This window comes from Podarcis erhardii, assembly GCF_964252035.2.
Source record: "Podarcis erhardii genome assembly, chromosome: 7".
Lineage (NCBI taxonomy): Eukaryota > Metazoa > Chordata > Lepidosauria > Squamata > Lacertidae > Podarcis > Podarcis erhardii.
Window position 1 is genome coordinate 17,131,577 of NC_138511.1, and position 72,089 is coordinate 17,203,665.

General features: G+C 46.8%; 2 long non-coding RNA genes across 2 annotated transcripts; one reads left to right on the top strand and one right to left on the bottom strand.

The window, feature by feature from the left end:
- Nucleotides 1-18,256: 18,256 nt before the first annotated feature.
- Nucleotides 18,257-35,809, bottom strand: LOC309347087. The gene is made up of 3 exons (XR_014158836.1): nt 35,700-35,809; nt 32,004-32,173; nt 18,257-18,638 (listed from the first exon to the last, which is right to left on the bottom strand). It is a non-coding gene; the product is annotated as an uncharacterized lncRNA (long non-coding RNA).
- LOC309347084 lies at nt 32,099-34,387 on the top strand. Its single transcript, XR_014158833.1, has 2 exons — nt 32,099-32,217; nt 34,066-34,387. It is a non-coding gene; the product is annotated as an uncharacterized lncRNA (long non-coding RNA).
- Nucleotides 35,810-72,089: the final 36,280 nt, after the last annotated feature.

Consider the following 72,089-nt stretch of genomic DNA (forward strand, 5'->3'; position numbering starts at 1 on the left):
AGTAGGTAGATAAAACTGGGCTGTCTTTTCAGTAGAAAATCAAGGTTTATCTCAGAGCTTGAAGGCAAGCTTGTGGCCTTGTTCCTGATAGTTTGAAGTGGGTCTGAGACAATGCCGGATTTACAAATAAGCTAAACAAGCTACAGCTTAGGGCCCCACTCTCTTCGGGGCCTTCAAAAAAATTAAAAAAATAACTTGGATGTCCATTTCCAAAATCTAAGATAAAAAAATAAAATAAAATCTACATACAGCAACAGTGTTTTGTGTTGTGTAGGCTCCTATTTGTTATGTGCAAATGGCTTTAGATACCTATTAGGTCCATAAATTACCATATAGCATATATTCAACAACAAAAACAGTGACAATTTGTTGTTGACAAAGGACAGCTGGACATATAAAGGGCCCCATTACCTTCATAGCTTAGGGCCTCATCAAACCTAAATCTGGCCCTGGTCTGAGACCCTCAAAATAAAATCTGAACAAAATTGGTGAAGCAGCAAAGAGATTATTGATTGCAAAACGTTATTGCAAGAGCGGGTGTCCAAAGTAGACACACCCAAAATTGACAAAGCATAAACATATATTCCCTATTACTCGAAGTGCAGGTTCCCTCCCTTGTCTCCCCATTGGCTGGGGTACCACAAGGTTTACAGCCCATCATGATTACCTAATTACCCTGCCCTTATTTGGTCTATAGGTAAAGGTAAAGTGACCCCTGACCATTAGATCCAGTTGTGGCCAACTCTGGGGTTGTGGCGCTCATCTCGCTTTATTGGCCGAGGGACCTGGCGTACAGCTTCTGGTTCATGTGGTCAGCATGACTAAGCCACTTCTGGCGAACCAGAGCAGCGCACGGAAACGCCGCTTACCTTCCCACCGGAGCGGTACCTATTTATCTACTTGCACTTTGATGTGCTTTCGAACTGCTAGGTTGGCAGGAGCAGGGACCGAGCAATGGGAGCTCACCCCATTACGGGGGATCGAACTGCCGACCTTCTGATCGTCAAGTCCTAGGCTCTGTGGTTTAACCCACAGCGCCACCCGTGTCCCTTTATTTGGTCTATATCCCTATGCAATTATTTGCTAAGCCAAGCAAAAATACCTGGAGATAAGTGTGAATTGAACTCTCTGCTTTGCTGTTGCTTGTCTACTTATCACACCCACATCCTGACCACCAGCAGGTGTCAGAAAGTTCTATATTTGCTGATGCCTGTTAATCTACTGTCTAAAGTTATCTAGCCCTACGGCCTTGAAGCCCATGTGAAGAAAAGCAACGTTCTATCTGAGGTTGTTTTTAGCAGCTGCAGCCTTGAATGGAAAAGCAACATGAATAAAAATGAAAAGGCAAAATGTTTCATCATTTCTCACACTGATAAAATAAACTAGCTGAATGGCTGGGCATAAACCCAGATTCTTCCTTTCTCGGGGAGGAAAGGCTATATAAAGAGAGCTAATGACATCACCCAGGACAGAACAGACCAAAGGAGAAGCTCTTCCTCTCCATTGACCAATGTGGAGACATCATGAAGTTCTTGGCTAGTCTCTTCGCTGTGGTGCTGCTGATCTGGTCCATGATGGCTGAATTTTTAAATGCTTTTTGGATGCTTTTGGACAATAGGGATGTATTGGATTTAGAAGGTTTTGATAACAGATTCGGCTGGCATGCTTATTTGTGTTATGACAAGTACATAGAGGTTTCTTAAACCACACTATAAGAAAATTAATTTATGAGGTCTGGAACAGATATAAACATTATTAGAATGGAAAACTCCGTGGTGGCTTTCACCACTGGCAGCCTTTGCAGTAAAAAAAGAAAAATATGTTAAGTGATTGGGCTACATACAAAGACTTGCTAATGGAAGTTGATAACAAACTGAAGCTAAAGTCATTTGAAGAGATAAGAGGTAAGCTATCAGACTGGTTGCAGTGCCATCAATTCCAAGATGTATTTAAGGAAGATAGTGAGAAAAATGGTTTTGGTAACACTAAATCAAAACTAGAGACAGAGTTGCTAAACAGCAAAAAGAAAATCATTGTCAAAAATGTATAAGTTATTATTAGAATGGCATACAAAGGATGAAGAAGTTAAGTCAGTTATGATTAAATGGGCTCAAGATTTGGGTCATAATATTGAATTAGATAAGTGGGAAAGATTATGGACAAAAACAATTAAATTTACTGCATATATGGCACTTAAGGAAAATTTAATGAAGATGATGTATAGATGGTAATTGATGCCAACTAAACTTGCTAAAACGTATAGAGCTCAAAATAAGGCATGCTGGAAATGCAAGGAGAAGGAAGGGAACTTATTCCATATGTGGTGGGGGTGCAGTAAAGTTAAAGCCTACTGGGACATGATATACAATCAATTGCAAAATATCTTTAAATATACTTTCATTTTAAAAAGGAGGCTTTTCTATTGGATATTGTGGGAGAAGAAATTCCAAAAGTAGACTTAAATATGTTTATGTATGCTATCATGGCTGCAAGGACACTTTTAGCCCAGAAATGGAAGCAGAAGGAACTTCCAACTTTGGAAGAATGGCAGATAAAAATGACTGAATATGTAGAAATGGCAAAGCTGATAGGGAAAATATGAAACCAGCATGAAGAACTGTTTGAAAAGGACTGGAGTAACCTTCCGGGTTAGCGCAATCGGCTAATGGTGGATTCCCTCTGAGCTCCGGAGGGAATCGGCTCCGCTGGGGACGGGTCCTACCGCGACGGCGACGCGGGGACCCTCAGAAACCGCAGGTGCGGAAGCCTGCGGACTTGGTGACTCGGTGGGCACCTTAAGCGCCCCCCGACCCACGAAGAGCCTTTTTAAAGGCTACGGAGAGGGTACGGAGAGTGGCGTGGTGCTGTGAGTAGACCGCTACTGCAGTGGAGCGAAGCCGCGAGCCATGGCCGGAGAGCGCTGACTTTTTTCCCTGAAATTCGGACTTGAATTAACCTGTGAGTAGAATGGAATTTGGACTTTAAAATTTTTTACCTTTGAATTCGATACGACCGGGGGATGTGCTAAAGGGAAGTCCGCACCCCCCTTACCTACAAAAGATTTAAAGCAAGGACCGGAGAGCTAAGGTGGAGAGATCTTTTCTTTTTGGTGTGATTTAAAAGATAATATTTCCATGAATTTGACAGAAGAAGATTTGTGCTGGAGAGTAAGAGTGGAATTTTAGAAGTTTTTTGTCTAACCCCCCCCCCCCGGACCCGGGAGCGTCCTGTGTGTGAGCTGGAGGAAAAGGAACAAGAAGTTTGACAGCTGTCAAAAGAACTGTCAAACGGGCAGTTAAAGTTAAAAATTCTATTATTTAACACCTCTCTGGACTAAATTCGTTACATTTGAATCAAAGTGGTTGGGAACAAAGTAGTTATAAATAACAAAGTAACAGACTGTTGGGAAAGGACTATTAAGTAACCAGAATCCCCCTAGGGGGAACTCTGAAACATTACAATGGCTGCAAATGGAAAATTACAGGCAGAGATAGAAAGAATGTTTTTTTCTCGTGGGAATACTGCAAGAGCAGAGCATGGCTATGAACAAACAACTTATAACCTTGAACTTTAAAACAAGCAACTCTGCTGAATGCACAAAGGATCTGACTGGGGGAAAATCTGCAGCCGAATCAGAAGAGATATCTCTGGAATTGGAGGAGAGGGAAGAAGGAGCGGAGAAAGTACAGGTGGAGAGTAACAACCAGAAGCCTACATTGCCAGAACATAAAGAAGAAAATCTTTGGATTACAAATCTGCGAAAGATGCGAAAGAGGAAGGAGGAAGCCCCTGGAACACTTGGAACATTGGAATTTAAAAGAAATAAGAAATATGATTGGGGCTTCCTCTTTGAATATGGGAGATCAGTTGACCTTTTGCAGCAGCTGTTATTAAGTATTTTGGATGGAAGAGAATTTGATGAGACTGTGCCAGAGCTCCTTCGAGACCTGATGACCAACAAAGAGGATTACCAACAAAACCGGCAGAGAGAGACTGAGAGACTTGAAGGCCTCAGATGTGAGGAATCCAGGCTAAAAACTGTTTTTGTGGACACTTATTTGGGAAGGGACAGAAACCGGGGTAGGGAGGGAGTGAGGAACAGAATTTCAAAAATTTTATGACCTTTGTGTTTGGCTATTATGACCTATATTTAATATAAAAAGGGGGAAATTCGTGGAAGGGAATTTGGGTCGACCTTAGAAAAGGATTTAATATGTATAAGAAAATTGGATAAATAAAACTTGGCCAAGTAATAAGAACTAATTTTTTTTAAAAAAACAACAATAATATGTTAAGGATGAGAGACAAGAACTTGCTGAGCTAACTATTTGAACTAGGATGTATGAAGGAGGGGTGGGGGGAAGTCAGGAAGTGGGGTTAAGAAAGTAAGGATATGAAATTATACATGTTTTATTTTTGTTTTTTTCTTTCTGTGTGTTTGTGTTTATATCCAAAATCCAATAAAAATTTTATAAAAAAAGAAGAAGAAAGGACTGGAGTAAATTTATACAATATATGAAAGAACATTGTAAAAATTTGAGAACTTTTGCAGGTTTGATTTAAAATATTTTGTAATGACAATTTTTGAAACTGATTTACAAATACTAAAGTAATTTTTAAAAGCATAGTAGGAAGGTAAATAGGGTGATAAGAGGATTGTGATTGCTTAAGAAAGCCAGGGAGTGGGGGAAGTTGATGAAAAGTATGTGAGGATATGACTTGATATGAATGCGACAAAGGAAAAATATGAAAACTGTGTAAAAATTGTGTGTGTGTGTGTGTGTGTATGTAAAGGAAAATGTGCACACTGCCCAGATAGGGACACAATAATGGCTTCTAAGAGCCGAGCTACATCTGAGCTTCAGCAATCAGCTCAGACCTCTTTACATGCTGAGCTTCTGAGGTAGACTGAGGGAAGAACCATAGGCCTGATTCCCTAGCTCCTCCCAAGGTGAGCTAAGCCTGGCAGGACAGCTTACTCAATGGTCTTAACCCCTTTATGCCTTAAGTAGACTTAAGCATGTTGGTTATATAAGGCTGGTTAGCCCACAGAACTTCGCAGCCAAGAGGGAGCGTAAGGAAGGGGACTATCTTTCAGATAATGGGAGCCTGACTCCTTCAGGGCTTTAAACACAAATAGAAGTACATTTAATTGAGCCTGGAATCAAAGGGGCAACCAATGCATCTGGTTTATATGTGATGAAAATGGAACTCCTGCTAGTAATCTAGCTGATGTAATATGAACCAAAGGAAGTTTCTGGGTTGTCTTCAAGGGCAGCACCATGTAGAGCACTTTGCAGAGGTCCAGCCTGGAAGTTACCAGAACATGGAGCACAGAGGTCAGGTCATCTGTGTCCAAAAGGGGCCATAGCTGGTGAACCGGTGGAGCTGGAAAAAAGCACTCCTTGCCAAGGCCACCTGAGCCTCCAGTGATAATCACAGCTCAGTGGGGCAGCCCTAGTGAATAAACCTCTTCTGCTTGAAACTCAACTGACGTGACATTAATCCCAGTTAAAAACAGACACAGAGAAATGCTGGATGACCTTTATTTTTTTGATTCAGCTATTGCAATTAATGCCCCAGTGAGAGAAACCAGCAGTGATGGGCCGATGTTTGAAGACCATGTGCTGAACCTCTGAGCATCTTTGGGAGGAGGGAGGGGTCGGAGGTAAGATCAAAATGAACTGGAGCATCGCAGGGTCTGGTTGCAGAAGTGGAGGTGCCTCGAGCTTGTCAATTTATACCTAACTCTTTGTCTGGTCCAGGACGATTTAAGCCCCCCTGAGGCTCTTTAACCGGTCCGCTTTTGCCACTCCTTGCCTTTGGGGCCCGTTTCCTGATGGCATGAATCCCATCGTTCAATGCCCCCTGTTGGCAAGAAAGAGAAGACAGCTGGTATCATGACCCAACATCTGCAGACACCTTTCCTCCCATGACAAGTGTGGACTGGAACCTTTGTCCCTCTGGCCAAGCGTGGAAGAGACTAGCCTCTTCCACTGCAAACTGTAGCTCAGTGTTAGAGCATCTGCCTTGCGTGACAAAGGTCCCAGGTTCAAGCCCCAATGACTTCTCCAGGTAGTGATAAAAGGTAAAGGTAAAGGTACCCCTGCCTGTATGGGCCAGTCGTGACCGACTCTGGGGTTGCGCGCCCATCTCGCTTAAGAGGCCGTGAGCCAGCGCCGTCCGAAGACACTTCCAGGTCACGTGGTCAGCGTGACGAAGCTGCTCTGGCGAGCCTGCACCAGCGCAGCACACGGAAACGCCGTTTACCTTCCCGCTATAAAGCGGTACCTATTTATCTACTTGCACTTAAGAGTGCTTTCGAACTGCTAGGTGGGCAGGAGCTGGGACCGAATGACGGGAGCTCACCCCGCCGCGGGGATTCGAACCGCCGACCATACGATCGGCAAGTCCTAGACGCTGAGGTTTTACCCACAGTGCCACCCGCGTCCCCCACAGTGCCACCTGGTAGGGATAGAAACCCTTTAAACCACGGGCAGCTACAACGCGTCAATCCATAGACAATACTGACAAACCAATTGTCTGACTTGATTAAAGGCAGCTTTCTCCAAGTTGCTGCTATTAATATTACTTTCGTTATTATTACTATTACCACAATAATTTATATTCTGAAACAGTCAACAGAACTGTATGGAAAAACCTTACATTTACAGAGCAAGATATCCTCTTGAATTATATACCCACCTCATGGAACTTTACAAAAGGACCATATGAGTGGACTCTCTGTGCCCTTGCCACAGCAAAAAGACTGATGCTGAGTAATGGGAAAAATAAAAAGGTGGCTCCCTTCTATGATTGGATTGAAGACTTTTACAGACTCGCAACATATGAACAACTTGCATATAAATGCAGACTTGCTATGGACAAATTCAATGATATTTGGAATCCATTGCGTGGCGAGTTCCCGCCCCCCACCAGGATAAATAAAGACACAAGACACCGTAATGTAAGGTTAATTGGGCGAATTAGGCCACAACTTTATTGAATTCAGGAATGAGAGGCATTGGCATAGGCATTGGTCCTAACGACTATCCAGCTCCAGCCCATTTGCTGGAGACACAGGGAAGGGTTAACCTTATATCGGGGGAGACTCCCGCGAGGCACGTCGACTAGGAGCTCCCCCGGGTCACCGCTCTGGGGCGTGCCTTTGGCCCACACCTCCATAGGCTTCGGACAGGGCCACGCCCCCCAGGGTCCTTTAACGGACCACCCTTCGCTCGCTGGGGGGAGGTGATGGCGTTCCTCCCCCCCACACATCGTCTTAACCCCTTCTTACCAATGCCTACCGCCAATGCCGAGAAGTTGTGACGAGTTGCTACGAGGTAGGCGAAAAACCAAAAGGCCCGAAATTGCCAATTGGGAAAAATTCCTACCATGCCCCTTGCGGCGACAGACCGAAGTCCATAGCAATGTCAAAGACCTACCTAAGCCCAAACCTACTTAAAGGGAGGGAGGGTGGGAAAACGTGAGGGCTAGCCGGCAAAAAGAGGGCGAGCCCCCTCCGCGCCGGCCCTAAATAAGGCAAGTCATGCCCCCCAGCCGACCAGTTGATTGGCTGGCTGGGGGGGCAGGCCCGACGGGGATTCCCCTGCTCTCGCGGGGGCTGGAATCAGCCCCCGCTCACGTGGGGTGGGCGTGAAGCCCGCAACCCCACCTCCTGGGGCAGGCCCGGAAGTGGCTTTCTCGCAAATACTGTAATAGGTTAAGATATGGTGAAGTACAATAACAACCTTGCAAAATATACAGTTTTGGGTTCCCCCCCTTTGTTTCCCCTTCTGCACGTTTTCTGTTCCTCTTTCTCTTTTTCATTTGCATCTCACCATGGCTGGTGCGCATATAGTTACGTACTTTTTGAACTTTCAATGAAGATGTTTTAAAAATTAAAAACAAAATAACCCCCCCCAATAATTTATATCCTGCCCTTCCTCCAGAAGGAACCCAGGATAGTACACACAAGAGAGAAACCTATTAACAACCGAAAGAGTCCACAAGTCCTAGAGATCATAGAATCATAACATCGTAGAGTTGGAAGGCACCCTGAGGATCAACCCCCTGCAAGGCAGGAATATGGCCACATTCCATTTGAAACAAGTGGCAAATCCCTGGCAACAGGATGGAGACCCCTTGCTTGAACTGCCACCTTTGTCATCCAGCTTTTCCTACAGAAAACAGGGCACCCCTGAATGGCAGTTCCTGGGAATCCCAAGTAGGAGGGAGAGTGCCTGCTTGTGGGCTTCCCCTTCAGTTGACTACTGTGAGAAGAGAATGCTGGACTTGATGGACCCCAGGACTGATCCAGCTTCAGGGCTCTCCTTATATTCTTCTACTTACCGTCTTGCCCTGGGCTGAATCCTCAGCCTGGACCTTATCCAGAGCTATCACAGACCAGATCAGCAGCACGGCAACAATGAGGGTGGTGGAGAACTTCATGATGGCTCCACTCTGGTCAATGGAGTGGAAGAGCTTCTCCTTTGGTCTATTCTGTCCCAGGTAATGACACCAGCTCTCTTTATATACCCTTTCCTCCATGAGCAAGGAAGAATCTGGGTTTGTGCCCAGCCACTCAGCTGGTATGTTTTATCTGGTGTGGCTTGGGTCGTAAGGCATTGTTGGCTTATGGAGCAGGAAGAAGATTAATGGGGACACCATCTACCTTTGGTCTTGGCAGACATCTCTTTCCCACGCGTCCAGTTTCCAAGTTTGCTGGGGTCCTAATTGGTTATGCGGCTGACATGGCTCAGATATTCAGCTCATGTAGTTCTATATGCAATTATATAGAACTTCCCAAAGACAAAAGAAAGTGTCTGTTTCTTTAAATATAGCCTTTACATAATGTATGCAATACCAAAATCATTTTCAAGTGGAATAGACCAGAGAAAACTGGATGATCCTTTAGCAAGAAGTAGACTTAACCTTTAGAATAAGAGAACAGGAAGAACATACCGTATATTTAAAGAACATTGGAAAACATTTATTGAATACCGTATATGGGAAATACCGTAATTGGGTTCAGCTGAAAATGCTGGCAGCATTAAGATAAATTCAGCAGTGTCAATAGGTTTGGATGGATGCAGTAATCATGGAATACTGAATGGTATACTTTTTGTAAAATACGCATGGATTTATGCTATGTAAAATGAATCATGGAAAGACAAGAAGGGAAGTCATTGATATCTTAAGGATGTAAAATGAGCATCTTAAACTGTAAAACAGGAAACTGAAAAAGAACATTCTCTCTCTCTAAGCAACGAGTATACTTTTAGAGATTCTCTTCTATTTTTTAAATGAATGAACACTCAGACAGAACTTTGGTTTTGAGATATCCTGTATTGCACTTGAACATGATTTTGATATTGCATAAATTATGTAAATGCTATATTTAAAGAAACAGACCCTTGGTGGAATATAAATGTCTTATTATTACATTTTGCCTTTGGGAAGTTTTGTATCATTGCAAACAGAGTTATATGAGCTGTGTTTCTTTATTTCTCTGTATTCCTTTCTGTTGTGTATGGTTCGGATATTCCCTGGGTGGAAGGGAGAACATTTCCCACCCCACAGGATTTTAGTGCCGCAAGGGAGATAAGAAGCCCAGAAGGGCCAGAGGCCAATCTAGTCCAGCGTCCCATTTTTACAGGAGTCAGCCTGTGGGAAACCTTCAAGCCAGACCTGAACATAAAAGCCTTTTCCCTTCCTACAAACCCCAGCCCTTTAAGTCTGGGTGGTGGGCTCAATTTTGTTGATGTACAAACGCAAGGATAGTAGTGGGGACTCTTTGGAGTTGGTTTTGAGGATGGTTGAGAAACGGGCAACCAAGAGCAACTCCTCTTTGAGGAAAGGCATAGAGTAAGTGGACAGAGAAAGGTTCTTCTCCTTCTCTCCCTTATATCTTGCACTCTTTATAAAGCCTCTTTTATTGTCCATTCTGGGTCGCCCAACCACTGCCACAGTGTCCTTTCTCTTGGCAGATCAAGATGAGCAGGTGACAGCAAAGGTTGCAAGGTTTTTAGCTGGGGCAATCAGAATAAGAGCCACTATTGGACTATTGATTCAAAACCCTAAAATGTATTTTATATAACTGACTTTTTATTTCTATGCTTTGTATATTGTATTGTTCTGTTATTGCTATGGCCGATGGCTGATGCCAATAAAAATTCACTCAATTCATTCTTCTCCCTCTTTCATAAGACTAGAATTTGTGGGCATCCAATGAAGCGGAATGTTAGGAGATCCAGGACAGATAAATTGAAGGGCTTAATCACACAGCACATAGTTAAACTATGGAGCTCCCTTCCCCAGGAGACAGTGGTGGCCACCAACCCAGATGGCTTTAAGACAGGATTCAACAGATTCATGGAGAAGGGTTATCAGTGGCTGCTAGTGATGGTGGCCATGCTCTGCCTCCACTATCCCTGTATACAGTGATGGTATCTAGGAAAGAGGTATGTGCCATTTCTAATATCTAATCTACAGACGCATGCAAAGCCTCTCTTCCTCCTGGAGGGGAGGGATTGTGATCGGGAACCGTTCCCACGCTTGCAGGGGCGTGTCGCCCCCTGCCTGATGTCACTGCTGACATGCCACGTCCCCCGGTCAGTCTTCCAATCAGTGGGAAGCCTGGGGGCAGGGTTTAGCCACCAAATGCGGCCGCGGCAGCTCTTCCCCTCATTGCGCTGCCGGGTTTTCATCGAGTCACCCACCCAACCTTCCCTCTAGTCCATCCTTTATGCTTGACCTTGCTATGGACCTGTGGTTGGTCGCCTTGGTTGCCCAAGGGGCCTGGTAGGAGTTTTTTCCCAATTGGCAAATTGGCACCGGCCTCTTGGTTTTTTTCGCCTACCTCGTAGCAATTCGTCACAACTTTCCCGGTATTTGGCAGTTAGGCATTGGAATATGTTGTCGGTGTATGGAAGGGGGCAGGGTGTGGCCATCGCCTACCCCTTCACTTATGGGTATTCCGTTAAAGCCACTTCTGACCCTGAGGGTTAAAGCCACTTCTGACCCTTGCGGGCTGAGGGAATCCCAGCTGTGTTGCCCACCCAGCCAGCCAATCGGGTGGCTGGGGGGCGTGGCCTGCCCTATTTAGGGCCGGTGCGGCCGGGGCTCTCCTTCTTTTTGCTGCGCCAGCCAGGTGATTTTGGAGGTTATCCGCTTTGTGGTTTGTATTGGGTTTGTTTCGTTTCTTCCTCACCTTGCTTTTAGGCCTTGTTTTGTCCCAGGGCTGTGGAGCAGCGTCGGACCCCTAACGCCTCTGTGTCTTCGGTGATCGTATTTCCTCTGTTGTGCCGGTGCTTCGCTAATCACATTTCCCTCCACTTGGATTCTTTGCCGCAAGCCCGCAGCTGTGTTCTGAGTGAAACCGCGGAAATAAAGCCTCATCGATCGGAGTTGTTTTCCCGGGTTTCCGGATCGCTTACTACAGAGGAGCCTTGTCGGTCGGCGGAGCCTTGCTGGGCACGGTTTGCAAGTCTCAGCCAGCTCCCCTCCAGCTTTGCCGCTAAGGAGCTTCGTCGTGCTCTTTCGCCCACACGTTTCTGGGAGATCCCCACTTTCATCTTGCCTGGGGAGGATTCATCACCCTGAAGAACAGGTCGTGTGGGGTTTTATTGCTTCGGGCCGCAGTTGCGGGTCTTTTGAGTTCCATGTGGGCTTGGCTGGGGCTCAGTGGGGTCTGGGCAGCGCAAAAGGAGGGAGACTTGAGGCTGCTCCAGGGGGGGCTTGTCCGTCGACTTAATTCACCACTATCTTAGCGTTCATAGCATTGCCTTTCCAGGGGTGTGTGGGCTTATTTGCGGACCTGCTTGTGCTTTTGGGGGGAGCTTTATTTCTGCGCTGAAGCTGAGAAATAAGTGGCAGCTCTGTTGCTAGGTTACCAGCCTGTCCCGGGCGCCATTTTAATGACCACGTGGCCCGGGAGCAGCCGTCATCTTAATATAGGCAACCCCACGTGGGAGGATTTCATTTTCTGTCTATTTCTATCGCAAATCGGCCGCGAAGGCAATGCCTTTTTCAGCGCGAATTAATTTTATTAGCAATATTACTGCAGGCAACATTAATTGACGGATCCTGCTGCATTAGCCGCTTAGCATTGGGCCGCGTGAGTGCAATTAGATCTGCCTAGCGTTGTGGTGTGTTTCTGGTACAGGCGGCAGCCTCCTTCATTGTACAGTATCGGAAGTATTTCACTGGTAATTCCCTATATTAGCGGCTTCGTGGGAGGCCCCCCTGGGGTCACCTTTTTCCTTGCTCTGCCCTCTCTGGATCCATAGGCAGCTAATTCAGGCCTCAAGTTTTGTTATCTTTAAATTTATTTCGACTTTGTGATGTGCTGTGAGAGTTATTTCCTTCAATACACTGCCTAAGCATTTTATTTAGGATTAGTTAATCAATAGTTTATATCTTTATAAGGCTTATCTTTAATAGTTTATAAGGCTATATTGTTCTGCAGGGGGCTCCTTATTTGGCTAAATAATTCATTGGGTTAATTTTAATTAAGGTATGCAAGGGCTCTAGGGAGCTTCTCATTTGGGCTGAATAATTCATTAGAGGAATTTTAGGTAAAGTGCACAAGGGTTCTGGGGAGCTTTTTATTTTGTGGGATTAATTAGCCAATCTTAATTAAAGTGCAAAAGGGGCTCCAGGGAGCTTCTCATTTTTGGTTCTCAATTCATTTGGTTTATTGCAATTCAAAGTGTTTCTCGGCCCCAGGGTGCTTCTCCTCTTTGGCTAAGGTCATATAGATTTTGCTAAATATTTCATTTGTCTCATCTTAATTCCTAATTGTTTTGGCCTTTATCAACACACCTCAGCACCACTGGATCTCTGGGTTCTTAGTCATTTTCCTCTGTATGTTTTGCTCATAGCTGCCTACTTCTCAGAGGTACTCTTGCACTCATATTTATAGACCCAGGTCGGTGCTAAAGACTAGGCTTTTGCATCTAGATACATAGGTTTGAGGTTTGGGTAGGCATCTTTGTTTTCCTTTAGAACTTGCTAGTGCAGACACTGCTGAACTATTTCGGTAATACTTCCGACTTACATATTCAGGACAGGAGCCTATTACTAGACAATCCAAACCAGCCAGTGTAGACTTTACTGAACTATCTTATAAGGGTATTTGTCTCTAATTATGTCTGCTCAAGAGAACCAACAGACCCCCGCCGGATCTGGGTTGGCGCAGGGAAATCAGGAAGGGACCCAGGCCTTGGTAATGCCTTGTAACCCGCAGGCATTTGCCCAGTTCTTTTGAGGCGTTTTATAGACAATGCAAGCCTTCAGGCCAGTTGGCCTTGCCTCCTGTGCCACCCTCACAAGAATGCATCCCTGATACCCCCTTTGCAATTTGGATCACCCCAGCACTTCAGCTGCCAGCGTGGCCACACTGAGGTTGAGCAATGATTCAACAAACCATCCCAACACATGGTCGCAATCGTCCAGTGCAGGCAAGTCAAAGGAGGGTCAGAAGGGTGGTAAGGCTGGCAAGGCAAATGCTAGAGGCCCTAATACTACTAACCCCCACAAGGATGTAGGCTTTTGCAGGATGCTCCACCTCAAGCTGCTGCAGCAGAAGGTGTGTCAGGTTCCTTTTCTGACGAGGAGGCGCAGGAGCACCAGGGCAACCAGGTGACCAGCGTTCCAACACCTGTCCCAGGCGAGGGCCAAGCTGGAAAGAGGAAGGAAAAAAGGAAGCATACCTCTAAGAAGAGCAAGAGAAGCAGACGGTCGGAGTCTGAGGAGGGATCAGGTACCTCATCATCAGATACTGATAGCGACACACCTATGGAGGAGTACTGGGGTTGGGGGGAAGACAGCTCAGGGCTCCCCTTATGGGTGCATGAAAGAAGGGCTAATTCATACCACGAGTCCTTCAATGGTTCCCTGGAATGGAAGGACGGTGCTTTAGTCCAGGATGTAAAAACATCCACAAATTTATCTACTGATTTTATCCTGGGGAATCATTTGTCTCAAAGAAAGAGGACCAACATACTTAACGGTGATTTCATTGACATATTTACTTTGTTGCCCCCAGCTAAGATGACTGGGAAGGGGGAAAAGAAGTGTAGCTACGGCAAGCGGCGTTATAGAACACCACGAGCCGAGCGTAACTTTGAAAATTGGCTGGACGGGTTCCAGGTGTTCATGGGTGTGGTCAGTGCAACTTATCCTAAACGCATGATGCATCTAATAGCTTACTTAGCACATGTCAAGAGGGTATGGGAATTAGCAGGGGAGAACACTGCTCTAAATTATGATGAGGATTTCTGTAGAAACACTTCTCTGTTATCATCTACAAGTTAGGATTTGAGGGACCAAAATTATTGGATGGAGCACGTCGGTCCCTACGTAGAGAAGAAGTCCCAGGATTCGTCCAAATTTGGAAAGGCCAACTCAAAGCAGAGGTGGCTGTGCTGGGAATTCAACAAAGGGGTTTGTACGAGGCCTATCTGTAAGTGTGAAAAATGTCTCGACAACCACCCAGCCACTGCTTGCATCAAAGGAAGGCAGCCCTTTCGGGGAGGGAGAGGCTTCCCAACCAGGGTGCTAGGGGCTCCCATGGTGCTTCCTTCGGACCACAGAGTAGCCGATAATAACTTGGAACTCAGCCTGGCCTTTTTCCCATTAAGCTGATCCCTTTAAAAACTCTTTTAGACCTCTACCCCAACAGGACAGCCGCACTATATCTTTGGGAAGGTTTTAGTTTAGGCTTTAGGATTCCAGTCACTTTCCCCCCAATTCAGGTGACCCACCAAATCAGAAATCAGTCAGAGAAATGCCCGAAATTGCGCGCAAGAAAATTTTCAAAGAGATAAGAGCAGGGAGGGTTGCCGGTCCCTTTCTGGTCCCTCCCATAGAGGATTTGCACATATCCCCATTAGGCATTGTCCCCACAAAAAGTGCCCGGTGAGTTTTGCATGATTCACAACCTGTCCTACCCGAAAGGTGGGTCTGTCAATGATGCGATACCTCAAGAACTCTGCTCTGTGAGGTATGCCTTCTTTGACCAAGCAGTCAAACTTATTCGCAAATTTGGAAAAGGCGCGTTGCTGGCAAAATGCGATATCGAGTCTGCGTTTCGACTCCTGCAAGTCGACCCAGAGGATTTTCGGTGGCTGGGCTTTAAATTCAAGGGGGCATACTTCATAGACAAGGCAATGCTCATGGGCTGCTCAGTAGCCTGCGCTGCCTTCAAGGTATTCAGTACCTTCTTGGACTGGGCACTTCGTTTTAGAACAGGCTCGGAGGGTGTGTCGCACTTCTTGGACGACTTTATCCTCGTTGCTGATAATAGACAAAAGTGCTCGGCCCTTCTGGAAGCCTTACGACTTTACCGGCTGAGCTGGGGGTGCCATTGGCCGCAGACAAAACAGAGGCCCCAGCTACAATTATGGTTTACTTGGGTATTGAATTGGATACTGTCGCCCAAACCTCAAAGCTTCCCAGAGAAAAATTAATTGCACTCAGAGACCTTATTTGGCAACTTCTTCCCCTAAGGAAAGTAACCCTCAGGCAAATTCAGTCACTGCTTGGTCATTTAAACTTTGCTTGCTGTTTCCCCTGGCCACCAATTTTGTGGCCGCCTCGCGAGGCTATCAGCTGGTCTGCGATCACCTCATCACAGGGTTCGCCTATCAAAAGAGGTAAAATCCGATCTGGTTGAAGTCTGGTTGAAGTTTTTGGAAAGTTATAATGGAATTTCCCTGTGGCAGGATAACATATTGCTGCAGGTTGACTTTCAGGTGCATTCAGACAGTTTCTGCTGCTGCCCATGTGGAACTAACACAGATGATGGAAAATGGTATGCTCATTAATTTTCTTTCTGCTTCATAGACACTAAACCTGAATGACCAAACTTCTTCCTGATTAGATATCCCTCTCACATTGGTGGACTTTGATCTAGGTCATTATGAGCTCTTTGTGGGTTATGAGCTCTTTGTAATGTGTGTGGGCATTATTGTCTTGGAAGATGTTTAGTAGGGCCAGTTCTGGGGTGACTTCTAATACTTGCTTGGTTATTTTGAGGAGACTCGAAGCCATCATCTAAGACAGGACATTCTTTAAGGTGGTTCTTCCCTGCATAAGCATTCAGGAAGACCTTCCCGTGTACAGCCATCATGGAAAATATCAGCTGTCCTGCTTTCAAGCCTGGTGCTCTTCTGGTCTGTGATGAGAGCCACAAATGAAGCAGAAGCTCAGCCCAGGGGAATTTGAGTAGAAGGAGCAGCTGTTCTTCCAGGCACCAGAAATTTGGGGGAAAGAGCTGGAGGGCTGCACCCAATGTTCATGCTCCTCAGAGTTGATCCTTTATAATGAATGCACATCATGTGGAACCATTGATTATGCTGGTTGGAGCTCTTGGGAGGTGGAGTCAAGCACAATCTGCAGGACCAATGCTTCCCATACTCTGGTGTAAAAGCTGCTGGGGTGGACATGATCGCCTATGGGTGTGGACCCAATAATTAGGTGGATGAAGGTGATCTCAGGGTGTTCCCCTCCTGAGTCAAAATGTGAGGTCAATTGTTTTGTTTCCTTGTACAATGCTTAGAGATTATCATAATGATGCAGTCTACAAAGTATTCAAAACAACAACAACAAATTCCTCTTCAGTGTGACTAGGATCCTGCAAAGCCTCATGCCACTTTGTTTCTGAGCTTCACTGTACTGCATAACACTATGCTCAGTGCTATTTTTCTAGAAAAAGAGGTGCCAGAACTCACAATGAAGTCACATTCTCTTAGAATGGCAATGGCACCAACCTGAGAGGTTTGGGAACCTTTCGGTTCTGGCTGAAAAAAAGCCCCATCTATGTTTGCCAAACTAAAATCTCTCTGTTCATCTAGATCCCTGGACTTTGCAAGAAGACAATGTGGTGCATTGGTTAGCGTGTTGGACTAGGTTCCTGGAAGACCAAGCTTCAAACCATGAAGCTCATTGGGTGACCCTGAGCCAGTCATTACCTACCTCACAGGCTTGTTCTGGGGATTAAATGAGGGGTGGCAGAACCATGTACACCATCTTCAGCTCCTTGGAGAAAAAGGTGGGATAGAAATGCAATAAATAAAGAAAATAAAACAATCAGTAGCCACAGATGGGCTTTTGGTGGTATCCACTGTGAGTCCTTCTCAGAATAAAACCACCAAAATGAATGAACATGAGCAATTGGGTCCATCACCTTCAGTGGATACACTTTGAGTAGAACATAATTAGGCAGAAACCCTATTATCAATGAATTAGACTAATCCACTTTTCATGCCATCCAAGCTGGTGACTATCAGTAACTTTTGTGGGACTGAGGTCCATAGTTGAACTATACAGCTTATTTCCTTTGTCCTGAATCTTCTGGCATTCAGCTTCATTGGACAGCCCTGACTCCGTTCTAGCGTTATGAGAGAAGACTGTCCATAAAAATGGAAAGCTGAATGTCTGTATGTTATGATGATGTCTCAATGTTCTGAACATAGAAGTAAATAATCTGTGGACACAAGAAGAGCCTGGCTGCTGGATCAGGCCAAAGTTCCTAAATTATTAGCATAGGGACACAATAATGGCCATGCTACATCTGAGCTTCAGCAATCAGCTCAGACCTCTTTACATGCTGAGCTTCTGAGGTAGACTGAGGGAAGAACCATAGGCCCGATTCCCTAGCTTCTCCCAAGGTGAGCTAAGCCTGGCAGGACAGCTTACTCAATGGTCTTAACCCCTTTATGCCTTAAGTAGACTTAAGCATGTTGGTTATATGAGGCTGGTTAGCCCACAGAACTTCGCAGCCAAGAGGGAGCCTGACTCCTTTAGGGCTTTGAACACAAATAGAAGTACATTGAATTGAGCCTGAAATCAAATGGGCAACCAATGCATCTGGTTTATATGTGATGAAAATGGAACTCCTGCTAGTAATCTGGCTGATGTATTATGAATCAATGGAAGTTTCTGAGTTGTCTTCAAGGGCAGCACCATGTAGAGCACTTTGCAGAGGTCCAGCCTGGAAGTTACCAGAACATGGAGCACAGAGGTCAAGTCATCTGTGTCCAAAAGGGGCCATAGCTGGTGAACCAGTTGGAGCTGGAAAAAAGCACTCCTTGCCAAGGCCACCTGAGCCTCCAATGACAATCACAGCTCAGTGGGGCAGCCCTAGTGAATAAACCTCTTCTGCTTGAAACTCAACTGGCGTGACATTAATCCCAGGTAAAAACAGACACAGAGAAATGCTGGATGACCTTTATTTTTTTGAGTGGGCCATTGCAATTGATGCCTCAGTGCTGGGTTCCTTCGGCATGGAGAGAAATTAGTGGTGATGGGCTGATGTTTGAAGACCTTGTGCTGAACCTCTGAGCATCTTTGGGAGGAGGGAGCGGTCAGAGGTTAGATCAAAATGAACTGGAGCATCGCAGGGTCTCGTTGCAGAAGTGGAGGTGCCTTGAGGAGGGCCAGCAGCAGGCAGGAAGGACATGTTGCTATGACATAGCTACTGGGTGGTCTGGTGCAGGCTGATATTCCTTAGGCTTGCCATCATTTTCAATAAAATTAGTTACCCCTTTCAAAAGAAGGGCTGCCACTGCTGCATTCCTTTTTGCCTTTGGGGCACGTTTCCTGATTGTATGAATCACATTGTTCAATGCCCCCTGTTGGTAGCAAAGAGAAGATAGTTGATATCATGACCCAGCATCTGCAGACACCCTTCCTCGCGTTACAAGTGTGGAGTGGAACCTTTGTCCCTCTGGTCAAGAGTGGAAGAGACTATCCTCTTCCACTGCAAACTGTACTCAGTGTTAGAGCATCTACCCTGCCGGGTCTCCTGTCCTAAACCTTGGAGATCTTTTGTTCCTCAGAGTGGACAATACCGAGCTATATGGACTGTCTCAGTATAAGGCAGGTTCCTCTGTTTCTCTTTAAACCACCCCTTTATGAGAACCACAAAGACTAGGATTGTACTTGAGTTTGAGGGAAGGAATGTAGGCCTAGGGCCCTCATGCCTATGGGACTGCCTCTCCTGCTTTGCCCCATGGAGGACCTTAAGTAAAGCTAAAGGTACCCCTGCCCATACGGGCCAGTCGTGTCCGACTCTGGGGTTGTGGTCCCATCTCACTTAAGAGGCCGGGGGCCAGCGCTGTCCAAAGACACTTCTGGGTCACGTAGCCAGTGTGACAAGCTGCATCTGGCGAGCCGGCGCCACACACGGAAACGCCGTTTACCTTCTCGCTAGTAAGTGGTCCCTATTTATCTACTTGCACCCGGGAGTGCTGTCGAACTGCTAGGTTGGCAGGCGCTGGGACCGAGCAACGGGAGCGCACCCTGCCGCGGGGATTCGAACCACCGACCTGACGATCGGCAAGTCCTAGGCGCTGAGGTTTTACCCACAGCGCCACCCGCGTCCCATGAAGGACCTTATGGTCCACAAATAACAACATTTTGGAGGTCCCGAGCCTCAAGGAGATTAGACTGACCTTGACAAGGACCAGGGCCTTTTCGGCCAGGGCCCTGGCCTGGTGGAACACTGTGTCACAAAACACCAGGGCCTTGCAGGATTTGACTTCTCTCTGCAGGGCCTGCAAGACGGAGCTGTTCTGCCAGGCCTTTGGTCGGGGTTCAGTCTGACTCCCCCTCCCCTTTCATAAGAACTTGCATGAAAGTGGCCTCCCAATTTTTCTCACAGACCCATATAAGTTCAGCAGAAACAGTTGGGCCTGGTGAGCATTTAAGATCCCCAACCCTAATCTGTGGGTTGCCATCTGATTGGATTTTATTTTGATCCTGATCTGATTTTAGGATGTATTTCAATTGTTTGCCTGATTTTATGTTAATGTGTTATACGTTTGATGTTAGCCGCTCTGAGCCTGGATTTAGCCAGGGAGGGCGGGGTAATAATAATAATAATAATAATAATAATAATAATAATAATAATAATAAATAAATAAATCATCATCATCATCATCATCATCATCATCATCATCATCTCAGTGTTAGAACATCTGCTTTGCATGCAGAAGGTCCAAGGTACCAAAGACTGTGGTCTAAACCACTGAGCCTACTGGGCTTGCCAATCAGAAGGTTGGCATTTCAAATTCCTCTGATGGGATGAACTCCCGATGCTCTGTCCTGGCTCCTGTCAACCTAGCAGTTTGAAAGCACGCCAGTGCAAGAGTGATGGCCTGGGATTCCGATTCAGAGGCTGAACCAGAGGAATCCCAGCCTGCACAGGAGTCCCCGCCTCCAGGGCCGGCTGAACTGGGGCAAGGCCTAGATTCTGAGGAGCCTGCACCTGTGTCAGATCCTCAGGAGCAGGCACCAGGTGAAACCCTTCTGGCCCCAGAGGTGCTTGAGGACTCAGTGGCTACAGGTGAGCCTCCTCCGGGGCCCAGTAACCCTTCGGCCTCTCCTGAACTACAGAGGCTTAGGGCAGAGAGGCGAAGGGAACTGGTTGCTCCCAGGAGGAGTGCTCGCCTTAAGGCCAGAGGAGGCGGGGCTCCTGGGGACCGGGACCGCCCCTGGCCTTAGAAGAAGATAAAGGTCAGTCAGACCGGTCCCAGGTTGCGGGAGCAACGTCGTTGTTGGCTTCAGATCTTCCAGTGTTCCTGTTCCCTGCCCAGCCTCCTGCTTCTGACCTTCCAGCATTCCTGTTCCCGCCCGGCTCCCAGTTTCGGACCTCGCCTCTCATCTTGTGAACTCTGACTACGATCACGGTACCTTCCCCCCGGGGCCAGCACAGTTTGCTCCCGCCACACCCGCACTCCCCCTTCGTTGGGGTGCGTTCGGGAAGAGCCAGAGGCCATGGCTGACCAGGCAGCTGCGCTGGTGGCATTGGCCCAGGAAAACCAGGCCTTGACCCACACCGTTCAGCAGCTAAGCGATGTGGTTGCGGCGCTTCAGCAGCGGTTGGAAGCCTTTCCAGATCCTGGGGCCGACGCCCTAGCTCCAGGCAAGTACCCAGTGGCCTTGCCAGAGAAATTTGATGGGACCCAGGCCAGTTTTCCCATGTTCCTCGCCCAGGCCAAGTTGTACATTCAGGGACGAGCCCGGAACTTCCCTGACGACCGCACCAAGGTGCATTTTTTAATCAGTCTGTTAAAGGACCAGGCGGCCAAGTGGGCTTTGCCACTGCTCCGGCAAGACTCTCCTTTGCTAACGGACTATGTGGGGTTTTGTAACCACTTAGAGACTGCGTTTGGTAACCCTCTGAAGGAGAGCCAAGCTAATCGGGCGATTCGTCGGTTGAGACAGGACAAGTCCACAGCCGCCGCCTATGCCACAGAATTTCGGCTGTTGGCACAAGACTTGTCTTGGAATGACTCTGCACTATGGGACCAGTATCTTGAGGGACTGTCAGACGAGATACTGGACCAGTTGGCCATGATGGATCGTCCCACCACACTGGATACCCTCATTCAGCGGAGCCTGCAGATAGACGATCGGTTGGAGGACCGTCGCCAGGCCCGGGACCGCCAGCACTCCCAGCTCCTAGCGCCAGTCCTTCCCAGCAGGTCCACGCCCACAGCCGAGTTGTCAGTCGAGCCAACGCCGCTCGGGGCTGCGCGACCTCGGCTCTCCCCATCGGAGAAGTCGCGGCGTCGGGAGGGGAACCTGTGTCTTTACTGCGGTGGGGTGGACATTACGCCCGTTCCTGTCCCGAGAAGCTACCAGTCGCAGGGAGACCGCCAACCTCGGTAGCCGAAGGCCCGAGCAACGTGGGGTCCCAAACCAAGCAAGAAGGGCCCTCACCAGTGGAATTGCGACATCTCATGGTACCGGTGCGTCTCTACCCGCCAGGTGGGCCCTGGATTCTTACCCACGCTTTGGTAGATTCAGGGGCAACCCGCTCCTATATGGACGCTGCCTTTGCCGCTCATCATCAGGTGCCACTTCAGAACAAGCCAGAACCGGTACAGGTGGAGGCAATTGACGGACGGCTCCTGCGTTTGGGTGCCGTCACTCGGGAGACCCAGCCCTTGGTCCTGTGTCTCCAGGAGCACCGGGAGGTGCGAACCTTGGACATTGCTTCCATGCCCTGGTTCCCCCTGGTGCTCGGAATGGACTGGCTGGAGGCTCACAACGTTCAGATTGACTGGGTCAAACGGACCGTGCACTTCCCAGACCCATGTTCCCATGCTCAGTCCGAGATGCTAGCGGCCGCACCCACGGAGGAGGCAGCACCCACGCTCCCAGCCGTGTACCGGGACTACCAAGACGTGTTCGAGGAACGGGGGGCAGACCAGCTGCCGCCGCATCGGTCTTTTGACTGCGGCATAGACCTCCAGCCCGGAGCGCCCCTACCGGTGAGTCGCTTATACTCTCTAACAGAGCCAGAGCGCGAGGCTTTGCAGGACTTCTTGCGCAAGAACCTGGAGCGTGGTTTCATTAGGCCTTCTACCTCGCCCACCGCTGCCCCAGTGCTCTTTGTTAAGAAGAAATGTGGGGAGCTCCGCCTTTGTCATGATTACCGGGCCCTGAACAAAATTACCATCCCAGACCGGTACCCCTTGCCCCTTATCTCGGAGTTGCTGGAGCGGGTGCAAGGGGCACAGGTGTTCACCAAGCTAGACCTCCGGGGGGCCTACAACTTGATTTGGATCCGAGCCGGGGATGAGTGGAAGACAGCATTCGGGACCCGGTACGGGCAGTTCGAATACCTGGTTATGCCTTTCGGTTTGTGCAACGCGCCTGCTGTGTTCCAACGGTACATCAACCACGTGTTCCAGGACTTGCTAGACAAGTACGTGGTGGTGTACTTGGATGACATTCTGGTTTACTCCCGTGACCCGGCTCGCCATGAGGGACATGTCCGGACCGTGCTGCAGTGCTTGCGCGAGCACCGTTTGTATGCAAAGCTCAGCAAGTGCGAGTTCCATCAGCGGTCTGTGGACTTCCTTGGTCACCGGCTCTCTCCAGATGGGGTGCAGATGGATCCTGGGAAGGTGGCAGCGGTTCGAGAATGGGTGGCACCACGGAACCTCAAGGACCTACAGCGTTTCCTGGGGTTCGCCAACTATTACCGGACCTTCATTGCAGATTATGCTCATCGCACCACCCCGCTGACCTGGCTACTGCGCCCGAAGACGCCGTTTTCCTGGGACAAGGAGGCAGAGGAGGCATTTCAGGGGTAGAAGGCCTGTTTCCAGAGAGCGCCGATCTTGCAACATCCTGACCCCGCTCGACCCTTTGTGGTGGAGACCGACGCCTCCAGTACGGCTCTCGGTGCTGTCTTGTCTCAGCAGTATGGACCTGAAGCGCCACTCCTACCCTGTGCCTTCTATTCCCGCCAGCTCCTTCCAGCGGAGCGTAACTATACCGTGTGGGAGCGGGAACTACTGGCCATCAAGGTGGCCTTTGAGGTCTGGCGCCACCATCTGGAGGGGGCACGACATCTGGTGGAGGTGAGAACCGACCACCGGAAGCTGGAGTACCTCCAGACCACCCGCAAGCTGAACCAAAGGCAGATCCGGTGGGCGTTGTTCTTTTCCCGGTTCCAGTTCCGGATCCGCTACATCCCTAGCTCCCAAAACCAGAAGGCGGATGCCCTGTCCCGGAAACCTGAAGACAACGCAGACACGGTACAGCAAGCAGTACCCACCACGATCCTACCACCAGCGGCATTCCTGGCCACCCAGGAGGCGGAGCCACTGCAGGCTCGGGTGCGGGAACAGCAGCGGGTCGACGCTTGGGCCCAGGAACGACTCCGGGAGCTGGCTGAAGGGTCCAGCCCTCAGTATCCAGGGCTGGTACTGCATCAGGGCCTTCTGCTGCACCACGGTCGCCTGTACATCCCGCCAGGGCCACTGCGGCTGGAGGTTCTCCAGATGACCCATGATGCCCCAGCAGCGGGGCACTTTGGACGGTATCGGACCACCCATCTGGTAAGCCGTGAGTTTTGGTGGCCCCGCCTGAAGGCTGACGTGGCTCGCTACGTTGCTGGTTGTGATGTCTGCCGGCGGGCCAAGGGCCCTACCGGGCGACCCCCGGCCTACTTCAGCCATTGCCAGTTCCACCACGTCCTTGGCACACGGTTTCGCTGGACTTTGTAGTGGACTTACCCCCGTCTCGTGGCTGTACCTGCCTTCTAGTTTTCTCCGACCATTTCACTAAGATGGTGCACTGTGCCCCCTGCCCATCTGTACCCACAGCCAAGGAAACCGCTCAGCTGTACCTTCAGCATGTCTTCCGCCTGCATGGCCTACCTGAGCGTGTGGTGTCCGACCGGGGTGTTCAGTTCACATCCCGGTTCTGGCGAGCATTACACCAGACCCTCGGGACAGAGGTCTGCCTCTTGTCAGCCTACCACCCACAGACCGATGGCCAGACGGAACGGGCGAACGCGGTGCTGGAGCAGTATCTCCGGTGTTACTGCAGCTGCCAGCAGGATGACTGGGTCGACCACCTAGCATTGGCGGAGTTCGCCTACAACAACGCGGTGAATGCGTCCACCCAGCAGACCCCGTTCCAGGCCAATTACGGTTATCATCCACGGCTGTTTCCAGATGTGCTGCCAGCATCCGCTGTCCCTGCGGTGACGGAGTTGCTTCAAGAGCTCCAGTCACAGCAACAGCTTTTGGTGCAGCAACTGCACCAGGCCAAGGAGGCGTACAAGGCCCAGGCCGACCGTCACCGCCAGGTGGGGCCGGAACTTCGCGTCGTTGACCTGGTATGGCTCTCCACTCGCCACCTCCACCCCTCTCGACCTTCGCGGAAGTTGGACGCCCGTTTCACCGGCCCGTTTCCTATCGTGGACCAAGTCTCACCTGTGGCATTCCGTCTCCGGTTGCCCGCAACCCTGAAGGTTCACCCGGTCTTCCACAGGTCCCTTCTAAGTCCGGTGGCCCCACCCGACGAGTTCCACCCGAACCGTCCCCGACCGCAACCAGTTTTGGTTCAGGGAGAGCCTGAGTACGAGGTGGAATGCATTCTGGACTCCCGATACCGCAGGGGAAAGCTGCAGTATCTCATTGACTGGAAGGGGTATGGACCGGAAGACCGTTCCTGGGAACCAGCGGCCAACGTCCACGCGCCTGCCTGCCTCCGAGAGTTCCATGCGGCGTACCCCGGCAAGCCGGGTCCGGACCCTCGATTGAGGGGGGGCCTGGGAGGGGGGATGGTGTGATGGCCTGGGATTCCGATTCAGAGGCTGAACCAGAGGAATCCCAGCCTGCACAGGAGTCCCCGCCTCCAGGGCCGGCTGAACTGGGGCAAGGCCTAGATTCTGAGGAGCCTGCACCTGTGTCAGATCCTCAGGAGCAGGCACCAGGTGAAACCCTTCTGGCCCCAGAGGTGCTTGAGGACTCAGTGGCTACAGGTGAGCCTCCTCCGGGGCCCAGTAACCCTTCGGCCTCTCCTGAACTACAGAGGCTTAGGGCAGAGAGGCGAAGGGAACTGGTTGCTCCCAGGAGGAGTGCTCGCCTTAAGGCCAGAGGAGGCGGGGCTCCTGGGGACCGGGACCGCCCCTGGCCTTAGAAGAAGATAAAGGTCAGTCAGACCGGTCCCAGGTTGCGGGAGCAACGTCGTTGTTGGCTTCAGATCTTCCAGTGTTCCTGTTCCCTGCCCGGCCTCCTGCTCCTGACCTTCCAGCGTTCCTGTTCCCTGCCCGGCCTCCTGCTTCTGACCTTCCAGCGTTCCTGTTCCCGCCCGGCTCCCAGTTTCGGACCTCGCCTCTCATCTTGTGAACTCTGACTACGATCACGGTACCTTCCCCCCGGGGCCAGCACAGCAAGTAGATAAATAGGTACCACTGCGGAGGTAAGGTAAATGGCATTTCTGTGTGCTCTGGTTTCCATCACAGTGTTCCGTTGCACCAGAAGCAGTTTAGTCATGCTGGCCACATGACCCAGAAAGCTCTTTGTGGACAAATGCCAGTTCCCTTGGGCTGAAAAACGAGATGAGCCCCACAACCCCATAGTTGCCTTTGACTGGGCCTAACCATCCAGGGGTCCTTTACCTTTACCTTTTACCTAATCCCTGGCATCTGCAGGTGGGGATAGAAAAGAGCCCTGACTGAACCCCTGGAGAGCTACAACCAGTCAATTCATAGATAACATTGAAGAACCAATTGTTCGACTTGGCAGAGGGCAGCTTTCTATGAGTTGTTGAGATTTAATTGTTATTACCTGTCAGAGCTGCCCGAGGTCCCAGCGCACAAAGGACCAACGCCAGTTCGTTGTTATATACAAAAGTCTTTATTGAAGTTCAGTTTCGATTTCAAAGCCGCGGTGCGCAGCTCTACGTCTCAACTCTAGACCGCTGAAGCTCCGTCTGAATCTCCTCCCCCCAGACACCAGTTTAAGACTCTAGCCTTGCTCCACCTCTTCCTTTGCTCTTTCCTCCTCTGGGTCCGCCTGTCCGCTGGGGTCTTGCCCTTTCTAGACTCTTCTGATGCTGAGTCCCCTGAGTCTTCCCCCAGCCTCCGGCGGGCTTTGGGACCTGGTTCCCAATCCGGGTTTTCTGCTGTCCCGCGCGCCTGTACATTTGAACTTGGCGCGCGCGCCCAGCCGGCAACCTTTCTCCTGACCGTTACACTGCTCCTGTCACTGCTTCCCCCTTCGGGGGTGCTAGCTGGACCTGACTTCCCCTCCGTTCCCTCACTCTCCGATAGAGGCGTGGTCAGCCCTGACTCATCTTCTCTCCCTGCTGGAGGAGACGCTGGCCCTGATACATGGGACTCTTCCCCCCCACTACGCTCTGGTGGGGGAACTGGTCCTGATCTCCCGCTGCTGCTTTGGGAGTCCCCGCTGGCCCCTTGCTTCTGGTGCATCCCCCCTGGGACCCCCCTTGCCGTGGCCCTCGGCGCCCCCCTCTGGGAATCTTCTGATTCGCTGGAGAAGCTCATGGAATCTCTCGTGCCACTGTTATACTCCCCTACGCTGCCCTCAGATTCTTCCCCTTCACTCTCCATTTCCTCTCTCCCCTGTGCCTCTGCTCCTGAGCCCCTGACATTACCATTACCATAATTATTATTAATTATATTTATATCCTGCCCTTCCTCTGGGGCACCAAACAAAACAAGAGATAAATGAATTAACTCATCTAACAACATCTGAAAACAATTTCAGTTCAGATGCCACTGGTAGCAAGTGCTAGTCCTACTCAGAGAAGACTCTACTCAGAGTAGATTCCTTGCAGTTAATGGACCTAAGATAGCCATGCCTCTTAACTTCAATGAGTCTACTCTGAGGAGGACAAGCATTGGATACCACCCTGTGTCTTAGGAGATCTGAGAGGAGTCCCACTAGACAGCAAGCAAAGGCCCATCTGGTGCAGTATCCTGTTCCCAGTGTGGCCATCCAGAAATGCACAAGAAGCCCACAAGCAGGACCTGAGCCCTTGGATGGCCATGTTCAGTTTGAAACAGCAGAATGACAACTCCTTGGCAACAGGATGGAGACCCCTTGTTAATATCAGTTCCTGGGAATCCCAAGTGTCAGGGAGAATAGCTGTTACCTTCAGGGCCTGCTTGTGGGCTTCTCCTTCAGTTGACTACTGTGAGAAGAGGATGCTGGACTAGATGGACCCCTGGCCTGATCCAGCTTCAGGGCTGTCCTTATATTCTTCTACTTACCGTCTTGCCCTGGGCTGAATCCTCAGCCTGGACCTCATCCAGAGCTATAATGGACCAGATCAGCAACACAGCAACAAAGAGGGTGATGGAGAACTTCATGATGGCTTCACGCTGGTCAATGGAGTGGAAGAGCTTCTCCTTTGGTCTGTTCTGTCCCAGGTGATGGCACCAGCTCTTTATATACCCTTTCCTTCATGAGCAAGGAAGAATCTGGGTTTGTGCCCGGCCAGTCAGCTGGTTTCTTTGTTTTTAATCAGGAGTGGCTTGGGTTGTAAGGTATTGTTGGCTAGGGAGCAGGAACAAAGTTATTTGGAACATCATTTACCTCTGGTCTTGGCAGACATCTCTTTTCCACGTGGCCAGTTTCAGAGTTTGCTGGGGCCCTAATCGGTTATGAGGTTGTCATGGCTCATTCCCTGGCCAATTAGGGGAAGAAAAACTGTGCTGAACAGGGGGTTCCCTTCTATTTCCCCATCCCACAATATTTCCACTGCCACTAGGGTGATAATAAGCTAAGAAATGCTCTGCTGGATCAGGCCAGTGGCCCATGCAGCTCAGCATCCCATCTTCACAGGGGCCAAGCCAGACCTGAGCACAAGAGCATTCTCTCTTCCTGGAAACCCAACAACTTATGCTTGGATGGGGGCTCAATTTTGTTGATGTAGATCAGCAAGTTAAGTAGAGGAGAATCTTTGGAGTTGGTTTTCAGGATGGTTCAGAAAAGGGCAGCCAAAATGTGGAAGGGAATAAAGTGACTCCCCTACAAGCAAAGGTTGCCTCATTTGGGACTTTTGGGTTCATAGAAAAAGTGAGTAAGAGGCGATGTCAGGGACTGGACAGTGGAGGAGGAATGGTGGAGACCGCCTCCCCCTCCTCCTGAACTTTCCAGAGAAGAGGAAGTCAGTGGTCTGCGGGAGGGCATAGCTCAGAGGCAGAGGAGGAGAGAAGCTGGGAAATAATGGGAGAGGAGCAGGAAGAAGAAGAAGCACCAGGGGAGAGATAGCTGACAGACTCAGTGTCTTTAGAAAACATGCCAGGCCCCCCCTCCCAGAACCTGGAGGTCATTGAAAGTAGGAGAGCAGAGAGCTCAGAGGTAGAAGGCACAGATCAGCCACCGTAGGAATGACGTATAAAGGGAGAGATGGAGGGGTGGGGCTTAACTTGGAGAAATGCCATTATCTAAGAAAGATGGCATTGCTATCTCTCTCTCTGTTAATACAGTGGTACCTTGGGTTACATACGCTTCAGGTTACATACGCTTCAGGTTACATACGCTTCAGGTTACACACTCCGCAACCCCAGAAATAGTGCTTCAGGTTAAGAACTTTGCTTCAGGATGAGAACAGAAATCGTGCTCCGGCGGTGTGGCAGCAGCAGGAGGCCCCATTAGCTAAAGTGGTGCTTCAGGTTAAGAACAGTTTCAGGTTAAGAACAGACCTCCGGAATGAATTAAGTACTTAACCCGAGGTACCACTGTATTGTATAAAAGACTTGGTAAGAACTCTCCTTGTTTATCTAATACGTGGGAGGGATTGGATTCCCTGAAGCCTGACTGGTGACAATGATAGAAGCTCATAAAATCCCACATGGCATGGTGAAAGTGAACAGAGGAAAGCTTTTCTCCCTCTCTGATAATACTAGAACTCATGGGCCTCCACTGAAGCTGCATGTCAGAAGATTCAGGATGAGTAATAGGAAGAACTGCTTCATGCAGTGGATAGTTAAATTATGGCACTCCCTCCCACAGGAGGCAGTGATGGCCACTGACCTAGGTAAAGGTAAAGGAACCCCTGACCATTAGGTCCAGTCGTGGCCGACTCTGGGGTTGTGGCGCTCATCTCGCTTTATTGGCTGACGGAGCTGGCGTACAGCTTCCGGGTCATGTGGCCAGCATGACTAAGCCGCTTCTGGCGCACCAGAGCAGTGCACGGAAACGCCGTTTACCTTCCTGCCGGAGCAGTACCTATTTATCTACTTGCACTTTGATGTGCTTTTGAACTGCTAGGTTGGCAGGAGCAGGGACCGAGCAACGGGAGCTCACCCCGTCGCGGGGATTCAAACCAACGACCTTCTGATCAGCAAGCCCTAGGCTCAGTGGTTTAACCCACAGCACCACCCGCGTCCCCGTTTTTATAAGGTGCTCCAACATTAAATAAAAATCATTTCCCCATCAGAGAAGAGGCAATAGTTTTGGGGGCGGTGGGATTTTCCCCATGATAGATTACAGCTGTAATCTCTTTTTTTACAATGTTAACATTACAAATATTTCTTTGAGAGGTGGCTAGCAACTTCCTTAAGCATCTCGTCTGACTCCAGGTTTCAGAGAGCATCTGGTGAGTCTATTATTCCATTAGTCAGGAAGCGCAAAATTCTGTTCCAGTCCAAAAATGAATACTTAAGAGGTATATTTAAGAGGTACATTAACTTTTCTACATGAAGGAGTACAGCAACTCTGTTGATATGTCTAAGACTTATCACCTTGTTGCTGTTCCAATCTCCAGGCTGCACAATGGCTTTTGCAGAGAAAGTGCTGTACCTTTTGAGAATGTTTTGAACAGGTACATTAATTTTCCAAGAGCACAACAACTCTGATGCAGGAACAGTATGCAAGTTGTTTAATGAGCTTGGTAGGTTACTGGTGGGGAGTGACCTACACAGTGAAACATGCTGTTAACCAAGCGTAACTTATATTGTCCCCAACATCCATATGGCAAAGTTGCCCTGAGGAGGACTTGGACCTAGATGACTCTCAAGACCTTAGTCACTCCTTCTCCACTATCCAGTTTTGAGGACGTGTCTCTTCCACTATCTTCAGACTCTCAAAATGACTCACTTGTAGCTTTGCCTGATCCACAGACATGCAGGAGGATGTGACTGCCGAATCAGTTGTGGATGCTTTTTAGGCATCAGAGACAGCTCTCTCAGAGGGGGTTCCTCCACAGGAGAGGAAAGCCTCCGCAGCCCTCTTAAGCCTTCATATGCCTCTTGCTCTTTTCTGAAGCAACATCTTCCATGCCTCAGCTAGCAGGGCCCATTGAGAGATCTGTAGGATCCTGATTTGCCTTTCCTTGCCAACCTCTCACAATTGCTCCCACCTCCGGGGTGACTGCCAAGCCCCAGTAGAACAGTAGCAGAACTCTTTCAGGCTTTGGGGCTGATGTAGTCAATATGCTGCCTTCCAAATCTTTTGGAGAACAGCTCTCAGCATCTCTTTCCATGTAGCTTCTCCTACTGCACCACTGGACAGGAGGCTGTAACTTCAGAATCAGCCATGGACTATTTAAGGGTTGCAGATGACTCTTTTGGGAGGGCATAGATGCTTCAGGAGAAAGGTTTTTTTTAGCAATTTCCCTCCTCCGACGCTGCATTTGTGATTGGTGTAAATCACATGCCTGTCTGAGAAGAGTGTGGGGAATGGAAGACAGTTTTATCTCTTCCGCTGTATGTACTTTTTTACTTGTGCCTGTTTGTTCTCTCAGAGCTGGAGAGAACGGACGCCATTATGCTTTTGTCTGTACATTATGCTTTTGTCTGTACATAGTGCCTGGATAGTGGAAAGGGGGACACTGAGGACCTGGGAGTCATATAACTCCAAGTTCACCTCAGGTAAAGGTAAAGGGGCCCCTGACCATTAGGTCCAGTCGTGACCGACTCTGGGGTTGCGGCGCTCATCTCGCTTTATTGGCTGACGGAGCTGGCGTACAGCTTCCGGGTCATGTGGCCAGCATGGCTAAGCCGCTTCTGGCAAACCAGAGCAGCGCACGGAAATGCCGTTTACCTTCCCGCCGGAGCAGTACCTATTTATCTACTTGCACTTTGACATGGTTTTGAACTGCTAGGTTAGCAGGAGCTGGGACCGAGCAATGGGAGCTCACCCCATCAAGGGGATTCGAACCGCCGACTTCTGATCAGCAAGTCCTAGGCTCTGTGGTTTAACCCACAGCGCCACCCACGTCCTGCAATTATAAGTTAGGCTTGCGTCAGTGTCCTGGTCAGTCCACACCTGTACCCAACCAAGCGCATTATACAACCTGCATACTGTTCCTACAGCAGAGTTATTGTACCCATTAATGAGACTGTTGAAAAGTTAATGTACCTCTTAAGTATGTTGGGGAAGCAACATTGCTTATTTTTTTCAAAAGGACCGGGGAGCTGTGGCAAACTTTGCATGATGCAAATTTGGAGTCAGTATCAGAAATGTCTAAGCCAGGAGGGGTGAGACCCAGAGTGGAATGAACCAGACGAACAGTCAAGGAAGAGAATGGAGGAAATCTATTCAGCCCTGGCAAGGAACTCAGTGTTCCCCACACAAGATGGCCAATTGCTCTCCCTATTTCTGGTTTGAGGCCAGAAATAGGTAGCATCACCCAACAGATCTCAACAAGGGCTATATAAGGAAGGCAGAGCTCCACTTCAGGCAGAGCAGAGACAAGGAACAACCCTTCCTCACCTCTATTCCTTTCTGCCAGCCGAAGGAGGAATTCCGAATCTGACCCATCATGAAGTTGTGGCCCATCCTGCTATCTGCAGCACTGCTGGTTTTGACTCTGAGCATTTCGGTTCAGGGCAAGGAGGATGACAACGATACAGCTAAGAGCGACACAGCTAAGAGAGACACAGCTAAAGTGGAAGGGAAAATAGAGTTTGAAAATTTCAAGGAGCAGGTGGGTACAGGCAATTCTACATGCAGTTCTGATGAGTTTGGGGGAGGATGGGAGCTCAGCGGTCGTGCTGCTTGCTTTGCATCCAGAAAATCCCAGTCCTACCCACAGAATCCTTAGGTAGGGCTGGATCCTAGGAGTGTTCACAGCTCTTGCCTCCCATCTGCCCTATGGCCTCAATCCAGGCAGGGTATGAATCAGGCCTTGGGCCAATCTGGCAACTACTTGGCCTTTATCAGATATTATTTTTTATTAAAGTTTCCAGTTATAGAATTTCCACAAATAAACACCCACCAATAAAACAAAATAATACACCAACTTCCCTTCTTCTCCTTCCATGGTTCTTTTAAGTTTCCCATTCTTACTGCATATTCTATTCCAACCATCTAATTTTCCCTCCTTTTCATGTTACCTCAAACAAAATTGCAACTGTTGAATTCACATTAATCTTGCTCATGTTTTCACTTGCTTTCAGTTATTTCCCACGTATTCCACACACAAAAATCATTCCTCTATATAAACTCAATCATCTTGTTTTCTTACCCTGCTAGTTAAGCCTGCTAACTCTGCATACACCATCATTTTTAGCTGCCATTCCTCCTTCCTTGGGACCTCTCCCATCCTCCATTTCTGAGCTTACAAAATCTGAGTTGCTGTAGTTGCATATAGAAATGTGCTCTTCTGGCCCCTGGGAACCTCTGTCTGTACCATTCCCTAATGGAATGCCTCTGGTCCTCTGCCCAATTTTGTTATGTCATTTCCCAAGCAACTGCTTGTTCTGTCCTGGATTTGTTCCTGCAGTAGAATAATAAAATCATAGAACTGCAGAGTTGGAAGGGAATCCAGGTGTCATCTGGTCCAACCATGTGCGATGCAGGAATCACAGCTAAGACATCCCTAGCAGATGGCCATCCAAACTCTGTTTGAAACTCTCCAAGGAAGGAGAGTCTGCCACCTTCTGAGCTAGTACGTTCCACTGTAGTTCAGGGCTTGTGCATCCCCACAACTGACTAAAGGTAGGGGGGGGGTCACTTTTGAAGTGTGCACCTTTGCAAGCTGTTTGGCAAAGGCACCCATCTTGCCTTGTCCATGCCATTCCTATGCAAGGGGCTTCTCTGCAAGGCTTGCCTCTGTGTTTCAGAGGTTCTGCCTCACCTTCCTGCCTGAAGCCTACTCTGTCCTGAGAGTCATGGATGACTCTGGGGCATCCACATATGCCTGATTTGAATCAGGCCTTGGCAGAATCCAGCTCCCAAAGGAGCCCGCGGCCACTTTTCTCAGCCTACCACACTGACCTTCCAAATGCAATTCTAACAGGGGTTCAGGGGGAGGGGTCCCCAGGCAGGCAGGTCAATGTAGGGAGGGTTGCTGATGGAATCAGGCCTCAACATCCCTTCTTCTTTCTCCAATCAGATGGGCAAAGCAATGTCAGCAACAACAGAGGCTGCAAAATACTTGGCCAAAGGGGTAAAAGCGAAATTTTCAGCAATAGTCCGAGGTGCAAAGGCGAAATTCAGTAATGTATTTGGGTAAAAAAAAGAGAGCGAGGGATAACCAACAAGCCCATGAAATAGAAAACACCTTGTGTCTGAACTGTGCAGATGTGACTCTTTGGTACTTTCGCCAGCATCGTGGAATCAAAGATAGATCTCAAGATGAACCCCGACCTCTTTCCTCCACCGGGCCACCCACACATCGGAGACTCTCGGTTCTTATTGATTATGTTAAATTCCTCCTGTTATTGAGGGTGGACGGAAGCTGCTTCCTTCACTTGCACAAACACAGAGACACATACTGCAATGAAGTGAGCCCACTGCCCCCTATCTCAATTGGCTTTTGTACCCTCTGCAGGGGAAGATGAGGAGTGGCCACAGCCACACAGTTTGCATCCACTCGTCACAGCCGTGGCACAAAAGGGTGCTTAAGGAGAGCTGTTTAATAGACACCTATGTACAACACCCATTTCTGTACTGTCCTAAACGGACAGCCATGCCTTTTAGTGTAATTGAATGTCATGCAAATATAATATTATTTCTTTAAATTTATACGGTATAAATGAACGGTCATGTAATTAATTCATTAATCATGGTGGCAGCAGGAGCAAAAAACGGCTTTCGATAACTGATTTTGTTTGCTTTGTGTACTTAATAAATAGAGTCTGTTTATTCCCACATTGCTTGCTTCAGTGTCTGCCTTCAAGGAGGGGGGACGGACCATTCTCAGCCCGATGGCTGCATTCCCTTCTGGGTGACCATATGATTTTTACCTTTACAGACTAAGCTAGATTACACACACACCCACACCCACACCCACCCACACCTCCATCCAGGCAACCAAGAGGCATTATCAGAGTTGAGGACACATCCCAGCCAGACAAGAACACAAATAATAATAACAATGTTGTTGTTGTTTAGTTCTTTAGTCGGGTCCGACTCTTCATGACCCCATGGACCAGAGCACGCAAGGCACTCCTGTCTTCCACTGCCTCCCGCAGTTTGGTCAAACTCATGCTGGTAGCTTTGAGAACACTGTCCAACCATCTCATCCTCTGTCATCCCCTTCTCCTTGTGCCCTCCATCTTTCCCAACATCAGGGTCTTTTCCAGGGAGCCTTGTCTTCTCATGAGGTGGCCAAAGTATTGGAGCCTCAGCTTCACGATCTGTCCTTCTAGTGAGCAGTCAGGGCTGATTTCCTTCAGAATGGAAATAATAATGATAATAATAATGATTATTATTATTATTATTATTATTATTATTATTATTTATTATTTATACCCTGCCCATCTGGCTGGTTTGCCCCAGCCACTCTGGGCAGCTCCCAACAGAATATTAAAAACACAATACAGCATTAAACATTAAAAACTTCCCTAAACAGAGCTGCCTTCAGATGTCTTCTAAAAGTCAGGGAGTTGTTTGTTTCCTTGACATCTGATGGGAGGGCGTTCCACAGAGTGGGCACCACTACTGAGGAGGTCCTCTGCCTGGTTCCCTGTAATCTCACTTCTCCCAGTGAGGGAACCAGCAGAAGGCCCTCAGAGCTGGACCTCAGTGTCTGGGCTGAACGATGAGCGGTTCACTCGCTGCGAGAAGCCAAGTCACAGGGAACCAGGCAGAGGGCCTTCTCGGTAGTGGCACCCACCCTGTGGAACGGCCTCCTACCAGATGTCAAAGAGAAAAATAACTACCAAACTTTTAGAAGACATCTAAAGGCAGCCCTGTTTAGGGAAGCTTTTAATGTTTAATAGGTTATAATAGGAAACCCAGCCAGATGGCTGGGGTATTAATAAATTATTATTATTATTATTATTATTATTAGTCATGATGGCTCAGCTCTGCCTCCATGGTCTAAGGCAGCAATGCTTCTGAGTACCAGTTACACCTCAGGAGAAGAAGGTACTCTTGTACTCAAATCCTGCTTATGGGTTTCCCACAGACAACTGGTTTGCCACCATGAGAAGAGGGTGCTGGACTAGATAGGTCATTGACCTGATTCAGAAGGCTCTTCTTTTCTTCTGCTCTGGGAGAGACACGTCTTCAAGCCTGGATAGTGGAGAAAGGGGTGCTGAGGACTGCTTGGTCATCTTAATCAAAGTCCTCCTGAGGGCAACACTGTGACATGGCTGTTGGGGGCATAATAACTTAGGCTTGGTCAATTGCATGAGTACTAGTCACTCCACACCAGTAACCAAACAAGTTCACAATGCAACTTGCATACTTTTCCTACAACAGAGCTACTCTATCCATTAATGATACTGCTGAAAAGTTAATATACCTCTTAAATAAGTAGGGGAATGTCCTTAATTTTTTATTTTTTTTTAGTTATTGTGGAATTTGGAATTTGGAACAACAATGCGGTGATGAGTTTCTAATTAGGATTTGAAAATCTGCTATAGTAACTTCCAGACTGGACTCTTGTGATTCTCCATACCTGAATAAAATAAAATAAAATAAAGGGTAGCTTCAGTGGGTTCAAGACATTCCTTTTGAAGCATTTTTCTAATGCACACATACAGTTTTATGAGATTGGTGGGGGTGGGGAGAGAGAGAAGAAAAGGAGCTGTTGCAAAGAGTGTGAGCCAATTTCCTCATTGAGCTCAGAAACTGTGAAATTTGGGACGTGTGGGACCCAGAGCAGAATGAACTGAAGAAACAGTCAAGGAAGAGAATGGAGGAAATCCACTCAGCCCTGGCAAAGGGCTGAGTGTTCCCCACATCAGCATGAAATGGCTTATTGCCGTACTAAACTTCACTTAGTTTAAAGTAGGTAGCATCACCCATCTCAAACAGGTCTGTACAAAGAAGGCAGAGGCAGGGGCAGAGGAAGGGGGGTGCGGTGGGTGCGGGCCGCCCCGGGTGTCACCACGGAGGAGGGTGACAAAATGCCAGGCAGCACTCACTGAGGAGACAATCTCAGACAGATCAGCGACAAGGGCCAGCTCTTCATCACCTCTATTCGTCTATGCCATCCGATGGAGGACTGATCCATCAGAAATGTGAGCATTTCAAGTCAGCGCAAGGTGAAGAACAAGAGTAAGAGCAAGTCTGAGGAGCAGGAACAGATTGAGGACAAAGACGAGGATGGGGGCAGTAATCAATTTTCTTGCAGTCACTAAGAACAAGGTGAGTAGAAGCAATGCTAAATGCAATATGTGTGTTTTTGGGAAGCATGGTAGAGCATCTGCCTTGCATTTAGAAAACCCCAGTTCAATCTCTGGAATCTCAAGATAGTGCATAGATAGTCCTCTGTCTGAAGGTATGGAGAGTCGCTGACAATGCAGACAATAATGAACCAGATGAAACAACATGGTAAAAGCAGCTTCTTGTGTTCCTATGAACGGGCCCTTCAAAGTCTCCACAATGTATTCAGCAGTGGCTTGTACAAGCAATGATCATATAAGATTGTGAGAGGCACACTCTTGTCTAGTATTATTATTATTGTTGTTATTATTAATAAACTTGTGGCACAAAAACTTATCCAAGCGATTCACAACATTCTTAAGAGTCCTTAAGCAAAGGCTTTGTGTTTGTGTGTGATACACGGCTGGTGTCTAGTGAGACTGATGGGGCAGAAGGCAGGGAGGTCCACAGAAACTGGAGCCACAGGCAAGGACAGGTGGTTCCAAATAATTCTAGTTTTCATAGAATCATAGAATTGTAGAGTTGGGTCATCTGGTTTAACCCCCTTGCAGTGCATGAATCACAGCTAAATAATCACTGGCAGATGGCCATCCAACCTCTGCTTCAAAACCACCAATGAAGGATTGTCCACCACCTCTTGTGGAAGTCCAGTCCACTGTCCAATAGCTCTTTCCACCAGAACATTATTCCTAAAGTTGAGTTGGAATTTTGATCTATTGTTGTGGGGCCCCTAAAAGGCATGGGGCCCATAGGCTAGTGCTTGCTCTGCCTATTTGGTAATCTGGCACTGTACACAGCCACCCCCATAGCATCAATCAGGGTGGGGGTGGGGGTTTCCAAATCAGAGCACCCTGCCCTGAACCAACCTGGGGGTCACTTGCACTGCTCTGGATTTGGAAGAAGTTTGGGGGCAGAGCCATATTGGATACAGCTCCCAAAGAAGCCCACTGCCAGTTTTCTCAGCCTACTACACTGACCCTCCTGATGCAATCCTAAAAGGAGCTCAGGGAGTATGTTTTCTGGCAGGCAAGTCAAAGTAGAGAGGGTTCGAAAGCCACTGTCGCAGAAGTTAAGCTTTCACCTTCCTTCTTCTTTCTGCAAATAGATGCTGGAAGCCTGGAAGATCTCTAAAGCAGCTGCCAAGGTTGCGTTCAAGGGGGCAAAACAATAGTTGAAAGCCAAATGGAACCAGCTAGCGTGTGATGACTGAAAAAAAACAAGCTTGTGGAATTGGAAATGTTTCAAACCATGAAACATTTCACTGGGATTGTGGAATGAAAGATGGATCTAGAGATCATGTCCAACCTCTCTCTTCCAATGGATCACTCACCAACTAATACCCCACCTGTGCACCTGAGACTCTCGAGTTTTTGGTGATTATGGTGAATGCTTGCTTTTCTCAGGAATGGTTTCCTTCACAATCACAAAATGGTTTCCTTCACAATCACAAACACACTGCAGCGAAGTGAGCCTACTCTGCTGCCTGAGATGCTGGCTCTCACAGGGTGACATTTGCCTCAGGGAAAGATTGAGCATGGCTGTAGCTACCTAACCTTTGCCCACAGGTCACTGCAGCAGCAGAATGAGGGGCTTAACAGGAGCTGTTTGATCATTTGCCCCCCTTCTGTACAATCCTACATGGAAAACTAGGGACTTTAATATAACTGACTGAACATTAGCATAATGCAAAGATAGCAACCCTTGTTTCATTTTCTGTAGCGAAAACAATCAAATTATCAATCAATCAATCAATCAATCAATCAATCAATCAATCAATCAATTATGGCAGCAGCAATAAAGCTTTCAATTATTTTGATAGATGCATTTTCGGTTCCTGTCTTAATCTAGGCCGCTTCTGCACTTCTGAACTGAATGACCAGGTAGAAACCTCCTCTTTAGCCCTATGAACATTTTGCTGCAGCAAGCAGGTGCACATAAAATAAAAATAAACATAAAGCATCTCTCGTGACACCCTAAAAAGTGACACATTTAAGGTGCCACATTTGCTTTTGCTCCAAGAAACCTTACACCAGTGTGTTAGCCTTTATCATGCTGCTTTGGGTTTTCATAGCAAGAGATTAACATGGCTACCCTTCTAGAAACAGAATAATAATAATAATTTATAATTTTGTTATTTATACCCTGCCCCAGCCACTCTGGGTGCCTCCCAACACGCATAAAACATAATAAAAACCAAGTAACATTTCGGCAGCATATTAAAAAGCTTACATTATGGAATCAACCAGGGTTTTTTTTTTTGTTTGTTAAGTTTTTGTCATCAGACCCTTGGCTGGTTTTGTCACAAAGCCACTACCGAGAGTCAGGAGGGGGTGGGGTTGCGTGCTCCCGTCCCCGCCCACACTCCCGCGAGGCTGGAGTCAGCCTCGCGGGAAGCTGGGATTCCATAGGGCATCCCTGCGCGCCAGCCAATCGGCTGGCGGCAGGGGCGGGCCTTACAGAGGCCTCTTAAGGTCGGGGCAGCCCTTGGCTCGCCCCTTTTTCTTCTTCGCAGCTTTCCCGGTTGTCTGGGGAATTCCTCTGCTCACGTGCAGCCTGGTAGAAGGACGCTGCGGCTGCTATCTGCTTTCTGAGCTGTTTTCCTCCTCTCCATTTACGGAGCCAGTGGGCTCCGCTTCAGTCTACATTTATCCGGGGTATTTTTCTTACGGCGTGAGGGTTGGGGGCTGTTATTCTCGTAGGTCCTCCTGCATTTACGGACGGCTTTGCGGAAGACGGACAAGGAGTTGGGTAACGTACAGGGTTCAGCAATTGCTTGTGCCTTTTAATTTGATCGCGGCTTTGTTGCATTTGACTTTATGTTAGGTTTATTCTGCTTGTTATTGTTCTATTCTTTGCCTTTGCTTCAATCCAACCCGCTCGGGATCGGCGGTCAGTTGATTGTTTGTGAGCCCTGAGCCCCCTGCCTTGCTCCCTTCCTTTAGCCCCCTGCCTTGCTCCCAGAATTTATCGGCGTTCTTTCCATCCCTTCCCAGGCTACCACCATTGTAAGATTCAAGCCCTGCTGGGGCGGTACCGTCACTAGGCGTCGGAATCCCCTCCGGTCGCCATCTTGATTGCCCACGTGTTTGCTAACGGCCGCCATCTTACCATAGGCGACCGCGGGTGGGAACTATCTCTTTCATAGGAGCTTAGTAAAGGGTCCCCAGTTCTAGCACGCTATAGAGGGTTCTTTACTCCGCGCTGGAGTAAAGAACCCTCTATACTTACCTTTGCGGTTTAATTTAGTCCTTCCTCCATCAGTGCCTATATCCCTTTACTATCCCTTGCAATCTATTCGCCTATTATCCAGTTAATATCTTTCATAGTGTGAGCAGTTTTTCATTTCCTCGTTAATTTGATAGCCTTTAAATTTTATTGGCATTCTATTTTCGAGGCCAGCCAGGAACGGATTAATATTCTAATTTATTGTTAATTCAATAATTTTCATACTTGATTAGCAGTTTATTCCCTAGCCTTCTATTTTGTGGTGGCCTCGATACACATCCCGAATTTATTACTTCTCCAGTCAGCTTCCAGCTGCGCATAGGACTGTTTACTGCTTTCATCCCGAATTTATTACTTCTCCAGTCAGCTTCCAGCTGCGCATAGGACTGTTTACTGCTTTCATCCCTGGTTACTGCGTCTTCCGGGCGCTCTCGCCTCCTCATTTCTTCATTTATCCTTACTCATAAACAATAGGATTATCCCCCCCCCCAAAATAAAAATAAAAATAAAAATAAAAATAAAAATAAAAATAAAAATAAAAATAAAAATAAATAAATAATAATAATAATAATAAAAAAATAATAATAGTATAAAATAAAATAATACAATAAATAAATACAACAGATAAATAAATAGAAGCTGGGATAGTTCCGTCAATAGAGCAGGAGTCTCTTAATTTCAGGGTTACGGGTTCGAGCCCCACGTTGGGCAAAAATATCCCTGTATTATTAGATAAATAAATAAATAAGTGTATAAATAAATAAATAGATAGTTAAAAAAAAAATTCTTGTTTTTTTTAAAATTTTGTTGCTGAATAGTTTGGAGGGTGACAGTGAATAACCAAATCACCCGACTAGCTAATCGAGGAATTAAGTGGTGGATAGGTTCTTATTGAAGTACTTGTAGCTATTAAATTAAGAGAAAGGGAATCGGCTTCAGTTGAGCTGTGCCCCCACTCCGATTTTCGCTTTATCATGGAAGGCAATGGCAATTCCCAAGCACCTCAGCATGGTAATGCCCTGGTGCCAGTAGGCCCTTGTAATCCCCAGGCTCTGGCGCAACTTTTTTCCGCGCTTCAGTCCTTTTACGCTCAGTGCAGGACTCCTATCACTCCATCTCCGAACATAGTGGAAGTGTCTCAGGATTGTATACCTGACACCCCTCCCAGTCAGCAGGGTCAGGACGGTCCTTCCACTAGTGCAGCCACCTCAGATCAGCAGGCTGTCACCAGGCCTCGGACTCGCTCCCAAGCGGTGAGAGCTCAAAAATCTAAGTCAGGTCCTGAGAAGGGTAAGGCAGCAGCAAAAAAACCTAGGGCCAATACCCAGAAGTCCAGGCCGGCAGTGGCTTCTCCTGCTGCCCCACCGCAGGAGGTAATCGATGTTCCTAGTGTTTTTCAGGACATCCCGGTACACCAGAGCTCTTCGGAGGGGTCATCATCGGATGAGGAACTAGCCCCGCAACAAGAGGCTCCAGCTGTCATCGACCCAGCTCCGCGTGGGGGTGGATCTCGTAGCGGAAAAAGGAAGTCGAAGAAGAAGCATCGGGCCAAGAAGAGCAAGAAGGCCGACACTACCGATTCCGATGAGGAGACAGGTACTTCCTCTTCTGATGGGGATAGCGATGCCCCAATGGAGACATATTGGGGGAAGGGGAGGACACAGGAGTCCCTTTGTGGGTTCACAAAAGGAGGGCGAACTCACACCGGAAAACCTTTAACGGCACTCTTGACTGGAAGGACGGGGCCCTGGTCCAGGACGTTAAAGTCTCAACCAACTCCGCTACTGACTTTGTTTTAGGGAACCACCTCTCTAAGAGGAAGAGGAATAAGATATTGAATGGTGAATTTGTTGATATGTTTTCGTTGTTACCCCCGGCTCAAATTTTGGGAAAAGGGGAGAAAAGGAAATATTATGGTAAGAAAAGGTACAGGACCCCCCGGGTGGAACGAACCTTTGAGAACTGGCTTAACGGTTATCAGGTCTTTATGGCAGTAGTGTCTGGATGTTACCCCAAGCGAGGCATGCACCTCGCCTCCTATCTGGCCCATGTGAGGAGGGCGCATGAGTTGGCCGGAGATGAGGCCGCCTTCGCGTATGATGAGGAATTTCGGAGGAATGCCTCGCTACTGTCCTCCACGCGCTGGGACCAGAAGGACAATAATTGTTGGTTGGAACACGTGGGGCCTAACATCAAAAAGAAAACCCTTGTTCAGCAAAAATCTGGTAAGCTGGAGGCTCAACGCCGCAGACAGTGCTGGGACTTCAATAAGGGGACCTGTCAGCGTGCAGCATGTAAGTATTTGCACGAATGTGACAAGTGCTTAGGCAACCACCCAGCCATCAATTGCTATAAAGGGAAGCAGCAGCCCTTTCGTGGAGGCAGGGGCCACCTCAACCGGGGTGGCCGAGGTGCCCCTGCTGGACCTTCAGGACCCGCCCAAGGACCAACTGGGTCTCGTTACTAATGTTTCCCTCAGCCTAGCATACTCCCCGATAAAATTGCAGCCCTTGAGATCACTGTTGAAGCTTTACCCAAATAGACAAGCTGCCCATATGCTAGAAGAAGGGTTTTCCCTTGGTTTTAGAATCCCAGTTGCTCTTACCCCCAAGGCTGGTTGCCCTCCTAATCAAAAATCAGTGTTAGAAAGACCCGATATTGCTGAAAAAAAGATCCATAAAGAGATCGCCGCCGGAAGGGTAGCCGGTCCCTTCACAACACCCCCCATAGCGGAACTGCATATTTCCCCGCTGGGTATTGTCCCAAAGAAGGCCCCCGGGGAATTTCGGATGATTCATAACCTATCTTATCCCAAGGGAACCTCAGTTAACGACGCTATTCCACAGGAATTGTGCACTGTAAAATACGCATCTTTTGACCAAGCAGTTAGGTTGGTAAGGGGTTTCGGTAGGGGGGCCTTTATGGCAAAATGCGACATTGAGTCCGCGTTTCGCCTCCTCCCGGTCCACCCAGATGACTATCGCTGGTTAGGTTTCAAATTCCAGGGTGCCTACTTCATTGATAAAGCCATGCCCATGGGTTGTTCTATTGCCTGTGCCGCTTTCGAGACTTTCAGTACTTTTTTAGAATGGGCCCTAAAATTTAGAACTGGCGCCAAGGGGGTGGGGCACTACCTGGATGATTTTATTTTGGTAGCAAGTAATGCGGCTGATTGCGGGAACCTGCTCCAGGCTTTCGAGTCCTTAGCCAGAGAGCTGGGGGTACCTCTGGCGAGCGAGAAGACCGAGGGTCCGGTCACGACCATGACTTATCTGGGTATCGAACTTGATACTCTCGCCCAAACGTCACGCTTACCAGCTGAGAAGTTAGTCGCCCTAAGGGAGCTTATTGGCCAAATGCTGCCTTTAAAGAAAGTTACCTTGAAACAAATTCAATCCCTCTTGGGGCACCTTAACTTTGCCTGCCGTGTGGTATCCCCCGGCCATCCTTTTTGCAGCCGACTAGCCAAGCTGTCCGCGGGGCTTCGGTCCCCACATCATAGGGTGCGCCTTTCTAAGGCTGTAAAAGCTGACCTTCAAGTTTGGTTGCAGTTCTTGGATGGCTTTAACGGGATATCATTGTGGCAGGATACCTTAGCCCTGCAGTCAGATTTCCAGGTACATTCAGATGCAGCTGGATCCCTGGGCTTCGGTGTTTATTTCAGGGGCCAGTGGTGCGCTCAGGGTTGGCCCCCCTCTTGGCAAGGAAAACCAATACTACGTGATTTGACATTTTTAGAATTCTTCCCCATTGTAGTTGCAATCCACATATGGGAGGAGCAGTTCAAAAACCATAGGGTCTGTTTCTGGACAGACAACCAGGCGGTTGTCTCGGTTTTGAATAAACAATCTTCACATTCACCTAGAGTAGCCTCGCTCCTGCGGTTTTTTGTCCTGTCTTGCCTTCGGTTGAACCTTCACACTTCCGCCAGATTTGTCCCCGGCATAGATAATAACATCGCGGATGCTCTATATCGTTTCCAGATGGAGCGCTTTCGCTCATTGGCGCCGGATGCGCAGCAGCTGCCGCAACCGTTTCCGGAGCACCTCTGGAGTATTGGCAACGAGAAGCAATAAAGGGAGTATTGTCTGCACTGGCTCCTTCTACCCTTAGATCCTATAATAAGGCTTGGCTAGACTTTACATCCTTCCGCAGGAAGAAGGAGCATTTTAAGCCCGGCAGGCTGCCATCTAAGTCAGAAGTCATAGAGTATATGGTTCACCTCCGAGATCTAGGCCGGGCCCCTAAAACCCTCAATATACATTCGGCAGCAATATCCTTCTTCTCTAAAACCTTATTCTCCGTTGATCCCTGTTCACATTTCGTTGTGCGGAAAATGCTGGAAGGCTGGCGCAGGTCCAGACCTCAGGGCCAAGACAGTAGAAGGCCCATAACACTAGACATACTCACTCAAATCCGCAGGAAGCTTAGGGTCATTTGTTGGTCAAAGTATGAAGCCAGATTATTCTCTGCAGCATTTTCCTTCGCGTTTTTTGGGGCCTTGCGCATAGGTGAGGTGGTCTGCGAAGACCGTGCAGCCAATAGGGGTCTTCTTCTGGAGGATGTCACGGTAGCCAGCTCGCATGTAATTTTAAAAATCCGTAGTTCCAAGACTGATCAGCTCGGCAGAGGGGCCCTTGTTCGCCTACAGGCAACGCAGAAGGCTGGCCCCTGCCCGGTAAAGGACGCCAAGAAATACCTGTGTGTAAGGCCGAAATCAAATGGCCCCTTTTTCTTGCATTCTGATGGATCCCTCCTCTCTAAACATCAGTTCACGAGGGTCATGCGCAAAGCGATCGCGGCCATTGGTCTTCCGCAAGAGGAGTACGCTGCGCACTCCTTTCGCATTGGGGCGGCTACCACCGCGGTCCATATGGGTTTACCGGCTGAAAGAATCATGGACATGGGACGTTGGAGATCCAACGCATATAAGGGTTACATCAGGAAACCCTTTTAGTCTTCCCTCGGTTTTTTCTCCTACCCACCGCGCATTCCTCCTGACCCGGCTCTCTTATTTTATCCTTCCAGGTGCAGTTATGGTGCGTCTGTGGATTATCGGCCACAGTATCATTTATTGGGCAAAACGTCGCGCAGAGCTCAGACGTGGCGAGGCTGACCTCCTACTACCTAATAATGTCAAAGTGTCTTGGATTACCAGGCGTGGTATGCGTTGGGAAGAATTCTTCCCAGCCATATCCAGAAGAATTTCGAGTGAGGGCTTGCCCGACGCCTTGGTCATACAACTGGGAGAGAACGACCTGCCTTATAGGAAAGGGGTGGACTTGATGTGGAACATTATCAACGACTTGGAGGCGTTGAGGGCATCCCACCCAAGCATTACAATAATTTGGTCATCCTTACTGGAAAGGCGATTTTGGCGGGACGCTGAAAAACCTGCGGCGGTGGATAAAGCCAGGAGGATTGTGGAGCGTACGGTTGCGCGTAGGGTTGCCGCACTGGGCGGACGGGTCATCAAGCACCCTGAGATTCAATATAACAGGGATACGCTCTATCGTTGGGATGGCGTGCATCTATCTGATGCTGGCAATGATATCTGGTTGGCGAATATTTTTCAGGGTATTAGGGATTGGTTACAGGTTTGAGGGTATTGGCGGCGAGCCGGTTTAATACGGCTCGGGTGGCGGTAGGCATTGGCCGGGGTATTGTCATGCAAATGAGATCGGGGGGAGGAGCGCCATCACCTCCCCCATTGCTTGAAGGGTAGTTCGTTAAAGGACTCCGAGGGGCGACGCCTCGTCCGAAACCTACGGAGGCTAGGGCCTAAAGTGCGCCCCCGAGCGGTAACCCCTCGGGGAGCGCCTAGGGATATGCATCTCGGGTTGCTCCCCCTGTTGGTGTTTAACCCTTCCCGGTTAGACCGGATAGTCGGTTAGGGGCCAATGCCTAAAGCCAATACCTCTCTTACCTGTAATCAATAAAGTTGTGGCCATTTTCGCCCATTAACCTAAATACTTGTGTCTGGCGTCTTTATTCACTTTACCTGTGGGGGGAGGGAATAGCCACGCAACACATATCAACACTGCTATTGTTAAACAAGCAAGACACACGAACACTATCAAATAGCTAATGGGCAGTTTACAGACTTAGTCGAACACAACATAGCATTCACATTTCTTTTTTAAAAAAAAAAAACAAAAACAAAGCAGCAACCCTTTAAAGCATTATTCTGTTAAAGTCCTGTACACAGAAGAAAATCCTGCACACTGAAGGAGATCAGGTCAGTGTGCTTGGAAAACAGCAAAGCAATATGAGCAAGGAGGACTTTGCATCCCTCGCACTTGCCCTTTCCATCCTTGTGGATTCGAACCGCCGACTTTCCGATCGGCAAGCCCAAGAGGCTCAGTGGTTTAGACCACAGCACCCCCCGTGTTCCTGTGATGTGGGTTAGGCAGGGACTGATCCCAAGGTCAACCCTTCAAGGTTGAGTGGGGATTTGAACCTTGATCTCCAGGTTCTTGTCCAGCACTCTAACCACTGCACCACTCCGGCTCTCTTTTACCATCACTGGAGGTACTGATATCTTTCATCACATACCCAAGGTACTTTTCTATATAACCTTCCATTAAAATTGAAACCGGGCTCATATCTTCCCCATCCAACCATTGAGTGCGATCTTTCGAATGTGTAGCAATGTATGTGTCAGGGACTGGGCAGAGGAGGAATGGGGGCGACCATCTCCCCAGCTTGACCTTTCCAGGGAGGAGGAAGAGGAAGACAGTTTAGATTTACCACAGGGGTTGTAAATCTGCACAGAAGCAGATGAGGGGAAAAGTTGGGAAATAATGGGAGAGGAGGAGGAGGAGCGGGCACCAGGGGGGTGACAGCTGATGGACAGTGTCTTTAGAAAGCATTTCAGACCCACCCACCCCTCTCCCAGTACCTGGCGAGCCTTGAAAGTAGGAGAGCAAAACCTCAAAGACAGAGGGTGCATAGCAGCACCCATAAGAGAGACGAATGAGAAAGTGGGAGAGATACGGGGGTGGAGATTCACTCAGATCAATGCCATTTTCCAAGAGGCTGGGTTCTATAGCCTCTTTCTGTAAATATTGAATAGAAAGCGGATAGTAAGTGTCAGGGGCTCAGGAGCAGAGACACAGGGGAGAGAGGAAACGGAGAGCGAAGGGGAGGAATCTGAGGGCAGTTTAGGGGAGTATGACAGTGGCCCGAGAGATTCCATGAGCTTCTCCAGCGATTCAGAAGATTCCCAGAGGGGAGCGCCGGTGGCCAGGGCAAGGGGGGTCCCAGGGGGGACACACCAGAAGCAAGGGGCCAGCGGGGACTCCCAAAGCAGCAGTGAGAGATCAGGACCAGTTCCCCCACCAGAGCGGAGTGTGGGGGAGGAGTCCCATGAATCAGGGCCAGCGTCTTCTCCAGTAGGGAGAGAAAATGAGTCAGGGCTGGCCACGCCTCCATCGGAGAGTGAGGGAACGGAGGGGAAGTCAGGTCCAGCTACCCCCCCCGAGGGGGGAAGCAGTGACAGGAGCAGTGAAACGGTCAGAAGGAAGGTTGCCGGCTGGGCGCGGGCGCCAAGTTCAAATGTACAGGCGCGCGGGACAGCTGGAAGCCCGGATTGGGAGCCAGGTCCTAAAGCACGCCGGAGGCAGGGGGAAGAATCCGGGGACTCAGCATCAGAAGAGTCCAGAAAGGGCAACACCCCAGCGGGCAGACGGACCCAGAGGAGGAAAGAGCAGAGGAAGAGGTGGAGCAAGGCTAGAGTCTTAAACTGGTGTCTGGGGGGAGGAGATTCAGACGGAGCTTCAGCGGTCTAGCGTTGAGACGTAGAGCTGCACGCCATGACTTTGAAATCGTAACTGAACTTCAATAAAGACTTTTGTATATAAGAACGAACTGGTGTTGGTCCTTTGTGAGCTGGGACCTCGGGCAGCCCTGACAGTAAGAAACATTCCCTTGTCTTTGTACGTTCCTGGGCAACCAGCCAGGAGTCGCTCCCAGCAGCCTGACAGTATTGCTCGTGAGTTTCTCTAACAGCACTATGTAGGATCTTCCACACTCTTTCATGCCATCAGAACTTAAGAAGAACCTGGACGCTGAAGTCCATCTGGCCCAGCATCCAATTCTCACAGTGGCTAACCAGTTGCCTCTGGGAACTCTGGAACCAAGACTTGAGTGTACTCATTCATATTGATGAGATAGGAGGGAGAGGCAAGATAAGAAAATGACTGGGGAGTTGTGGCAAATTGGGCGTGACCTGTGCACAGAAATTATCAGTTTATCAAGGTGTGTGGGACCCAGAAATATTGTAAAATTAATGAATGTTAGAAAAATGATGGAATGAAGTTATATGGCTTTAGCAGAAATGTTATAAGGAATTAGGTACAGACAGATTGTTAATGTATCAAAGGGGGGAAAAAAGGTTAGAATATGTTAAGACAAATTACAGGACAGAAAACAGAGGAAGATGGAAAGGAATTGCTGAAACAGTTAATTGAAGTGGAATACAAAAAGGGAGGTGTGAGAAGGTCGCTGACACAAGTGAACGAAAGATAAGATATTGTAATTATTGGATGTGTTTTTAATTGTTTTTGTTTTGTTTGGTTGATTCAATGTTTTGGGGTTTGTGTTGTGTTGTGTTTTTGTTTTTGTTTTTGTATTGTTTTGTATTGTCTTGTTTAATTCTTTTTTTCCCTTTTGTAATCTTTAAACTGCTAATAAATATTATTTAAAAAACACACACACACAAAAAAACCACACAAAGTGTGTGGGACCCAGAGCAGAACGAATTGGAGAAACAATCAAGGAAGAGAGTCGAGGAAATTCACTCAGCCTGGGCAATGAGCTCTCTGTTCACCATGCCAGCATGAACTGCCTAATTGTCTTTCTTTAAGGCACTTGGCTTTAGTCCAGAAGTAGGGTAGCATCACCCATTGAAGCTCAAACAAGGCTATATAAGGCAGGCAGAGAGCACCATCTCAGGCACAGCAGAGGCAAAGAGCAGCTCTTTCCTTCTTTTCCTTTTTTTGCTGCTGCTGAAAGAGGACACTCCGATTCCAACCCATCATGAAGTTCTGGCCCATCCTCCTAGCTGTAATGCTGCTGGTTCATACTACAGGTGTTTTGGGTAATGATGAATACCAGGCTGAGTTCCAGGGAAAGGTCGAAAGGATCAAGAAAGGTCTTGTGAGTAGACGTAACACTAGTTGCATTTGCCATAGAACTGTAAAGTTGGAAGGGACCCCTGAGAGTCATTTAGTCCAACATCCTACAACACAGGAATCCTGCTACAGCTGTCCTGGGTAGGCTCAAACCACCTACACTCCAAATCCATTCAACACTTAGTTCTATTGGGACAAAAGCACAGTGGGAAGAGGCTTACAGGCTGTATCATTCATTGGGTTGGTTTTAAGAGACCTGCAGGTGGAGGATGACTGAGGGTGACTGAGGTTAAGTTGGGCAGAGCCTTATTCAATCCTGATTTATCAGCCTGCACCAGTATGTGTGCCTATTGCATTGGATATACAGACCAGGAAAACGATGAGCTGTATACAATTATTTTGCTGCAGTGCTCCAAAAAATAAAATAAAAATAAAAATTACTATCCAATGGGTATGCTCTGAACAAGATCATCATCATCATCATTATTTTCCAAGCCCCTCTCCTCATTTTTAATGTCATAAGCTTAGATTTTATTTATGCATTTTAATGTTTTGATGTTTTAATGTTGTATTTTAATCTTGTTTTTTAAGTTGCATTTCAATCAACTTGTTTTTATTATTGGTTGTTCTTGGCTGGGGAGGGCGGGGTATAAATATTTTTTAAAATTATTATTATTTGTCTGTGTATGTGCCAGTAGTGGCTGGTGCCCATTGTGACCGATGGGGCTGAAGACAGGAAGGCCAATGGTAAGGGAGCCAGAGCCAATGCATGCAGAACCCATTCTCCCCACTGCTGAGTTCTGCAAGGGGGAAAGCTCTGCACGAGTGGGGGTTGTAGTTAAGAAGCTGTCAGGTGAGAGTTGGCGGATGGCAGACTGAGGTTAATGGGGAAATGCTCTGTTTGTTCTGTCGCATTAGCCTCCCCTGGTTTGCATGCTTACAGCATTGGATATAGCTCAAGTAAAACTATTGCCCATTTTCTTGGTCTAATTAGCTGACCTTCTTGATGCAATTTTTAAAGGGCTTCAGGTGATGAGCTCTCTCATAGGCAAGTCAACGTAGGAAGGGTTCAAAAGCCACTGCTGCAGCTGTTTGGCCTTACCCTCTCTTCTTCTTCCTACAGTTTGACAGCTGGAATAAGATCGCAGTGCCTATTGTGGGGTTGTTGACTGATGTGGTCGACAAAACACTGAAAACAGTGGAAAAAATAAAGGGCATAGGAACTGGTTCAGAAGAAGAAATATCTGAGGAATCGTCCAATCCTTAGGGCAGATGTTCTTTCTGGGCATCTCAACCAAGAATCCCAGATTCAGCTACGAATCAGTTCCAACCTCTCTGCCCCATTGGACACCCCACCTACAACCCACACATCTGAGGCTCTCAATTCTTCTGAATGATGTCATAATGAAGCAAGCCCCCACTGCAGCTCATTTCAACTGGCTCTACCAGGACTGGCCATGGAACCTGCTCAAGGAATGGATGGGCATGGCCAGAGTTGTGTAATCTGCACCCCCATATCACAGTGGTGGCAGAAAGAGGGGCTTAATGGGAGCTGTTTAAAATTCACCTATGTACACACTCATTTCTGTAGAATCCTGCATTGGAAACTATCTTTGATATAGTTGCATATCATTAAATGCAATGTGAATAATGAAACATTCTTTCTTTGAATTATTGTTGTATAACCAATGATCAGATGATCGTATAATTACCTCAACAGTGGAAAAAGCTTTAAATAACTTTGATGTTTTCATTTTATTTCCACACCTGAAATGGAACCTGAACCTGGGTTACAGAATCACAGCTTGATCAGTTCAAGCCCTTCTCCCCTATTGGACACCCAGCTAATATACCACCCATGCACTTGAGGCTCTCAGTTCTTGTTGATTCAGAAGAGTTTGAATTTGATATCCCGCTTTATCACTACCCGAAGGAGTCTCAAAGCAGCTAATATTCTCCTTTCCCTTCCTCCCCACAACAAACACTCTGTGAGGTGAGTGGGGCTGAGAGACTTCAAAGAGTGTGACTAGCCCAAGGTCACCCAGTAGCTGCATGTGGAGGAGCGGAGACATGAACCCGGTTCACCAGATTACGAGTCTATCACTCTTAACCACTACACCACACTGGCTCTCTCTTTTTAGAGGGTTGAATATAGCTCTCTAACACACACACAAGCTAAAATGAAAAAAGTCCACTTTGTTTTCTAGGCACATGTACACAATCATTTCTCTACAATCCTACATGTGAAACCATGCCCTTGGTATAATTAAATATAATGCAAATGTTTTCGGTCTCCTTTCGGTCTTTACGATGAAGAGAGGGAAAACTGGTTGTTAAAGTGTCTATGGTAGAGGGAAAAGCCTGATTTATGGTTGACAAAAAAAGATTAAATAAACAAGGGAATTCTCAGTGAGAAAAAAATTATTTTTCTTTTTTTTAAAAAAAAGTCACTGAGAAACTGAAATAATTCAACCATTACTTCCTCCATGAGAAATAATATTGTTTTGACTGTGATCTTAAGGTGGAAATCTTAAGGCAGAGTTGGGACTTATAAAGAGACTGAGTTGTTAATAGCACTAAAACACTGAGTATGGCAAAGGTCTCTTTGGCTGTCCCAGTGAGTGTTGATATTGTTCGGCAATTGATGCTGGGAAAATTTAAAATGTTCAGCTCAACGTTTGATGAAAGAGGGAAACAAAATAAATCTGAAAGATATGAAATTCGAAAAAAGCTGGCAGGACTAGATGAGGAAGAACTCACACACTGTCCATGCAACAGAGTTGTGTACTCTGTAATGACTCTGCTGGAAAGTTAATGTACCTCTTAAGTACATTGTGCAGAAATCATTGAGCAGCCTGGAGACTGGAACAGCAACAAGGTGATAAGCCTCATTGAGACCTGAACGACCTTGGTTCTAGTCCAATAGCTGGTAGCATAACCCAAGAGAGAGCTTGAAGAGAGCTATATAAGAAATGCAGAGAGCCCCATCTCTGGCAGAGAAGAGACAAGGGACAGTCCTTCCATTCTTCTATTCCTTTCTGTCAGCTAAATCAGGGCACCCTGAATTTGAAGTCTCGGCTCATCATGAAGTCTTGGCGCATCCTGCTAGCTGTAATGCTGTTGGCCTTGACTACAAGCACACTGGGTAACTTTGATGCTGACATGTTGGACAAGGATGAAAACCAAGTTAAGACACGGTCTCTGGACGAGGACCAGGATGAAGACCATGGCAAGAACCACAGATTTGAGGGTGGCATGATTGATAAATTCAAGAATTGGGCCAGGAATAAGGCCAAGAAGTTTGTGACGAAAATAATCAATACAAAGCTCGAATTGGATGGATACAATCTCAGTGACGAGCTCAAGGAGAAGTTAATCGAGGAAATTTTGACAGCTGTGAGTAGAAGTAGCCCTAGATGCCTTATACGTGTGTACTTGGGGAAGGATGGTAGTGGCTCTCTGAAGCACCACAACATATTCAACAATGATTTTTGTCCTGAAGCCAAAGAGATAAGATTGTTATGGCAGAAAGGAGTCTAGGTTGTATCCAAAGTTAGTTATACTCAGAATAGACCCACTGAAATTAATTGTCATTAATTATTTTGCACCAGTGATTCCAGTGGGTCTACTCTGAAGAAAACTATATATAAAAGCATGCACACACACACACGTATGCATAGAAGTGACCTAGGTTTTGCAAAAGAGAGAGGAGGGGGGAGAGGAGGGGCAGAAGGCAAGGGAGGCCAAAAGTAGAGGGAAACAATGGCAGGCAGAGCCCATCCTGCACCCTGCTGAGCATGGGAAAATGATGTTGCAGCCAAATATAAAATTTCATTTTTCCTAGATGACTAAGGGTTAGTAGAAAATTCCTAGAGAGATCTCTGTGAGGTCATTTCACTCTGTTTGCTTTGGAGGGGATTTCTTGCAAAGCAGATTATCCTATGTACTTTCTTCCTGCCTGAGCACCTTCCTGACGAGCAGATAGGATGCATATCTTTTGCTCTCCTGAGCAAGAAGGTCTATTTTGATCTTCAACAATGTATTTTGCAATTTAGTAACTAGTTTTTGCCTGTCTTGATTTACACTATTGTTTCTGCTGAATCTTGTACAAGGCTATGTAAGTAAACATTTTTTTATAGGCTTACAGTTCAGTCAGCTGTGTCTGAACCTTCTGTCTAGAGGGATTACAAAGCAGTGAAATCCACAAATGATCCAGTCTGCTAACACATCCTCAAATAATTATAGAAAGCTACATAGCTTTTGTCCCAGAAATGTCCATTCTGTGCTGCAAAGGATGGTGACTTTTAATTCTGTTGAATCTATATAAGAATTGTCACACACATGAGCCAAAGGAAGGAAAATTACTAAATAATACATCCACCCCTACACTCCAAATCCATCTAACACCAAGTTCTATGGGGACAAAATCTCAGTGGGAGAAGGCTTAAAGACTGTGCCACAACTCCTTGAGTTGTGTATGTGGCTGGTGCTCATTGTGACTAATGGAGCAGAAGGCAGGAAGGCCAACAGAAAGTGGAGCCAGAGCCAATACATGCAGAGCCCACCCTACCCCCTGCAAAATCTTGGTAGGTAGGGGGGTTGTAGTTAAGAAGCTGGCAGATGGGGGATGGCTGAAGGTAGACAAAGGTTATGGGGAAATGCTTTGTGCTGCTGCATTAGATTCTCCTGATTTGCTTACAGCCCCTTGAGAACTATTCTTGACCTAACAAACTGACCTTCCCAGGGGATGGGATCTCTAGCAGGCAAGTCAATGTCAGAAGGATTCAAAAGCCACTGTTGTAGCTGTTAGGCCTTCATCTCCCTTCTTCTTTCTACAAACAGTTGAAGGATATCTGGAAGAATCCTAACAAGCGTATTGCAGAGAACGTTGCTGAAATCTACCGGATGTATGTGAGTGGTATGGTCACTACTGGTCCAGAAGCAAAAAAGCCTGTGGAATCAGGCAATCCTTAGGGTATATGTTCCTCCTGAGCACTTTGACCAGGATTGCAGAATCTCCAGTTGAACTACAGATCAGTTCCAACCTCTCTCCTCCATCGGACCCTCTATCAATTACCGTACTACACAACCCACACATCTGAGGCTCTTAATTCTTCTAGACTATGTTACCATGAAGCAAGCCCCCACTGCAGCCCTTCTCAACTGACCCTACCGGGGTGACCTTAGAACCCACTCAAGAAATGGATGGGCATAGCCAGAGCTGTTTAACCTTCACCCCCAATATCACAGCAGTGGCGGAAAGGGGGGCTTAATGGGAGTGGCTTAATATTTACCTATGGTTATTTCTGTAGAATCCTACATAGGACACTCTATCTTTCATATTTTGCTGTTTAGTCATTTAGTCGTGTCCAACTCTTCAGGACCCCATGGACCAGAGCACGCCAGACACTCCTGTCTTCCACTGCCTCCCACAGCTTGGTCAAACTCATGTTCGTAACTTCGAGAACACTGTCCAACCATCTCCTCCTCTGCTGTCCCCTTCTCCTTGTGCCCTCAATCTTTCCCAACATCAGGGTCTTTTCCAGGGAGTCTTCACTTCTCATGAGGTGGCCAAAGTATTGGAGCCTCAGCTTCAGGATCTGTCCTTCCAGTGAGCACTCAGGGCTGATTTCCTTAAGAATGGTTCGGTTTGATCTTCTTGCAGTCCATGGGACTCTCAAGAGTCTCCTCCAGCACCATAATTCAAAAGCATCAATTCTTCGGCGATCAGCCTTTTTTATGGTCCAACTCTCACTTCCATACATCACTACTGGGAAAATCATAGCTTTAACTATATGCACCTTTGTTGGCAAGGTGATGTCACTGCTTTTAAAGATGCTGTCTAGGTTTGTCATTGCTTTTCTTCCAAGAAGCAGGTGTCTTTTAATTTCATGACTACTGTCACCATCTGCAGTGATCATGGAACCCAAGAAAGTAAAATCTCTCACTGCCTCCATTTCTTATCTTATACTGTATATAGTTGCATGTAATTCAAATGCAATGCAGATAATGAAACATTTCTTACATATAGCCAATGATCAAAATGATTGAATAATTACCACAACAGTGGGAAACCTTTAAATGATTTTTATGTTTTCATGTCATTTCCTCGTTGGCACTTGAACCTAAGTTACAGGATCCCAGTTTGATCTAGTGATCAGTTCCAGCCTCTCTCCTCTACTGGACACCCCACTAGCTATTATACCACCTACGTACTTGAGGTTCCTAATTCTTGTTGATTCAGGTTAACTCCAGCTTTTCAGGGGGTGGGAGATATTTCTTGAACATGCACACACGCTAAATGAAGGAAGCTAGTCCCCTGGGTACATGCTCATTTCTGTACAATCCTGACCTTGATGATAATTGAATAGAACACAAATGTAATGCAAATAATAAAACATTCTTCAATTTTGTCAGCAGCAAAAAAAGCTTTGCATAATTGATGGGTGTACTTTCAATTACATTTCATGTACTTAATAAAAGGAGCATTCATTCTCAAATATCTCCTGATTCTACTTTTCCTGCAATGCACACCATCAAAATAAAAATGTGTGAGAGCTGGCATTGTGAGATCTTCCTCCAAAGCCTTCACAAATTAATCCTGACCACATGGCAACCTGTGAGCAGTGCTGATTCAGGCTGACAGGGCAGGAGGCAAGGAAACCACAGCAGGTGGGTCCAGAGTCAATGACAAGCAGAGCCAGAGCCCATGAGAGACAAAGCCAGCCCCTGATTGCTTATAAATTAGAAGCGAAGGGATGCAGGTCTAACTGACTGAGCCTCTTGGGCTTGCCGATCGGAAGGTTGGCAGTTTGAATCCCTGCAATGGAGTGAGCTCCTGTTGCTCTGCCCCAGCTCCTGCCAACCTAGCAGTTTGAAAGCACGCCAGTGCAAGTCGATAAATAGGTACCAGTGTGGCAGGAAGTTAAATGGTATTTCTGTGAGCTCTGGTTTCTGTCATGGTGTTCTGTTGTGGCAGAAGCGCTTTTGTCCTGCTGGCCACATGACCCGGAAAGCTGTCTGTGGACAAACGCCGGCTCCCTCTGCCTGAAAATGAGATGAGCGCCGCAACCCCATAGTCGCCTTTCACTGGACTTAACCATCCAGGGGTCCTTTACGTTTACCTTTTACCTAAGTTAGAAGCAAGGGGCATAGGAAGGGGGTGAGGGGGGCGGGTCGTCCCAGGTTCCATCAAAGTGGGGGATGACAAATTATCAAGGAACAATTACTGCCCTACTAGGGCAGTTCACAAAAAACTTTTTTTAAAAAAATGCCTGCTCCAAGGTCTTATCTTACTACACTAGGGATTATATAGCTATACAGTGGTACCTTGGGTTACATACGCTTCAGGTTACATACGCTTCAGGTTACATACGCTTCAGGTTACATACGTTTCAGATTACAGACTCTGCTAACCCAAAAATAGTACCTCGGGTTAAGAATTTTGCTTCAGGATGAGAACAGAAATCGTGCTCCGGCGGCGCGGAGGCAGCAGGAGGCCCCATTAGCTAAAGTGGTGCTTCAGGTTAAGAACAGTTTCAGGTTAAGAACAGACCTCCGGAACGAATTAAGTACCTAACCTGAGGTACCACTGTATATGAAATTTCATGCATATCAGTTAATATCTTGACCCTTCTCCACAAAAATATCTGTTTACTTGGCCTTTTTCCTATGTTGTGAAGGCTGAAATTTCAATTCAGTGGAGCACTTATTGTTTGATTTTATACCAATGTTATGTATCTGATGTTAGCCGCCCTGAGCCCGACTTTGGCTGGGGAAGGCGGGATACAGTGGATTCTCAGGTTGCAAATGTGATCCATGCGGGAGGCACGTTTGCAACCCACAGTGTTTGCAACCCACAGCGCCACATCTGCACATGCACAGGTCGCGATTAGGTGCTTCTGTGCATGCGCAAAGCATGATTTAGTGCTTCTGCGCATGTGTGAGTGCTGAAACCAGAAAGTAACCCATTCCGGTACTTCTGGGTTTTGGCACATCTGTAACCCTAAAACACGCAGCCTGAAGCATCTGTAACCCAAGGTATGACTGTATAAATAAAACTTTATTATTATTATTATTATTATTATTATTATTCTTTTGTAAGAAAATAAGAAATAACGTAAAACAATTTTTGCAGGCAAAAAATAAAATAAAAATAAATGGGGGTGTGACAAGAAATTTTCCGCACTGGATACCACCTGGCCTTCCTATGCTTCTAGACAGGTGGGGACCGGCTAAAGGCAGAGCAAGGTTGGTTGGCGCAACCGTAAAGGCTCTTCTTCCATTGCCTGTGAATGAGTTTTCAGAGGGATGAGGGGAGTTCATACCATCTGAAGCTCAGCTTACATGAGGAATCGTGAGGCAGGTGAGCTTCTACAGAGCAATTATATTTCATTGAATCATAGAATTGTAGAGTTGGGAGGGAACCCAATGGACATCTAATCCAACCCCCTGCAAGGCGTTGATGACAACTAAAGCAATCCCTGACAGATGGCCCACTCTGTTTTAAAACCTGCAAGGAAGGAGAGGCCACCACCTTCCAAACAAGGTTATTCCACTGCCAAAGTGATCTTCCCACCAGAAAGGTCTTACTAATGTTGGGTCAGAATCTCCTTCTGTGAAATTTGAATCCATTAGTCTGGGCTTAGACAGTGAGTTACCAAATGAAGGATTTAGTCCTCCATAGAGGATTTAGGGGATAGGCCTCACAGTTCAGAGGATGTGCCCTGATCCCCTTATTCCTGGCAAACAAAAAACCACCCCAAAATTATTATCCTTCTAAACTTGGTAGACCCTTCCTAGAAGACCATCACAGAGTTTCTTAGTGCATCTTCAAACTAAGGAATTCACTCCCGCAGGAGGCAGGAATTGGCCACCAACCTAGATGATTTTTAAAGAGAATGAGACAAATTTATAGTGGAAAATGCCACCTGTGGCTTGTGGAGAATGGTGAAGAATGTCAGGGAGGATTCTGAGGAGGACAAGGAAGAAGTATATGAACTATTTGAAGAGCAATTGTACTCAAAAAATTACACTAGTAGGACTACAAGAAGTTTTGTAAAGAGAAATATACGAAGTGTTACAAAGTAGATTAAAGAATAGAGATATTGGTTGTGAGTTTTAAATGTAATAGGAAAGGTAAGAAATGTATACTAAGAGATTAGATTGGAAAATTCTCAGATAGGACTGATGGAAGTCAAAAAATTGAGTAAGATGTAAAAGTATGTTTAATTACTGTTGAAAATGGTATGTTAAAAAACTACCGTATTTTTTGCTCTATAAGACTCACTTTTTCTCTCCTAAAAAGTAAGGGGAAATGTGTGTACGTCTTATGGAGCGGATGCAGGCTGCGCAGCTATCCCAGAAGCCAGAACAGCAAGAGGGATTGCTGTTTTCGCTGCACAGCGATCCCTGTTGCTGTTCTGGCTTCTGAGATTCAGAATATTTTTTTTCTGAAGGTTAAAATAAGTTAAGATAATTATATGATAGAAAATAGAGAAAGAGGGAAAGAAATTGCTGAAATAATTAATAGAAGTGGAATACAAAAAGGGAGGTGAGAGGAGGTCGATGAAATGAGGGAATGAAAGATAGGGCATTGAAACGGTATGATGTATGTTTTTTAATTTTTCTATGTCTAGTTTAATGTGTTAATGTTGTGTTGTGCATTGTTTATATATTGTATTGTATTGTATTGTATTGTATTGTATTGTATTGTATTGTATTGTATTGTATTGTATTGTATTGTATTGTATTTCTTTTGCCTTTTTTCTCTTTTCTTTTCTTCTTTTTTTTTGTAAGGTTTAAAAGTAATAATTTTTTTTTTTTTTTAAGAGAAGCAGTTCTATGAGGTGGTTGACAAGTTGAGTCATTTGAAGTTCGGAGATAATTTACGCAATCTCAGTGATGTGTTGAAGAAGAAAATAATCGATGCAGTTATGGGTACTGTGACTGGAAGTAATATTAATTACATTGTGTGTGCATGTATATGCGTGTGCGTATTTGAAGAAGGGAAGTACTGGTTCTTTGAAGTCCCACAAGGTGTTCAGCAAAGATTTCCCCCCAAATCCGAAACTGATAAGGTTGTGATTGGCAAAAAGTCCAGGTTGTATCCAAAGTTAGTCATACTCAGAATAAAAACACAGAAATTAATGGACATTACTTACTTAGGGCCAGTACTTCCAGTGGGTCTAATCTGAGGAAATCTACACACGCGCGCGTGCGCACACACACACACACACACACAAACCAACAAACACAAACACCTCAGTTCCCAGAGTGGCCTCTGACCTCTGTTCTTCTTTCTACAAACAAATGTCGGATATCTTTAAACATGTCTGGAAGAATCGTGCCAAGCCTGCTGAGTATATAGCAGCTGGTGCAACCACAAGTATACTCAATAGACTGTCCTCTTCTGGTCCAGAAAAAGAAAAGCACGTGAAATCACGCAATCCTTAGGGAAGAAGTTCCTCCTGGGCACCTCAACCAGGATTGCACAATCCCAGATTAAGTTATGGATCAGTTCCAACCACTTTGCTCCATCGGACCCTCCACCTGCTAATATGCCACCCACACATCTGAGGCTCTTTGTTCTTCTTGATCATGTTATAATGAAGCAAGCCCACTCTGCTTGCTAGTCACCTATGTACCTGCTCATTTTTGTACAATCCAACAGAGGAAAGCCTGACCTCAATGTAACTGAATAGAACACAAATGCAAAGCAAATAATAAAACTTCTTTTGTTTTAATTTCTATAGTATAAAGACAGTGGTGTAAAAGCTTTGAATAAATGATGGGTGTTTTGATTTCCTATATTTAATAAAGGGGGCATTCGTTCTCAAATCTCTGCTTTTCCTATTTTTGCTGCACAGTACAATGTGAAAAGGGACGCGGGTGGCGCTGTGGGTTAAACCACAGAGTCTAGGACTTTCCGATCAGAAGGTCGGTGGTTCAAATCCCCGTGACGGGGTGAGCTCCCGTTGCTTGGTCCCAGCTCCTGCCCACCTAGCAGTTCAAAAGCACATCAAGTGCAAGTAGATAAATAGGTACCGCTCCAGAGGGAAGGTAAATGGCATTTCCGTGCGCTGCTCTGGTTCGCTAGAAGCGGCTTTGTCATGCTGGCCACATAACCTGGAAGCTGTACGCCGGCTCCCTCAGCCATAAACCTAATGGTCCCTTTACCTTTACCTTACAATGTGAAAATAACAACATGTGAGAGCTGTCATTGTGAAATCTTTCTCTGAAGACTTGAGCCCTGCTTCATTCACAAATAAAGCAAACTATGAAATTTGCTGCCACAGGAGGCAGGGATGGCCACCAACCTTTGATGAGTTTTAAGGAGAATGAGACAAAGTTAGAGTGGAGAAGGCCATCAATGGCTTGTGGAGAATGGTGAAGAATGATGGTTAATGAATGGAGAGTTGATGGGGTGTGTGAGTAAGTTGGTTGAGGTATAGCTGTGTAACGAGGGGGTGGAAGTGTATTGTGGAGCTGGGGAAACTTAGGTTTTAAATGTTGTTAGACCTGTGTTATATATGTCACCCTTTTTTGGTTATCTCTCCTGCTTTGAAAACTTCTTTGCCAAGTGTTTCAATGAAAAGTGGTCTATAAGCACTTGGAATGCAATCAAATGAACCCAAGTAATGCCCCTGCCATGCTAAGGTCCAAATCCTGACTAGGGAGTGTTCATGCTCTACTTTAATTATAAATAAACATATTTCTCCAGTGTCAAACGCCAGGATAAAGAGGTGTTTCTTCAGGAGTCATGAAATCTGTGCAGTGAAGTTACGGAGTACCCCTCTGTGGGGAGGGAGTTCCACAGCTGAAAAAGCATCTTCCCAGTTTGCCTGTATTGGGCTTAGTTTTAGATAATCTCATTCTTGTTGTTTTCAAAAAATCCCATTGCTTTATGGTACTTGCCATCCTGTGCTCTTTTGGCAGGAAGGACAGGATATAAATTTAATAAATCATCGCGGGTGGTGCTGTGGGTTAGACCACAGAGCCTAGGGCTTGCTGATCAGAAGGTCAGCGGTTTGGATCCCCGCGACGGGGTGAGCTCCTGTTGCTCAGTCCCTGAGCAAGGGATACCCACATGACCTGAAGGTGTTGCTGTGCAATGCCAGGTCAATGATTCATAAGACCACTGCCATCCATGACTTGATCATGGGTGGAGGATTTGACCTGGCATGTGTAACAGAGACTTGGTTGGATGAAGCAGATGGGCCTGTCCTTGCCGCTGCTTGTCCACCAGGTTTCTCTTACGCACAGCAACCCAGGTCATGTGAGCGGGGAGGGGGGGTTGCAGTGATTTTTAGGAAGTCATTAGTTTGCACCAGGCGTCCTATTGGGAAGACCCAGTTTTCTGAGTGCATGTTCTGGAAGTTGGGCAATATGGGCAGTACAGGATTCCTACTGGTGTACCGACCTCCCCACTGCACCAAGGATTCCCTGTCCGAGCTGCTTCAGGTCGTGGTGGACGTTCTCCTGGAAACACCTAGTTTGGTTGTCCTAGGGGATTTTAACATCCATGCCAACACAACCTTACAAGGGGCCGCCCGGGACTTCGTGGAAAGCATGGCCTCCATGGGGCTGTCCCTGAATAAGTTTGGCCCAACTCATAGTCATGGACATGCCTTAGACCTGGTGTTCACCTCTAGTGATGTGAGTGATCTGACACTAAGTAAAAGTGAAGCAAAAGAAGTGCCATGGTCAGATCTCTTCCTGGTGCAACTGGACTTCTCCGTGACCCTTCCCCTCTGCAGGGAGGTGGGACCAATTCGGATGGTCTGCCCCCACCACTTAATGGATCCAAATGGTTTCCAGAGAGTGGTAGGGGATGCTTTATCCCATGTTGATGGCCTTTCAGTTGATTCCCTGGTGGCCTGCTGGAATGCGGAGTTAACCAGGGCTATCGACTGTCTGGCTCCAAAGCGCCCTCTCCGATTGCATGGAGCCCGGACAGCCCCGTGGTTTTCTTCGGAGCTGAGGGTGATGAAACAATCACTGAGACGGCTAGAGCGTCAGTGGCAGAAAACTCATTCTGAATCTGACCAGACACAGGTTAGAGCTCAACGTCAAGCCTACCAAGTGGCGATAGCTACAGCGAAGAAGACTTTCTTCACCGCCTCTATTGCATCTGCAGAAAATAGTAGCAGGAGACTCTTTCAGGTGGTCCGCAATTTAACGGAACCACCTTTACCACCGGGGCCTTGTAAAGACCCCAAGATCTCCTGCAACGATTTTGCAAAGTTTTTTGCAGATAAAATCGCTCAGATTCGGGAAGAAGTAGACTCCACCGTGGGAGCAGGGCCAGGGTGGGAGAGTGCTAGAGTCCTGTCTAGTCAAGTTGTGTGGGATCAATTCCAATCTGTTACCTCCAAGGATGTGGACAGGCTGCTTGGACAAGTGAACCCAACCACCTGTCTCTTGGATCCTTGCCCATCCTGGCGTATAAAAGCTAGCCGGGAAGGACTGGGCGATGGGCTTCGTGGGGTGGTGAATGCTTCCCTCTGTGAAGGAGCATTCCCAGACCCGCTGAAAGAGGCGGTTATTAAACCGCTTCTTAAAAAACCATCTTTAGATGCAGCCACGATGGCCAACTATCGCCCACTCTCAAATCTTCCATTCTTGGGCAAGGTGATTGAGCGAGTGGTTGCTGAACAACTCCAGGCATGCCTGGAAGAAGCAGACCATTTGGATCCCTTCCAGTCAGGATTCAGGCCTCATCATGGGACTGAAACTGCCTTGGTCGCACTGGTTGATGATCTCCGGTGGGCTAGGGACAAAGGTGAGAGCTGTTTCCTAGTTCTGCTGGATCTCTCAGCGGCATTTGATACCATCGACCATAACATCCTTCTGGACCATCTTGAGGGGCTGGGAGCTGGGGGCACTGTCATACAGTGGTTCCGCTCCTTCCTCCTGGGCCGTGTTCAGAAAGTGGTGGGGGGGGTGAGTGTTCAGACCCCTGGGCTCTCACTTGTGGGGTGCCTCAGGGTTCTGTCCTCTCCCCCATGCTTTTCAACATTTACATGCAGCCGCTGGGAGAGATCATCAGGAGGTTTGGGCTGGGTGTTCATCAGTATGCAGATGATACCCAGCTCTACCACTCTTTTAAATCAGAACCAGTGAAGGCGGTGAAGGTCCTGTGTGAGTGTCTGGAGGTGGTTGGAGGATGGATGGCGGCTAACAGATTGAGGTTGAATCCTGACAAGACAGAAGTACTGTTTTGGGGGGACAGGAGGCGGAATGGGGTAACTGTGTCCCTGAAGGACCAGGTGCGCAGCCTGGGAGTCATTTTGGACTCACAGCAGTCCATGGAGGCACAGGTCAAATCTGTGTCCAGGGCAGCTGTTTACCAGCTCCATCTGGTATGTAGGCTGAGACCCTATCTGCCTGCGGACAGTCTCGCCAGAGTGCTCTGGTTATCTCCCACTTGGACTACTGCAATGCACTCTACGTGGGGCTACCTTTGAAAGTGACTCGGAAATTACAACTAATCCAGAATGCGGCAGCTAGACTGGTGACTGGGGGCGGCCGCCGAGACCATATAACACCGATCTTGAAAGACCTACACTGGCTCCCAGTACGTTTCCGAGCACAATTCAAAGTGTTGGTGCTGACCTTTAAAGCCCTAAACGGCCTCAGTCCAGTATACCTGAAGGAGCGTCTCCACCCCCATCGTTCTGCCCAGACGCTGAGGTCCAGCGCCGAGGGCCTTCTGGCAGTTCCCTCATTGCGAGAAGCAAAGCTACAGGGAACCAGGCAGAGGGCCTTCTCGGTAGTGGCGCCCGCCCTGTGGAACGCCCTTCCAGCAGATGTCAAAGCGATAAACAACTACCTGACATTCAGAAGACATCTTAAGGCAGCCGTGTTCAGGGAAGTTTTTAACGTGTGATATTTTAGTGTATTTTTGGTTCTATGGAAGCCGCCCAGAGTGGCTGGGGAGGCCCAGCCAGATAGGCAGGGTATAAATAATAAATTATTATTATTATTATTATTATTATTATTATTATTATTATTATTATTATTACTGCTGCCAACCTAGCAGTTCGAAAGCACGTCAAAGTGCAAGTAGATAAATAGATACTGCTCCAGCAGGAAAGTAAACGGCGTTTCCGTGTGCTGCTCTGATTCGCCAGAAGCAGCTTAGTCATGCTGGCCACATGACCTGGAAGCTGTCTGCGGACAAACGCCGGCTCCCTCGGCCAATAAAGCGAGATGAGCGCCAGAACCCCTGAGTCGGTCACGACTGGACCTAATGGTCAGGGGTCCCTTTACCTTTACTATTGTAGGTAAAATGCTTGATAATAAGTCCATTGCCAGGCTCTTGGTGACGTGCCACTCGGCATTTTGGCTAACCCAAGGCTTGGAAAGCAGAGAGTCTGGGTTTTAGCTATTCCCCCTTTTGGATTTTGGATTTGATATCCCGCTTTATCACTACCCGAAGGAGTCTCAAAGTGGCTAACAATCTCATTTTCCCTTCCTCCTCCACAACAAACACTGTGAGGTGAGTGGGGCTGAGAGACTTCAGAGAAGTTTAACTAGCCCAAATCCATGGACATGGAAGATGTTGCTTCAGAAAAGGGCTAGAGGCATCTGAAGGCCTAAGAGGGCTGGGGAGGCTTTCCTCTCCTGTGGATGAACGGATGAATCCCCTCTGGGAGAGCTGTCTGCAATTCCTAAAAAGCGCCCAGAGCTGATTCACATCCTCTTGCATGTCTTTTTTAAAAAATGAATATTTATTAGCATTTTCAATAACAAAACAAAAAGAAGAATAAACAAAAAGTAACAAAAATACAAAAATACAAAACTTAAAAACAATTAAAAACACATAAAATTTCAATTGCTTATTTTCTTTTAACTTGTTTCTCAGACCTCCTCACACCTCCCCTTCTTGTATTCCAATTCAAATTATTAGCTCAGCAAATCCTTATTACTTATTTCTCAACTTTAACTTAATAATTTATTTTAACATGTTATTATTTTACTTTTTCTCTTTCATCCATTTCCTCAATTTATTTTTGCAAACCTTATTTTCATTTAATTTAGATCATTTTAAAGACCAGTTTTGCCTTATCCAAACTTAAACATCAATACTTATACATCAATACTCATTCTTAAACATTTTTCCTAAAATCGACCAAAATTCCCTTCCACGACTTTCCCAATTTTCATACAAATAACAAAACAAAATAAAAACAGAACAAATTATAATTATATACCCTTTGGATTCCCAGACTCCACCCACCCCTTTCCCGGTTTCAGTCCCCAGCAAGTGTCCATCAGTCTCAATATACTATTAGCCTGGAGATCTCACATCTGAGGCTCTTAATTCTTTCTCAATTCCTCTCTGCCGGTCTTTTTGATAGTCCTTAATATTGAACCCCAAATCTCGGAGAGGCTCTGGCCCAACAGGATCCATGTTTCTTCCAGCCAGACCTCCATACTTAAAAGTAAAGCCTATGGGGTATTCCAAATCTTGTTTCATACTCCTTTCAAGTCCAAATGTCCCCAAAGCTCCAACTTCCACCTTAATCAAATTTATAGTCCTTCGGTCTTCAGATCTCCACATAAGGAGATCTCTCAATTTTTCACTCTCCAATTCAGGCCAGACTTTCCACATCAAGTTTTTATTTTCCTTTGTTGCTGTCATGTCAGGCCTCAAGTTACAGTCCTCCTTTGACATCTGCAAAATTACAGCTCCTCCTTCCTTTTCTTCAGGGGCAACATATATCTCCTTCTCCATATTCTCAAAGCTCTCAAGTTTCACTATTTGTCCAATTGAATAGGCTTCCCGTTTCAAATCCTTATCAAATTCAACAATGTTATTTACTGTTAAGTCCAGAGTTGTAACATTTGTAGCCAAAACATCAATTTGGCCTTGTAACTTTCCCAAGAGAACAAATGCTCTGTTCAGTTCAGCCTGGATTTTTCCTCCTCCAGCCATTCTTGTAATGTCCCTAAACCCCCTCTAGGGGGATTTTGGTTCCTTAATGTTCCTTTCAGCTCAAATCCAAAAATCAAGTTAGTTTGTATCAGCCCTTCCTTATTTTCAACAAATTGTAACAAATATAACCAGCAGAAGCAACAGAAACAAAGTTCTCTTTTTCCGTCTTGACAGCTAACTTGACAGCTGTCAAACTCTTCAATACTTCATCAACAGGCTCTCTCGCGGAATGCTCCTGGGTCCGGGAGGGTGGAACTTCAGCTCCCAAAATTAGTTCTTTATCCTCCAGTAAAATTTCTTATAATGCCAAACCGTGAAATTAAAGCCTTTTACAAAAAAGGGGGAAAAAGATTATCTCAACCTTAGTTAGCAGGTCCTTTGCTTTAAATTATTTACAAAGAGGGGGGGGCAGACTTCCTTTTTAAACCTTCCCCGCTCGTGCCTAATTCTTCAAGATTTTCTTTAAAATTTCAATTTCCGTACTACTCACGGGTTGTTACTTTAGAGTCCAATTGTTCAGAAGAAGAAGTCAGCGCTCTCCGACAATGGCACTGCGGCTTCACTCCGCAGAAGAAGCAGTCGACTCTCAGCACCGCGCCGCACCCCGTCCCCATTCCGGAGCCTTTAAAAAGGCTCCTTTGCAACTTGGGGGGGCGCAAATGGTGCCCACCGAGTCACCACGCTCAGAGGCTTCACCGCCTGTGATTTTTGAGGGTCCCCGCGTCGCCGCAGCGGCAAGACCCGATCCTGCGGAGCCGATTCCCTCCAGAGCTCAGAGGGAATCCACCATTAGTCGATGGCGCTAACCCGGAAGTCCCACATCCTCCTGCATGTCTGTGGATCTGGCAAAGCTCCAAGTCAGTCATTTTCAGAGTAAGGGTAATCGGAGAGCCATATCTTCAAACCTGGATAGTGGAGAAGGGATATGGATGGGTGGACATTATAAGTTAGGCTTGGTTAACTGCATGAACCGGTATGTTGGTCACTCCCCATCAGCAACCAACCAAACGCTTTAAAAAACTTGCAAACTGTTTCTGCCGCAGTGATGCTTTACTCCTGAATGGCCCTAATGGAAAGTGAATGTACCTCCTTAAAAGGTGCAGCAATGTTTTTCTTCAAAAGTCATTGAGCAGCCTGGAGATTGGAGCAGCAACAAGGTGATAAGCCTTAGGAATCTCCTTGGGACCTGAACGACCATGACGAACCTCATAATGCTCCCTACCTGTAATAAAAATTGGGTTATTTCAGATAAGCTTTTTGGAGCATATCCCCAATGTACACATTCATATCTGTGAGATGAGGCAGAGGGAGCAGAAAAGGTTGGGGAACTGTGGCAAACTGTGCATGATGCATTTGGGGCATTAAAACAAAAACCCATGAAATTGAGGAAGACTGGGACCCTGAGCCTAATGAACTGGAGGGACAGTAAAGGGAGGAAATGGAGGCAATTCACTCAGCCCTGGCAAGGGAGTTCAGTGTTTCCCATGACAGAATGATGTGCCTAACTGCACATTTGGCTCCAGTATGGTAACTGGTAGCATAACTCAGCAGAGCTTGAATTCTTCTATTCCTTTTGGCCTGCCAAAGTAGGACACTTTGAATCTGACATATCCTGAAGTCTTGGTCCATCCTGCTAGCTGTAGTGCTGCTGGCCTTGACTACAAGTACGTTGGGTAACTCTGATGCTGACATGTTGGACAAGGATGAAAACAAAATTAAGACCCGGTCTGTGGGTGAGGACCAGGATGAAGACCATAGCGAGGACTTTGGCTCTCCCAGTGACTGTTGGTATTGTTCAGCAGTTGATGGAGAAAAATTGGAGAAAGCAGATGGTGAAATCAAAATTATTATTTATTATTATTTATTAAATTGGCATAGCACCCTATACTCACAGGTCTCAGGCAGTTACAACATAAAATCACAATATATATATATATATATGAAAATGCATATTAAAAATAGAAAAAACTACCCAATAGCCTCCCTCCCCAATGCCTTTCATACAAGGGTTTGGAGAAGGGGGAAATAAAACCATAAATGGAGAGATGGCAAGCCATCTGGATTTGGCATTGTGGGAGCCGAGAGAGAAAAGGTTTTGGGGAAACTTCAGTCCTGTCTATTCTTTTAATAGAGAGAAAGCGCTATTTGTACAATCTGGAAATAATTCAGAGAAAGATGTCACTAAAGTTATGCTACGCATCTGGAAAAAGAGTGGAAGAAATGTAGATGAAAGGTCACTTCTAGAAGAGATTGGAATACTATGGTAAACACATCAGAAAATGGGATTATGGAATATTATTTCACTATGTGATCACAGTGGAGAAACTCTAATAGGGACATGGATGGAAGAATTTACTATTACTCCCCATGAAGGCATGGTTGTGGGAATTACTGGAAGCATAGTAAAGAAAGTACAGTGGTACCTCAGGTTAAGTACTTAATTCGTTCCGGAGGTCCGTTCTTAACCTGAAACTGTTCTTAACCTGAAGCACCACTTTAGCTAATGGGGCCTCATGCTGCTGCTGTGCCGCCGGAGCCCGATTTCTGTTCTCATTCTGAAGCAAAGTTCTTAACCTGAAGCACTATTTCTGGGTTAGCAGAGTATGTAACCTGAAGCGTATGTAACCCGAGGTACCACTGTAAAGAAAAAACACAGTTGACATTTATTACTACTACTAATAATTTGGGAAGTCCTATTGGACTTTTTGTGGTTAAAGGAAATGAATGAGATGCTTGGATTTAAAAGAAACATTGTTTCAGAAAGTGGAAAAGATGAGTGCTATCATGGACAGAATGTCTTAAATGTTTTTTGAGATGTAACTGGCATATGGAAAAGGGAGGTTGTTTTTATCCCCCCCCCCTTGTTTCTTGTTTCTTTCATTTCTCTTTCTCTGTTCTTTCTTCCTCATCTTTCTTTCTCTCTCTCTTTCTCTCCCCTCCCCTTCTCCATTCTCTTTTCTTTCTTCTTTCGTGTCCTCTGCTCGGGACCTTCATCAGGGTCCAGGGTCTGTGCACTCATGGGGGTGGACCCTGGGTGGGAGGCAGGGAAGTGTTGGGCTTAGAGGGTGAGAAGCTGGGAGAAGAAAGGAAAGACCTCTGATGAGAGCTGGGTTGGGGGGTGTTTGACAAACTACCTTAAAGAGAGGACTGCATATTCTATTTTTAATTTTGTGGTTTAGTTGCTTTAGTTTTTATTCACATTAGTTTTCCCTATCTTACTGTATTAAGAAAAAAACACACCCTTTACTGAAAATCTTCAGAAAAAGGCCCAAGAGGACTGGGGAAGTTTTCCTCTCCTGTGGATGAACCCCTTCTGAAAGAGCTGTCTGCAATTCCTTATAAGGGTCCACAGCTGATTTTGCAGTCACGTGCTCCTGCATGTCTGGAGCAGGCAAAACTACAAGTGAGAGAGTCTGAAGATAGTGGAAGAGCCACATCCTCAAACCTGGAAAGTGGAGAAGGAGCTACTAAGGTCTTGAGAGTCATCGATGTCCAAGTCCTCCTCAGGGCAACTTTGCCATATGGATGTTGTGGACAATACAAGTTAGGCTTGGTTAACAGCATGTTTCAGTGTGTAGGTCACTCCAAATCAGCAACCTACCAAGCTCATTAAACAACTTGCTTCCTGTTCCTGCTGCAGAGCTGTTGTACTCTTGGAAAATTGATGTACCTGTTTAATACATTGTCGAAAGATGCCGTACTTTTTCTGCAAAAACCATTGAGCAGCCTGGAGATTGGAACAGCAACAAGGTGATAAGCCTTAGACATCTCATTGGGATCATACAGTATATTAAGATAAATTATTAGGATAAAAACAAAGATGGAAAGGATTTGCTGAAATATCTAACTGAACTAGAATACAAAAAAGGGAGGTGTGAGGAGGTCAAGGAAACAAGCAAATGAAAGATAAGTTATGGGAAGGTTTGATTCGTTTTTTAATTGTTTGTATTTTTCTGGTTTTTTCTTTGTTTGTTTTTACTTATTGTGATGTATTGTCTTGGGTTTTGTTTTGTTTTTTGCTTAATTTGGTGTTTTCTCTTTTTTCCTTTTGTAACCTTTAAAACTTTAATAAACATTACTTTAAAAAAAAAATAGACATCTCATTGGGATCTGAACGACCATGTTAAACCTCATGCCTGAGTAACTTTCACAGTGAACTCCATATCAGAAGAAAAATTTAAAAATTGGGTACCTTCAGATTTCCTTTTGGGACCATATCTCCAATGTCCATATTCATATTTGTGAGATGGGGCCGAGGGAGTAGAAAATGATTTAGGAACCGTGGCAAACTGTGCATGGTCCATTTCAGGCATTAGTGGGACCCAGAGCGGAATGGACTGGAGGGACAGTCAAGGAAGGGAATGGAGGCAATTCACTCAACCCTAGAAGGAGCTCAGCGTTCCCTATGCCAGCATGAACTGCCTGACTGCCCACTTGGTTCTAGTCCAATCATTGGAAGCATAACCCAACAGAGCTTGAAGACGGCTATATAAGAAAGGCAGAGAGCCCCATCCCTGGCAGAGAAGAGACAAGCGACAAGTCTCCTACTCTTCTGTTCCTTTTTGCCAGCTAAATCAGGGCACCCTGAATTAGAAGTCTTGGCTCATCATGAAGTCTTGGCCCATCCTGCTAGCTGTAATGCTGCTGGCCTTGAGTACAAGCACATCGGGTAATTTTGATGCTGATGTGTTGGACAAAGATGGAAACCAAGTTAAGACACGGTCTCTGGACGAGGACCAGGATGAAGACCATGGCGAGGACATACATGGGTCCAAGTGCAAGTTCAGCTCCCTGTTCAATCACAAGCACAGATCCAAGCATGGGCTGCATCACTGTATAAAGGAGTGGATTGTGAAGAAGGTCGACAAGCTGGTCGAAAAATTGATTCATTCGAAGTTTGGGGATAAATTACGCAATCTCAATGACTCTGAAATGAAGAAAATATTCAAGACAGTTTTGGAAACTGTGAGTAAAAATAACACTAATTACATTCTGTGTGCATGCGTATGTGTGAGTGTATTTGAGAAGGAAGGTGCTGTTTGTCTGAAGCCCCACAAGGTGTTCAGTAAAGATTCCCCCCCCCCTCCAATGCCAAACAGATAAGGTTGTGAGTGGCAAAAAGGAGTCTGGGTTGTATCCAAAGTTAGTCATATTCAGAATAGAAACACAGAAATTAATGGACTTTTTAATAGTAGTAGTAGTAGTAGTAGTAATATTAGTAATAATTTATATACCACCCAACTGGTTGGGTTTCCCCAGCCACTCTGGTTGGCTCCCAACAGAATATTCAAAACTCAATTAAATATCAAACATTAAAAACTCCCATAAACAGGGCTGCTTTCAGATGTCTTCTAAAAGTCAGATAGTTGTTTATTTCCTTGACATCTGATGGGAGGTCATTATACAGGGTGGGTGCCACTACTGAGAAGGCTCTATGTCTGGTTCCCTGTAACCTCACTTCTCGTAGTGAGGTAACTGCCAGAAGGCCCTTGAAGCTGGACCTCAGCTTATTTAGGGCCAGTATAACCAGTGGGTCTAATCTGTGGAAATCTACACACTCACCCACAAACACCCACCCACCCACCCACACACACACACACACACACACACACCTCCTTTCCCAGAGGGGGCTCTGACCTCTGTTCTTCTTTCTACAAACAGACTTTAGATATCTTGAAAGATGTCTGGAAGAATCGTGACAAGTCTATTATTGATATAGTTGCTAGTGTCATCAAGAGAATACTGAAAAGATTACAGTCGTCTGGTGAAATATCAGAAAAGCTTGTGGAATCCAACGGAGGAAAGCCTGACCTCGATGTAACTGAATAGAGCACAAATGCACAGCAAATAATAAAACTTTCTTTGTTTTAATTTCTATGGTATACAGACAGTGGTGTAGAAGCTTTGAATAAATGGTGGGTGTTTTCATTGTATTTA